The following is a 62,601-nucleotide window of genomic DNA, read 5'->3' as shown; positions in this document are numbered from 1 at the left end:
GCTGCTGAAGCTACTGGTACACCTACCCTTACTTATGATGCTTATGAATCGGGCCTCTGCATGCATGCAACCTCTGCCGGATAATAATAGTAAGGGCGGTGCTGGGTCCCCTACTATTCTAAAGGCTGCTACTACTCTACTTTGACATATGAGGATTCTTGACCATACCTTGCTTCATTCTTCTTTTCATTCTTACTGCTGCAATATCATTACTAAACAGATTCTTCATGGGCCCTACTATCCATCATTGTTACCGGATGGAAACTATAGTTAGGAAGGCCATAGAATTTTAGGCAACCCCCCTTTGAGATTATTGCCTATAATTGGCTCTTTGGCCAACTAGCAGGATAGTAGAACATTACCGAGCCCTACTATCTAAAGGCCCCTCCCTTAAACTATCGGGGCCCTACTATTCGCCAGGGCAGTTCAGGCTCCCACTGCCATCCAAAGTTACGGCACATCCTTCTCGCAACTATAACTTAAGCCTCCCACTCGACCAGATATCCCCCTACTATTATAAGGTAGGCCTCCCAACGGTAATGCCTTATTAAAGCAGTTCAGTTCCCCTACCATTTTATAGGCAGAAAGAGCGGAAAGGAATGCGCCCTATGGTTAATAGGTCCACCCATAGAATAGTAGGGCCCTAGCCTCAAATTTTATGGTATGGATCTGCCCATTTGAATCTAGGCAGCCTATCAGGCAGACCCGGGCTCGAAAGGGAGAGATCATGTTGCTAATGAAAATGGGCTCGAAAGGGATAGATCATGTTACGTATAGAAACGATATCGATAGATAGACTTCGGGTTGATAGACTTCGATAGATAGACTTCGGGATGGCTGGTAGTTTGGCATTGATGAAGCGTGATCCTGCCGGGAATCTCCTATTCCAGTTGGCGATTCGCCATTCTCTGTCAGGTCATTCCGGTTGTTCATCGCCGAAAAGATGCCTCTCTGTGGGTGGTTGTTCACGATCAATCATGAGTTAACCCTCATCTGAACTATATCGTGCATGCCCCGCGGACTTTTCATTTCCTCCCCCCCGCAATCTATAGCCGGGGGCAACAATAATATAAGAGGGGGGCACCCCGAGCGAACCCCCGAGGGGGCGGATCTAATTCTTGTTGTTAATTGGAGGGGGGGGCCGGCTGCAACCGGGGTGGGTGGGGTTGGGCAATAGGCTCATATTCAGTTTTGGAAGATCTGGTTATCAACCTTCTTTCTCAATCCTCTACCCTCCCACCCATGAGGAATCGATTTAGTCAGTCAGGGCTCACCCACCAGGGTCTAGAAGGGTCCAACCTGTATTAGAAATAGGCCTTGGGGGTAGAGGGCTAGGCATCGAGCAATCATTCAATCGAGAGGGTGAGTTCTGGGCTCGGTATCTCGGGCATAACTGGTAGGCAAGGAGCTACCCTATTCTAAGGAGGTGGGGGTGTGGCCCTGCTGGGCTTGGCGAGTGGGCTGAGGGTGAGCCCTTGGGCCCCCTACTTGGCTAATGGGGGGCTGAGGAGCCAAGGAGCCAATGTAATAAAGCCTTGTACTATATTGTATAGAAATGAGCCAGCCCTAAACAAATTATTCGCTTTGTCGGATTAATTGAAAGAAGTCGCTGATGCCTATGGTTTGAGTGTGTAGCTTGATGGTGTGGCTCTATGGTTCATGAGTGTGGGCTTCCGTATGCACATGACTAAGTGTTGGTGCAGGTGCACGCGAGGTTGGAACGAGGGTAGGCTGACTCGGGGCCACGATGGATGGTTGGTTCTGGGTGCCGCACGACGGTAACTAAATGACTCGCCGTCCCCGTGAGGCACCCGGATAAAGGAGTCCCACCGTGACAGTTGGTATCAGAGCAGAGGTCCTGCTCAAGGAGGGATCTGAGCCGAGGAGCTGAGGGTTAGGCCTGGCCAACGTTTCTCGGGCCACACACGAGTAGGAAGAGGCTCGACGGACTGGGTTCGAAGGCCCTATCTATTCTATCTCGATGTGGGCAGAGAGGCCACACATGGAGACGGAGACGGCCAAGAAAGAGTAAAGCCGTGAGTAGATGGACCGCATGCTGATGGCATTGGACGAGCACATCACAGCCTTGGAGGAGAGTAGGCCCGACCTGGAAAGCTTAAGTAGCCAAGTGAACTCGGCCTCCCCATTAGCCGAGTAGGGCCCCTCCTTTCCCCTACCGCATCTATAGTGGGTTGGTGGGGGCCCCTACTATCTATAGGGCCCTACCTCTGCCCCCGCATCTATAGTAGGGCCCGCATCTATAGCTTGGGGTGCCCCTTACTTTCCTCCAACTATCTCCCCCCACCCACCCAACTATTCTAGAAATGGTGTTCAACTAGACTAGCAGCTGGGTCCCCTAGAAGATATAGTTTAGGGAGGTAGATTCATTATGGGTGGTATAGTTGTGTTAAAATGGTGTTCAAATCTCGAGGCATGTTACGTATAGATGCTGAGAGTACTGTCTTCTCTGCCGAGTGGGAACGGATTTAGGAGACGGGCTAGTAGGCTTCTAAATGAACCCTACTATATGAATAAAGGGCGACCTTATCCCAACTACTAAAGGAAAGGGGCCGAGCAGCCCCCCCGGCACTAGAATATCCCCACTATAGAGTCCCATGCACACCCTCAATCAATATCGGGTGGCCCCTCAAATTAGCTAATCTCTCTCAGCGTTGGGTGAGATAACTGGGCCAATCGATCTAGCCCCTATGGATGGTAGGGCGGTGACTGATGAATGGGGCCTTCCGGGCGGGGGGGTGATGGAAATCTAGAACTTGGTTCCACTGCCATAAGGAAGAGTGGGTTGGTTGGCCCTCTCTATATCTTCTCCTACTTTTTGTCTTTTCCCCGTTGTTCTGCACCTGCCTCTATATATAGCTATGAAGAGATCGATTCTATATGTTACGTAGAGAAGAATTCGCCATAGTAGCTGAGCTGGTGCACTGTAAACTATAGCTGGTAGGGCTATAGATGGTAGGGCGGCCCCGGTGCTGATGCACGATGTTGTCGATTTGCGATGAAGCTGCAGAGCTGATCGTACGCATAGTACTAGGAGAGCAGATGCGCTCTTATGGATGGCCGATTGCCCCTCGCCCCGCCTAGCCCGCATATTATTGTAGCCTATAGAAACAATGGGGGGCAGATTATTGTAGGGACGGATGCCCATACAATTATAGGCGGCTCATTGACGCTCTACTGATACCACTACAATACACCATCGCCAGAATATCCATCCACATGCAGAGACACTGCCGTAGTGCACGACCCTACGGGGATGCCCATAGCCCATAGAATAGTAGGGGAGGGCCCTTTTAGATAGTAGGGGATTCTATAATATATGTATATTATAGAATCCCCATAATATATGTATACATATACATATACATATACATAAACATATATATACATATACATACATATACTTTTATATATATACATATACATATATACATACATACATACATATACATACATACATACATATATATATATATATATATATACATATGTACATACGTACATACATATATACATACATACATGCTAAATCCTAAAGAGACACACTTTTACAAATTTTCAATATGTTAAATCTTTCAAAGATAACACACATAAGTTTCTAAATCTTGAGAAGACACACATTTTATATTCATAGTGATTCAAGAAGGTGGAAATATGGATATTCCATAAGTTGTCAAAAGACACTTTTACAATTGCATGTACAATTAATGGGTGAACTATTAGGTTTGGTGACCTATTTAGATCTCTTTCTCTTTTGGTGATTCATGGTAAGGTGGGCATCTTACTGGGCGAGGTAATCAATTCTTCTTTTCTTTCTTTTTTCACTTTCATGCTAGTAGGACTGGATCATGAAGCTATGTTATTTATAGTGTTGCTCTTGTCTTTCTTATGTAATCAATTATGTTTTTATGATAGCTTTCCAAATATGATATTAGTATGAGAAATACTTCTTAGTGAGGTTTCTTGTGCTAGTTGATTTGGGTTTGTTTAGTACTAACCCTTTTATTTTATGTTGTTTTGTTCATTTTCGCACCCTCGTGTGTATATCTTGAGTTATAATCCTTATCTTGGGGGCTTGTGTCCTTAGCTAACTATTATTTTATCTCATTATGAATTCACTTGGATATGTTCGTTGTTCTCTTCCTTTACCAAGAGTTTGCATTGAGTCCATACTCTTGCTAAAGTGGGGCTAAATGTATCATCTTAAAATGGAAGCACTTCCCTGTTAAGGGTGTTTATCTCTATGAGTAAGTGGTTTGGGGTCATGTTAAGTGCCTTGAATGATTTTTTGCATGGATCTAGTAGTTTTCCCCTATTTTGCTTCTTTATCTCTATTTCCAGCCTAGTTCTGACAACTTGCTCTATGAAACTAAGAACTTTTACTTCTAGGTCAAGGATGACCTGGTGGGTCAAGGTCAACCTTGACCCTAACCTAGGTCAAGGAAAAAATCAACCTTGACCTAGGGTAGGGCCAACCTCATCTCTGACCCCAGGTCTCATTTTCAATTTCTAGGAGTTTTGAGATCTTGGGCTTCATAAAGCTTCTTTTCCCACTTTTAGGTTGGTTGTTCTAGGTTTTGGAATGGTAAACTATTAAATTACATTTAACTTAGGTCCATTTCTAGGGGTTAAGGTTAAATGGGATTTAATGCTCCTATGTTGGCCTTCTCTAGGAGTTGGTGCCCTAGATCTCTATATAAGAAAGCCTTCTTACCTCATATTGACATCTACAATCTATCCATTATCCATGCATTTCTACAAGCGATCCATAAGTACATTCACGATCTATGAGAAAATACCTACCATTCATAAGGATATATTATCAAGCAATCAAGTTTTCCATTGAAGATCAAGGATTGAAGCATTCAAGCCTTTGAAGGGATTTAGTTCAAGCATTCAAGATTCATTTATGCATTGATTACTCTCTTGTGCTTAATCAATTTGGATCATCACATTAAAAATAAGGTTAAGGGAGGAAACCTTATTTTATTTCTATTCAATTGGTATTATTCTACAAAGGATAATACAAAGGCTAGTTGGACAGTGAGTTCAGTGGTCTTTCCCCTAAAGCTTTTTGGACAATGGGTCCTTCTACTTTCCACAACTTCTAACAGGGTCGACACAACTCCTAATAGGGTTAGAATATCCTCACAAGGTTTCAAAGTCTCCTAATAGGGACTGATATGTACTAAATGTATTTCATTGACTCCTAACATGGTCCATCCTCTTACAAAGAACTTATATATTAGTACATCATGTTGTGGGTAGCATCTCCATTGAGGTTTTCCCTCTAATCAAGGGTTTTCGTAGTTAACAAATCTAGTGTTGTTGTATTGCTATATTCTTGTGGTTGTTGCACTTTCTGATTATATATTTTATAATTATTAAAGTAAATGAGAGTTGATTCAATCCCCCAGTTATCTTAGTGGACTTTACTTTCTATCAATCGGTATCAAAGCATGGGGTCCTTGAAGGAAAATCTTAACAATTTAAGGAGATCTATGGCGAGTCATTTTGAAAAAAAATTCTGAAATTTCATGGAACCAACTATAATAGTTGGAAAGAGAAGATGAAGACACATTTTATATGCATGGGTCTAGGAATTTGGCTTAGCACTAAAAAAGAGAAAGAATTATTAGTTGAAGAAGACAAGCTTGAGGAATATACTAAACTATGGAGAGAATTGTCTATCTGCAATATGCTTGCTAGAGAAGCACTTTTGTCAGCCCTTCCTGAAAATGAGTATAGATAGGAAAAATCTTTTAAATTGACACATGAAATTTGGAAAGATTTAGAATCTACTTATGAAAGTGATAAGCATGCAAAGAAGGTTAGATTGCAAAATTGGATATGTTTATTTCAAGAAGCTAAAATGATGTAAGATGAATTTGTAGACATTATTTTGATAGAATATTAGATATTGTTGTAGGAATTAAGAATTATGATGGAACAAAAGATGAAAATGATTTTTTTTGGAAGCTCTTGAAAACTTTGACACCTGTATATAAGCAGATAACAACGATGATTGAACAAGTTATACCTTGCACAAAGAATTTCACAAAAGAGACTCTTCTTGGAAGATTGTAATCAGCTAAGATAACCTTGAGACAAAGTGGAGAAATACCTAGAGTTGAGAGTGCATTGAGTGCAGTGAGTGTTCAACCTACATTAACAAAGAGTGTGATTACTAGCGGAGATTATGCTAGTAGCAGTGGAGGAAGATCTGAAGAAGACATGAAGATTGAAGAAGGAATTTTCCTACTTGTGAGAAGAGAACATGAAGGTAAAAAAAATTTAAATGTTGGACTTGTAATAAATATGCTCATTATGCTTCTAAGTGTCCTAAGAGAGTAAAGAACTATAAGAGGAATTTCAAGCCGAGGAAACCTAGAGAATGTCTTTATGTAAATGATGAAGATCTAGAAGTTAGTGTGGAAATATTTTTGAGTGAAAATGATAAAATAGGATTTGTTGTTATTAAGGGAAAAAGTCCTAAAAAAGAAGAAGTTAGAGAAGAAAAGACATTAGTATCACAAGTTGAAAAGAAGAAATCTAATTCGATCATAGAAAATGGTTGTTCACATCATGTGACCGGTGATATGAATAAATTTCTTGAGTTCAACAGTTGTGATGGAGGAATTGTTAGAGTTGGAATCAATGTGGTCTGTCACATAAAGGGAATACGATCTATTACTCTTGATGGGAAAACTAACGCTAATGATTCTTATTTTATTGATGGTGTGAAACATAATCTTCTGAGTGTTGGACATTTAGTTGAAAAGGGATATTAGTTGCAATTAATAGAAAAGAAATGTATAATCAAGGATAAAAATGGTTATCTTATTGGTACTAGCACATGATCAAGAGGTAACATTTTTAATTGAATCCTACTAAGATAGCATGCTTAGTTGCTAAGGTTGATAACAATTGGTTATGCCACAAGAGGTTTTGTCACATAAATTTTGACAACATTGTGAAAGTGAGCACTATACTTGTTAGAGATTTGGCTAAAATTGTAAAGCCTACTAACATGATATGCAAGCAATGTGTTATGGAAAAGTAGAAGAAAAGTTCCTTTCCAAGCAAGAAGTTTACTACATCGGTGAAGTTGGAGATACTACACACAGACTTGAGTGGTCCTACAAAGACAGGAAAATTCTATGGTGAAAGGTACTTCATGATTCATGTTGATGATTTTACTAGGATGATGTGGGTAGCATTTCTTAGAAAGAAATGTAAAGCATTTGAGGAGTTTAAGGTGTTTAAGAATAGAGTTGAAAATGAATATGGATTGAGGATTAAATGCTTAAGATTTGATAGAGGTGGAGAGTTTACTTTGAATGAATTTAACAATTTTTGTGAAGTAAATGACATTAAAAGAGAACTTTCAACCCCTAAGACACCTGAGAAGAATGGTATTCTAGAAAGGAGAAAAAAATAAGTTAAAAAGAAACAAGAGTTATTGTGTTGAGAATAATATTTTGAAGATATTTTGGAGAGAAGTGGTTGATATAATGAACAAAGTACAAATCAGACAAGGCATCAGTAAGACCCCTTATGAGATTTGCTTTGGACATGCACCCTCGGTTATTGATAAGTTTGATGCAAGAAGTGATGACATTATGTTTCTTGGTTATTCATTGAAAAGTAAAGCTTACAAATGTTTTAATCAAAAAACTGAGACTATTGTTGAGAGCACAAATTTAAAGGTTGACGAGAAGTTTGAAATTCAAGATAGAATGCTTGATTATGATTCTGATGAAGAGATAAATCCAAAGGCTAACCAAGAGAATAATGAGTTATTTTATGAAAATGACACAAATTTGCAGAATGATATACACATTGTGGAATAGACAGAAGAACTAAGGAATGAACCTAGAGCTAGAGTAAGAGTTGAGACATGAAACCTAATAAGAATATGATGAAGAATCATCATGTTGATCAAATTGTTGGTAGCAAGGACAAAGGAGTGATGACAAGGAACAAGGTACAAAGAGAAGAAATGTGTTTGATTTCACAAGTAGAACCTAAAAGTGCAGATGAAGCTAGTAAAGATGATTTTTGGATTAAAGCTATGAGAGAAGAATTAGATCAAATTGAGAAGAATGATACATGAGAATTAGTTACTAGACCTAAGGAAAAGAATGTTATTGGAACTAAATAGGTTTTCAAAAACAAGATGAATGAACAAGGTGAGGTTGTAAGAAATAAAGAAAGGCTGGTATGTAAAGATTATTCAAAGCAAGAAGGTATTGATTATAAGGAAACATTTGCACCTTTTGCTAGAATAGAGGGAGTTAGAATGTTTTTGGCTTATGTAGGTAACAAGAAATTTAAAGTGTATTAGATGGATGCGAAATCAAATTTTTTGAATGGAGAACTTGATGAAGTTTACATTAAACAACATGAAGGTTTTCCTTTGACAAAAGAAGGAGACATGATCAGTAAGATGAAGAAAGCATTGTATGGATTGAAACAAGCACCTAGAGCTTGGTATGAGAGGTTGGACAAATATTTAGCAAAACTAGAATTTATTGAAGTTACTATAGATGGTAACTTATATTTGAAAGATATTGAGAATGGTTTACTAACTGTTGTAGTATTTGTGGATGATATAATATTTGGAGATGATGATGAAGCAAGTGAAGCATTTGCTGGTGTAATGAAGAAGGAATTTGAGATGAGCATGATTGGTGAGATGAAGTATTTCTTGGGATTATAGATTGTGTAGAATAGTAATGGTATCTTCTTATCATATAGACTAAGTATCTGAAAGATTTTTTAAAAATATTTGGTTTGGAAAATTGTAAACTTGTTGGTACACCTATGGTAACTGGTCATAAGTTATCTAGCAAAGATGAGGCACCTATTGTTGAGAAAAAGAAGTACAAATCTATGATTGAAGGTTTGCAATATTTGACTCACACAAGACAAGATATAGCTAATGCAGTTGGTATTGTTGTAAGATTTCAAGATGATCCTAAAGAGTCACATTATGCAACATTAAAAATGATTTTTAGATATTTGAAGGGTACATCTAATTTTGGGTTATGATATGACAAATCAAGTTACTTTACCTTATTGGAATATAATGATGTGGACTGAGCATGCGATATGGATGATAGAAGGAGTACAAGCAGTGGGGCATTTTTCTTAGGAAGAAGATTGGTTTTTTGGCTAAGCAAGAAATATGACTATATTTCATAGAGCACAACAAAAGCATAGTATGTAGTAGCAAAAAAAATTGAAATAAGATAATATGGATGAAGAAAATGTTGAAGGACATTGGATTTGAGTTTACAGAGCCTATTATCATACATTGTGATAACACACGTATAGTGAGTATGTCTAAGAATCATGCATTACATTCTAAGACAAAGCACTTATCTATTAATTATCATGTTTTGAGAGAGAAAGTTGCAGAGAAAGAGATCAAACTTGAGTATTGTAGGAGTTGATGAAATCCAACTCTGCAGTTGCCAAGATCACTTGCAGTGTAAATAGCTTGCTGAAGAGAAACCTAACAAGTAAGAGCTTGAAGGAAACAAAGCAAGATAAAATATTTCACAATAGGAAAAATGAAATTGCTATGTGAATGAATGAATTTACAATGAGAGAGAGACCAAATATAAAGGCCTCAAGGAAGCTTGTAGAACAAGCTGGAAAGTGGTAGAAGATAAGGTTAACAACTAAGCATCCACAAAAGGGTGAAACATGCTAGAAGGGAACAAACTCTTGTGTTTTCAACAACTCATCACTACAACTATTAACTACTAAATATTAAATAAATGCATTAACTTAAGTAAGCTTAAGTAATAGAATAAATAATTAATAAGTAATTAATTATTTACTCTAACACCCCCCCTAAGTGCAACTTAGGGGAATGCCTTAAGCTCACAAAACTAAGATGAAATGCAAAATGGGTCCTGGCAACGAGGCCATGTTAGGTACCCATGTACAATGCAAAGAGATGCAACCTATAAAAATGGGGAAAGAGGGAAAACCTCATGGGGGAAACCCTCCCCCAAAAAGAGGTAAGTACAAACATGCTACAAAGCCCCCCCAGAATAATGGAGCCCCTGAACCAATGAAACTCCAATGTGGAAGAAACAAGTGAGCAGAATAAGGGAACCCCTGAATGAGAGGGGAAACTGGAAGGCCTAGCTGATGCTCAAAGGAGAAAGTATGAGGGTCCTGAAAGAGAATCCCCAAGGTAGGTGTGATGATACTGTTATGAATGTCCACTGTAGAATTCACAACAGGTGCACCTGGAGGCTCGATGAATGGAGCTGGAGGATCAGGCAGAGTAGAAGAAGAAGAATTATGCTGAAGAGAAAAGTCCTCGATTGGATGTGGCGTAGTAGTCAAAATAGGGATCTCAGGAACAATACAAAGGTTCAAGTATCATGATTGCACCACATGATGCTCATGTGAAAGAGAAGAGTCATGCTCCAACAATGGAGATGGTGGACCAAAGTGCGAGAAGGTGTAGAAATGAGTGGAAGGATCAATTGCCCCTATAGAAATAAGACCTCTTGTTACATGATCTCAAATGAAGACTGAATCAGTAGTGAACTCAACTGTCTTCCTTGATCCACTGTGTGTAATCTGAGAAATCGAGAGAAGGTTGGTAGACAAAGATGGAACATACAATACATCATTGAATATACCATCCTGAATGTGAACTAAACCTTTCCCATAGACTGGTAGTGCAGTGTTATTCCCCATGAGAATATGAGGAATAGGAGAAGCCCCAAGAGTAGAGAAGACACCTTGAGAAGATGTCATATGGTGAGAAGCACCTGAATCCAGTATCCAAGGAACTTGTGAAGGAGATGTAGTGGTAGCCTGTAATGCATGACCCTTTCCAAGATCCGATGTAGATGGAAAAGATGTGGAAGAAGAATAAAAGGTAGACCCCTGTGAGGTAGAAGAGGATGGAGAAGAAATAGTGTTCTTCTTCTGAAGAGCTTGCAAATCTGCAATTTGTTTCTCATAGCTAGCAAAGCTCTTCTAAAACCAATGTGCCTCATCATGAGATCCTTTCCCACAATAGGAACAAGTAGGAGTCTCAATCTTCTTTTTCTCCTTCTTCTTAGAAGATGATGAACCAATAGAAGAGGGATCTGATATCTACTTCAACTTCTACTCTTGTGTATCCTTGACAAGCAATGCCTACGACTCTGAACCTGAAAGCAAATCCATCTGATTGATCTTGGACTATTCATGAGTTAACTGATCACAAAATATCTCAAATGAAGGCATCTTATGTCTGTCACCCAAGGAATTCATAGTGGAGTAGAAAGTAGAAGAGAAGATCTGATACTGTCCCCTCAACTTTGAGAGTATCAAAAAGATACACTCATCATCTATCTTGGTTTTCCCACATCCCTGCAAAGGTGTATGCAAAGATTTGAATTTTATCAAGAAGTCTTCAATGGTGGAAAAGTTGTGTGGTGTGAGACAGGTCACAGATGGATCCGTCATTGAGAGAGAAGAGGACAAAAGTAGAAGGGTCTTATTCTGAAGTAAATTATAGAAAATAAAATGCTTCCCCCCCCTCCCCCCCCCCCCCCCCCCCACAATGTATAAATTGGGCACTCTTTACTTAGTGTGATTACAATAGCCAATTTAGGGCCTATTTCTGAAAGTAGTATTTTTGTCTACAGAATTTCTAATCTAATTGCAGATATGGAAAGTAGAAAAAAAATATACACTTTAAAAAAATATAGAACCTGATTATGTGTCTAGATGAGCCCGTACTAAGCATTTGAAGTGGCAAAAATTGAGAATTTTGAGTTGGAAAAAAATTCAGGAATAGAGATCTCAAACCACCTGCACCAATGTGTAGATCACGAAATCCTACCCCAAAACAAAAAATAGTTGCTCGAAAAAATGAGTCCGCACGAGGGAGATATCGCTGTTTGAAAATCACCTCTGTAGTTATTTTTTTTGAATCGCCGCTGTCGCACCTCCAAAAAATAAAGAAAAAAGCTCAAAAAATATCAGATCTATTATGTCAAATCCTCTTCCTCCTTTTTCTCCAAATACTAAAAAAAATGCTCTTCCTCTCGATTGAAGAAAAAATCACAAATAAACTACGGTTTGTGTCTCCGAATCACAGCTTCAAAAAAAATCTTCGAACAAGAAGCAACAGGGAGGCTTTGATACCATGTAGGAATTGATGAAATCCAACTCTGCAATTGCCAAGATCACATGTAGTGCAAATAGCTTGCCGAAGAGAAACCTAAGGAGCAAGAGCTTGAAGGAAACAAAGCAAGAGAAAATATTTCACAATAGGAAAAATGAAATTGCTATGTGAATGGATGAATTTACAATGAGAGAGAGACCAATTATAAAGGCCTCAAGGAAGCTTGTAGAACAAGCTGGAAAGTGGTAGAAGATAAGGTTAACAACTAAGCATCCACAAAAGGGTGGAACATGCTAGAAGGGAACAAACTCCCATGTTGTCAATAACTCATCACTACAACTATTAACTACTAAATATTAAATTAATGCATTAACTTAAGTAAGATTAAGTAATAGAATAAATAATTAATAAATAATTAATTATTTACTCTAACAAGTATATCACCACAAAGGAGTAGATAGTGGATATATTTACAAAGTCCTTGTCGAAGGATACATTTGAATATTTGAGAGGTATGCTTGAGGTCATGCCCCTGTGCACTTTTGACTAGTTGATGTAGAGATTGCATTAGTCTAGTGGTACATAACACTATTGATTATTTGGATTGGATGCTTGATGCTTCCTCTATGGGGGAGTATCTGTGTTTGAACTGAGTCATAGATGACTCTTGGTAACTGGTATTTAATAGTGTCTTTGGACACTTGAGTTTGTTGAAGATATTTTTAGCAGAATTGACATATGATGTCAATGAGGAGAAGATGCACATGAGAAACATCATATGGAGAGAGTATTGATGTCAATGGGGGAGATGATGTACATGAAAAACATCATATGAAGAGAGCATTTATGTCAATGGGGAAGTATATCTATGAGGGAGCAACACACTGATGGAGAGTTTTTCCTAAGATTCACAGTTTATTGATGAAGATGATTTGAAAAGAAAGTGTACATTTGAGTAGATGAAATAGAGATATATATTTGATATTCATGGGACTTAGATGTTTTTCATTTATATTGGTGTCAATGCTAAAGGGGGAGATTGTTAGCATGAATGTTGATGATATTCCTATGGGAGATTATTCTAACATTGATGGAGCATTTGGGAGATTGTTAGCATGATTGTGTGTTGTATTCGTGACTGTGTTTGACATTGATGCCAACATATCAATGAATCTGTGAAGACTAACAAACCAACAAATGGAGATTGAGATCATGAGGTCTGAGGATTGAAGATGAGGAAAAGCACAATTGAGGACATGTTCTATAGAGTGTCATGATGATGTGGCTAAGAGAACATGAGAAAATATGAAGATAATTGACAGTTATTTGAGATTTATTGAAGACAGAGTTTCGACATAGTTCACAAGAAGCAATTTTTGGTAATTGGATTATTTTTTCTAATGGAGATAGAATCTGATTAAGTGTAGTTAGATAGAGGAAGAAGACATAATGAACATGACATAGTTGATCATGCTAAGTTTGAGGTTGCACATGTCAAGACTTAAGAAGACTGTGAGCCAATAGTATTGTGTAATTATGAAAAAATGTATTGTATTATCTTAACGTGGCCCTATATTAATTGTAAATTGAGAAAGCCTCAAGAATAACTCAATAATTAGTTTGAGGACTTGGTATAAAGGAAATTTTTTTTTGTTGTGGTTAAATTTACTTTGTGTGTTAAGTGATTATGATTGTAGTTGTGAGCGAAGTATGTGTAATGCGAGTGAGAAAACTTGGATGTAAGATCCAATGAACCTGATAGTGAGATCAAAGAAGTGTTTAATGTGGATAAGGCATGAATAATTGACAATGAGATAGCAATAGACAGTTATTTATTGATATTCTTGTGAAGGCTAATACAAAGGCAATTGGGCAATAAATTTAGTAGTCTTACCCCTGAAGCTGTTTAGACAATGGGTCCTTCTGCCTTTCACGACTTCTAACAGGGTTGGCACAACACCTAACAAGGTCCATCCTCTTACAAGGAACCTATATATTAGTACACCATTTTATGGGTACCATCCCCACTGGGGTTTTCCCTTTGATCAAGGGTTTCCCTAGTTAACAAATTTGTTGTTGTTGTATGGTTATCTTTTTGTGGTTGTTGCACTTGCTGATTATATATTTCATAATAAATAAAGTTAATTAGAGCTATTTTAAATGGATTCACCCCCATCTCTCAGTTATCTTGGTAGACTTTACTTTCTAACACTAGCTGTAGTGCCTGCCCCTAGTTTGTATTTTATTATTATTACCAAACTCTTTTAGGCCAGTTTATGCTTGTTGATTAGTAGCACCATCTTTAAGATTATTAGATATTGTTTCATATTTAGTTGATTTTATGATAATTGTTATAGTGAATTCAATTATTGATGATGATTAGTTAGATGGATTATCATATGTGTTTTCTTATGGATACTTACCCCATACTGCATGTGTATGGTGTGCGTGTATATTTTCTTTATGTATGACATTTCTGATGTGGTTAAGGAAGGGAGTTGTAGTCACCTGCTAGTCGAGATCTACACCATGCACCACTTCCTACTATTGTCTATTTAGTTTAACATATGTGTTTGTACATGCATGGATTTTATGCATATTGCAGGTACCGTGTATCGACTTCCCTGAATTGCCAGGATGAGGATACCCTATCGCATTATCTCAATGGTAAGAGGGGGGAGATAAATTCTTAAGTCCAATTCCTAACCTTTAAACCCATTTGTCCTAGGAAAATATGACAAGTATCTAAGTTAGTTTACCCATCCGAATTCATCAAGTGATGTGAATTCGTGATTTTGATCCCGGAGTTTGATTATGTTCTTTGCCTTCAGTTGAGTTGTCATATTTGGTTTTGTGGGTCTGTTGTGATTTTCTATTATAATTAAATCAAATTAAAAGAAAATTTAATGATTTAATTTAATGGAAATTTTATAAAGAAATTTGACATTTGATTATATTTAATTAATTGAGAAATTAATTAAATAAAAGAATTAAATTTAAAAGATTATATTAAATTTCTATTTTTGACATTTTTATATTTATTTAATTTAATAATAATTACTTAGAAGTTTTATTTTAATAATAAACTCTAAATAATATTATTACTTGAATTAATAAATGTATTATTAAAACTTCTTGTAATTAACTTGAGAGAGACATAAAATTTATAAAGTTTATTTTTATTAAATTGCATAAATCATATGCAAGAAATTTAAAAATAAAGTTATAGTTCTAAATTTGGCATATTTATAATTATTTAATTTAATAATAATTTATTTAAGAGTTTTATAATAATTAATAAACTCTAAATAATATTATTAGTTAAATAAATAAATATGATATTAAAAATGTCTCATGATTAACTAAAGTGAGAAAGAAAATTAATTTAATAAAGATATTTTAATTTAAATTGTTTAAAGTTAATGCATGAAAATTTTATAAAAAAAAATCAATATTTAATTATATTTGATTAATTGAGAAATTAATTAAATAAAAGAATTAAACTTAAAGATTTGATTAAAGTTCTATTTTTTGATGTATTTATATTTATTTAATTTAATGATAATTATTTAGGAGTTTTATTTTGATAATAAACTCTAACTAATATTATTAATTAAGTTAATAAATATATTATTAAAAAAATATCTCGTGAATTAATTAAATAAAAGAATTCAACTCAAAGTTTTAGTTCTAATTTAGGCATAATTATATTTATCTAAATTAATAATAATTATTTAAGAGTTTTATTTTAAATAATAAACTCTAAATAATATTATTAGTTGAATTAGAGTTTCTTGCTGGGATGGTTCCTTTTTGGCTGTGATTAAGTTTTGGCTTTTAAGCATTAGTTTAGGTTTTGATTGGTTTCTTAATTTGGGATGCTATTTTGATTTCGTTTGTTGAATTTGTGCTGTTATGGCTTTTGTATATGATAATCGCATGCATTTTTTCATCAATATGTTAAAACCCTTAGATTTTAAAAACATGTAAATTAAATCTTTACAAATACTTTGTTTATTTATAGCTCAGTTTAATTAATTTATGTTTGAGGACTTGGATTTTAGCTTGGTGCAGGTTAAGGATCGATAACACCATTGAGGAGGATTTTACAGTTTCTTGGAGGGCAGTTTATTTTTTGCTCTCAGTGGTATCTCAGTCTTATCTAAATTTGTTTTTGGCTTTCCCTCTTAAGGAAATTTTTTTGGTTTTTTCAATATGGATACATAGGGTACCATTATGGTTGAAAAGTTTAAGTTGCTTTGATAAACTGGGATGAATGACATGGATCTGCTAAGTCGGATTGGTTTTCTTAAGCTTGAAAGCTGTTAGTTATGGTTCGATTAGGATTAACCCTCCTAATCTAAGATCTTGCTTATTAATTCCAATTCTATATTAAAAGCCTGCACAACTTTTATATCATAATGGTTTCATTCGATGTAGATTTATGATGCCTGACATTATGTTAGACCGATTTAGCTATACAGACTTTCAGGATTTTGCTTTGTATCCTGCGAGATCTTGATGGTTAGTGTGCCCTTCTAATTAGGATTGCCCATGCTTTGCATGGCTTTACTAATTTTTTATGATTCGTGGGTTTGGTTTGGCTCTATGGAGTGGACCTCTTATCTTGGTCCCATTTGTGAGCCTTTCCTTTGAGCTTGGTTTTCTTGCTAAGTGTCAATTAATCTTTTCCACATTAAATTAATGTAATTACATATTGGTTTTAGTGTATAATTCATTAAGAAATATAGTTTACTTTTAGTTTCCATTTCTCATTGATCTTCTAAGGTAATTTCAAATTGTCCTTATTCTATTCCAATACATCTGGCCTTGTTAATATAAATTTGACATTATCAAGATTGGAATCCTAATCTCTTAGAATTATTGGGTTGAATGTTTTTTTCGCAGCTTATTATGACTACTAACCTTTTTGAGTGATTAGTTTGCTAGACAATAATATATAGCAAGGATAAAACGTTATCCAGTAAACGGGCTAATGAAGTTTGACTAAGAATCATTTGGCAAAGAACTTGTATGATATAGAACAGATGTAATTATTAGGGGTATGCCCCTCTTTGTTGTATATATAATTATATAAATGAGCTCACTAGGGTATGCTCCTTTTAAATATGTAATAATATAAGACTTTTGTCCCAGGGAAGACAAGAGGTTTTCTTCTCAGTTCTTTCCTACTAGTGCCCATTTGAATGGAGATAAGCTTTGTACTTTGTTTCATTTTATTAATAAAATACATCAAGGCCTTGGTTGTTTACCGATCAAAAATAAAATAAAATATTATTAGTTGAATTAATAAATATATTATTAAAACATCTCATAATTATTTAGAGAGAGAAAACATAAATTTAATAAAATTATTTTAATTAAATTGCATAAAGCGTATGCATTAAATAAAAATATAATAAATTAATAATAGAGCAAGCAATTATTTAATAAAGTTTATTTTAATTAAATTGCATAAAGCTTATGCATGAAATTACAATATAATAAATTAATTAAAAAAGAAAGCAAATTAATTTAATAAAGATATTTTAATTTAAATTGCTTAAAGTTGTTGCATGAAAATTGTATACAGAAAATTCAATATTTAATTAATTGAAAAATTAATTAAACAAAAGAATAAATTAAAGTTCTAATTTTAGTATATTTATATTTATTTAATCATAATTAAATAAGATTTTTATTTTAATAATAAACTCTAAATAATATTATTAGTTGAGTAATAAATATTATTTGATTAAAAATATATTAAAATATGTTAATATTTTATTTAATTAAAGCCTAATTAAATTTATGCTTTAAATAAAAGTCTAAATTTAGAAAATTGGTTAAAGAAAGATTAGAAAATGGTGTTATTTAATTAATTAAATATGTACTTCAGTTTAAAATATTTATTTTAAAAGTCTAATTTAAGAAGTTGAATGAAAATAGAATTAAAATATTAAAAGATTAAAGATTAAATATTATTTTATTATGATTATTTAATTAACAATTATTAAATTAGAATTGCATTTAAATAATGAACTTTAATCATTCTTATTAATTTAAATAATAGACTATACTTTAAATAGTGCTTACACTAATTAATAAGTGGAGGAAAAGAAAATATAAAAGAATATTTTAATTTAAAAGTTCTTTAAATGTGCAAAAAAGAATTAAATTTAAAAGATTTGATTAAAGTTCTAATTTAGGCATATTTATATTTATTTAATTTAATAATAATTTGTTTAGAAGTTTTATTTTAATTAATAAACTCTAGATAATATTGTTAGTTAAATTAATAAATATTATATTAAAAACATCACATGATTTAATAAGGAAAGAAAATTTTAATTTAATAAAGTTTATTTTAATTAAATTACATAAAGTGTGTGCATGAAAATTAAAATATAGTAATTAAAGACAAAGGGTTTTTGCATGATTGTATGATCAAAGCCTTGATTTGGGGGAAAAACTCTTAATTAAGGAAATTAGAGCTCATTTATAGATACATGGGGTTGGAGGAGCCAATTTCTAAAAAGAGGGCTTTCGAAGGGAAAGGAAGATTCTTGCATGTTTGTGTGTTCATTGTTTTAGCATCAGATCCAGGTAGGATCTTGTAAGTTTGTTCAATAGTTGCTTGTTCTTCAAATTCCAGTCTTCTTTGTGTATGTTGTGTTTATGTTTTCAGAAGTTCTCTGGGTTGAAATTCTTGTTTGAGAAAATTAATTTCCATTATAGAATTGTCTGTGATTTAATATGAAAACTTTTAGTAAATATTGAACTTTAGGGTTTTTTCAAAACCTAATGAATTATGAAATTCACTTTTTTATGTGCTTTATGTGACGAGTGATTTACTAGTGTTGGGGTTTTTTGGGTTGACCTAGCTTTGACGAATCTTAGGATGTTATTGGAGGCTTGGGAGTTTTGTGTTTGTGGTATTATGCTGAATTGATCTTGATCTTTTTATACCCAACCATGGTAATGTGTTTGGTATGCTCTATGATGTGTGTTGATCTATTGATTGTTATTGCTTTTGAGTGTTCTTGTGTGACGTTGAGGTGTTTGGTATGATTTGTTATTAATGATGTCATGTTATGACATAATTGACTTAACCATCTTGTGTCTTCGATCAATATTTTTGGGATGCTTTCCAATTACTTGTAGAGAACTAATATGTTATTGTGAATTATTTTTGATGCTTTCCAGTCACTTACATAGGACCGAGGTGATTTTATATGATTCTTTAATTTACACTTTTATGAGCCTAGGGTAGGTTATCTATATGTAATGTCGAGAAGTGGCTTGCAATGGAGGCCGAGGCCCTAAGTGGCTACTAGGGTAGTCCATTGTAAGTTGTTTAATAAGTGAAAACACTACACTAAATGGGAATAAAATGAACCTGACAAAAGTCTTTGTATGTTCTCACCCATGCCTCGAGTGCTAGTACAAACTAGGATGGGAGTAGAGAGAACGCTTGGTTGCGACCTTGCATCCATAGTATACCTTGTCAGTATGAGAGGATACTAGTGGCCACATAGGGATCACTAGGGGGTTGGGGTCTTGAGAGACTACTAGGGTAATTCTAGCGTGATTCGTGCAATGACACTTGCCCACTTACATAGTAGGTTTCTTACGTGTCTTTGTGTGCCTCTGGGAACTAGATGTCGATCTAACTTAAAAACTTTGAGTTAGATTTCTTTTAGGGTTTCCTGGACTTAGAGTGTACTTTTGATATGTGGTTTGATATCCTATTTGGGACTGAGACTATCTGCTCAACATGGTGGGAGTGGGCCATTTAGGTCCCATGTAGTCAAGTGGTAGTACATTTTTTACTCTTACCATTAAGATCCATCTGTAGTCACCATGGCTGGAGTTTCCTTGTCTACATTTCCTTTCATTCTTTCTACGTATCATTATGATGGATGTTTATATCTTTTATGATGGATAGTTTCACTTATGTATTGTACTTTGTATCATGAGTCCAAGGAGGATGATGTAATTCTATTTTTATAAATGTATATTCTTTTAGCCTTTCATAACCTGTAACATGTACAGTGGATGATTGAGCATTTTGAATTTTATTGCCAAGTGGCATTCAGAACAAATGTATATTATTTAAATGGACATTGGACTTTTAATTATTCTTTCATATGGATGCTGTAGTTGTTAGACTTAGTATTAGTTAAATTTAAATGTGACTCAACGTCTTGGGATCCTTAAGGAATGTAACCTGTTATGTATGCTTATAGATGATTGTACGTTATTGTTTCCGCTACTATGTGTTTGATGTGTATGTTTTATCTTTCTTGTTCAATGTTTTTTTTTTTTTGCCAAACTTAGTAAAACTTTAGGTTATTTCTTTTGGATCCCTTAGCGGGGCATTACACTAGCATATTAAACACAACATGCAAACTAGATTAGAGCATCCAACACAAGGCAAAAACTTGCATAAGATAGCTAAATGGAAGATTAGGTAAAACAAGTATTTCATTAATGGAAGACATAAGGAATTACAATGGCAGAGTATAAAACCACTATAGGTGGAAGCATAGAAGAACCCCAAATATTTACAAAGGATTACCTTTTATTAAAGAGTTCATGCATAACTCAAATAACACTTGAATTTCAAACTCCAACCATGGTGGAGTTAGATTACAAAGGAGCACAATAAATAAATATTAGAATAAAATCCAATATTGTGTAAAACTTTCTCATGGAAGTGACATAAAAGAGCCAAATGAATGCACCAAGTAAATTTAAGGATAAATCTGGCATAAGATAATCCATGCAAGTCAATAAAGAGGCATGGGATGCACTGATGTTGTGAATACAAGGCCCAAAAAGTTACTGTGCATTAAAGAATCAACCATGGAAATGACCACAAAGAATCAAATCATGTGACTGTCAAAAAATTATCGGGATGGGATAACACAAAGTATTAACCCACCCACACACACTTGTAGAGTTGACTCATTAACCATCACTATTTCACAAGCACCTCCAACAAGATGCTGCAAAAATGTGAAAGAAACCTTAGCTATTGATCATAAAAAAAGATGCACGACATAAAACATGATAAAGCATGGCACTAGGAAGGGTCTACAACACCTGCCGGTCCAATAGAAGAACATGTGGAAAAACCTTGTTTGGTTTCACCATTTTGCAAGGGGCAAAAGGGAACCCCTATGAAATAGAAAAAAATTGCATAGCACGAAGGTTAGCTATAGATTTTTGTGTTAGTCCACTGTGACAAATTTTAGGCCATTGATCTTTTTTTTAGACCAGTTATCTATGATGGGTTGAATGGGGGCAAATATAGCCAACAATGTCTAAAGTCCCTTGTGAATTCAAGGCCTATATATTTTATATTTCTATAAGGAAAATTCAGCTAGTATCAAGAAATAGACAACAATTTAGTGTTTTATGGGTTTCTACTATTTAGGCTTAGAATCTACTACATTTTTAATAATGATTGTTTAGATCTTGATGTGTTTACCGCTTCTTAAAACCCTCACTTGTCTAATCCACACAAAATATTTCATAAATCATTTACAACCCTAAAATTTCTAATGGAAACCCTAAAAGGTGGTTAGTTCATAGAAGAAATTGCATTAGTTAGCCACATTGTATAATTAAATCATTGATTCATATTCCATGAAAATGATGATGAATATTGATATTGAATCTAAAATAAACTTGTTATTTCAAATAAAAAAATAGAACTCTAATGTGATTACTAATGATTGATGGAAATCAGGAAAACTTGAGGAGGAGGGGGGTGGGGTGGGGATTTTTTTTGTCTTGGTTTGCATAATGATACCATTGTTGATTCTATTAGACAAGTCATTTTTTTACACACCAGAATACTTCTCTAAGTCCTTCTATTTGAGAGATCTCATGGATTGAGAGTCCCAAATAGCGATCGAGAGATCCATAGTCATGGAGTGCAAAGGAATGCAAAATATGAATAAAATGAATCTCAATTAAGCCTAAGAAATGCAACACCATGAAATGAGAGATTCAAAAACAAAAGCAAGAAGCTAGTGTCCAAGAACTACCATGAAATGATATGCAAAATGTAACTAAGCTATGTGAGATGCAAAGGATGCAAACTAAGCTAACAATATGGAAGTATTACAAGCCTCCTAATTAAACTAAGTGTGTTATTCTAATGCACAAAGAAAAACTATGCTAATGTCATATGATGCTAAGACTTAATGCTATGCAAGGATGAAGATGAAGCCACAAGATTCTCCACAAGCTACAAGAGTACCTACAAAAAAACCTACAACATAACACTAATGTAAAGAAGATGGATCCTTAGATGAGGAGATAGCTCTCCATTTTAAAGAAGTATGGACAGTAAAGATCATGGGACAAGACAATCTAATCAAGGGTGTGGAGTTGACTTTTGCATGATCCATGTGTAAGATCATTTTCACCAATAAGTAAGAGTTAACTTTTGCATGTCCATGTGAGACAAAAAGTCTTTTCTATTATTTCTAAATTGTAGAAAATGCTTTATGTGTGGAACTTAGGATAAGAGGTGAAAGCAGTCTTTTTATTTAATTACATGGGGACATGTTCCTTTTAATTAAATATGAACTTTAAGATAAAGTGGTCAAACTATAGGATAAAATCAAAATAAATTAATTTTTAAAGATTTGATCTAGGTACATGATTTAATAATTTGGGAAGGGGGCTAACAGTCTAGGTGGCCATTTTTAGGTGATTACAACTTTAAGACATATGAAAGGAAAGGTTTACTATTATGTTCATAGACAATTTTAGGAAACTTGTATTTTGAAGCCTTTTACTTTGACATAGATTTAGGGTTTCTCTCTTGTTATCACAATTTCAAAGTTATCCAAGAGTAATGCTTCAACCATTGTTGATGTTAGTAAAGTTAAGATTAAGTGAATAAACTCCAAAACAACTGCCATATGAACCTACACAAAGTGCTTCATCATGTTCCATGTAGGTAGCATTAATTATTGATCTATTGTAATCATCACATGTCTAGGAATCCTTGCCAATTGTTTCATCATGTTTCTACTATGTAACCCAAATTACAAGCCAATTGTAATCATTTCGTATTTCTCTCTCAACAAATTTGTTTAATTGTTAATTTTATCATTTTATTTTATTTCAATATAAACAACAATAGATAAATATCACAATATCTTGATAGCAATATCACAATTGGACTTGCTGTGGAAATTATCTCCTACTTATCAATAGATAAATATACAAACATGAGCTAAACCAAACACAATAACATACAAATATTAAAATAATATACAAATACACTATACATTAATCAAAGTCAAGATTGTACATTGCTTATAATAACATAGGGGGCCTGATCACCGAATGGATGTTCCATGGGCCATTGTGGAAACTGCAAGCAAATCCTTCCATATAAGGAATTTTATTTTGCCACACACAAATCAATGCTTTCCTAAATCTGTCCAAAAGGGAGGGAATGCATATCACAGAAATTCTGGTTGCCAGAATCGAATTTGCGAGGAGATGACTACTTCTGGAGAGATGAAGCGGCGAGTGATCATTCATTTGTCTTGGAAGGAAACTGCATTCTCCAAGATCTAAGGCTTTTGGGCTGCCGATCTAGATCAATTCTAGCACAATCCACATTGTTGCCATTCAACTTTGAATCTTTCAATTCCCCAACATTTTTGCTCCGCGAAATTTTCTCTTGACGGCTATGGATGATCTGATTAACCTCCAGATCTGTAGAAAAATCACCATTCACATATGATCTGATTTCACTATCAGTACCACCATTATTGTTGCTATTCATTGATCCTATTTCATCTATAGAGATAAAGTGGGTTTCCTGGTCTTGCAGATTCCCAGAGTACCATCTTCCCTTGCCACTGCCTTCGGATTTGCGTAATCCTTCTTTCTGTGAGATCTGAGAAACCATGATTTTTCTTGCAGAGGCAGTGTCCTGATAGGGTTCATCATTACCATAAAATTGAAATGGTTTGGACTTTCTAGGCATTGGAGTTTTGCTACGAAACTTGAACTTGATCCTTTCAAAATCATCTGATTGTATGGAATTACTTAGCCTAGGGCTCTGTGATCTCTGTGTTTCAGCTTCCTCTGCAATGGACATTCTTGGCCTTAACCTAATTTCAGACATGCATCTATTGGGTACCCTGTTTGGGCCCTGATATTGTTTTCTCCCTGAAAGAGGGGCACCTCTGTCAGACTTAAAATCATCCAATATACTTTGAAGGTGATTCGATCTGGAAGGAGATTGCTGGTTATTTGATTTTGGCTTAGCCCAATTGTATATCGGCTTATTCACGCAAGATTCTCTCCCTCCCTGTGCTTTCTTTCTGTCAGGAACATCATTACAAATACTCCGACATTCAATGTCACTGTGATCATGAGTGCCCCTCTGTTTCTCGCTGCATTTGGAAACCCCACAATTTTGAAACCCTAGAATGCGATTTGAATGCCACCGTTCATTTGTGTCCCTCAAGAAACTTCTTTCAAAAGCTTCATCACTCGAATTAGAAGAGATTTCACTCGAATCATTGTCCGTCTGGCTTGAGTTCTGATTATATTCACGACTTGCGAGAGTCAGGGCAGCGTGTGCCGCCATTGTTGCATGTTCTGCAGAATCAAGGGCTTCATGGGCTGCAGTTGCAGCATCCGTGTACCTGATTTTCAGCCCCTTGTATTCAACATACAACTCATCAGCCCTTGAGTACCTAGCAGAATTACAGCAACCATTTCCAGTAGGAAATTCTGGGTGATCATCATTATAATTCTTGGTTCTTTTGCCTTTGCTTTGAACTGATTTATCTTCCCCCCGCAATGAACTTTTTTGATCTCTTTCAGATAAACCAAGCTCTCCTGATCTGGTCAGTCTGACAGAGGATTTCTTCCTATTTTCAAGCCCAAAATGAAGCGGAGAATCATAATTTTCAGTATCAAGTAGCTTTCCATTTCCATTTTTGGCACAAAATATATTATGCATTTTATGCTTTTCATCATCATCCAGAGAAGAAATTGGCGACAATGGCGGAGAAGTGGACATTTCAGGTGCTCGCTTCAAAGGTTGTGAATGCACGGGCCATTTATCCAGTTCACTGACATGATTGGTATTTTCTGGAACTGAACTTGCTTCATAAGAACGCCTTGATGATTGATTTATCTTCATTGGTTCCGTGAAACAATCTGATCCATCCTACAAAAAGAGCTTTTGTGATATGTGAATGATTTCAACTGCATGATCTGACAATGCATTTTTCTTGAAGAAAAGTAGGGAATTTGTGGGTTGAATTTACTCACCGTAAAATTTTCAAATTTCCATCCAATACCATTTTCATTAGCGATTTCTTTAATCAACTTCACTTTCACATATCCACTTGGTTTGCGAGCTGACAACTTTTGGCTCATCTAGAATAAAGATTCAAAAAAATTTCATTTGGGATTTACTCAGGAGGAAATGTTTTTGAGTGCAACTGTATCCATACTGCAATGGCAAATAAATTCCTTACCTCCTTGTTAACCCTACTATCAGATTGTACTTCGGGTAATGTCGCAGTAAATTCTCGCCCATACTTCGAACTGAAAATGTATCGAATTTGTTGAAGCTCAGGCAATTCTGCACATCTTTGCGCAGCAAAACAGAGACTTGATATTGCTTCTCTCAGGCCATTGGGGCAGGACCTTAAAAGGTTTTTAAACAATACCACTTTAGAACATATTTACACTGCTAGAAAGAAAAGTGAGCAATTATGAGGAGTTCTTACTTTTGTTTTTCAATAAAAGGCATTTTCTTGATCACATCACTGCAAAACCCTTGAATGAGAACATATACATCAATCATGTTCTGCTCCCTGAAAACATCGTCTATCTGCAATTGCACAGAATATATTGGAAAGGCCATAACACTTAAGGTCAAAATGCATCTGTTCACTTCCTCCTTAAAATGCACACCGAAATTATGGAAAATAAGTCAAACTAGGGTTTCCTGATCCTCCATGAATTGTGGGCTTGGTTTAAATACTGATTGCATTTCTACATCATTTGGTTTATAGATTTCTCTCTTTGAGATGATATTATTACATACCTAGTATCAGCTTAACAACGCTGAAAATCAACTTAAAAATATATAATTCTAAATGAATTTCAGATCATGAGTATACCTTAGATAGTGCATTGGTTCTTTCCTCCTTCTTAAGAAGCTCTGCCACATCTTTCTTGAAAGCATTGCGTATGATTTCTCTCTGGCTTTTTAACCGTACGGTGCGCAATATTGTCTGATCCAAGAGACTCTTACTGTTCATATTATATGCAACTATAACAGATTAGTAATTTTTACAAAGCCCAAATTCTATTCTATACACTCAAACTTATAATGACTTGTTGATTACAAGCTACTGAAAACAAATGCCAAAGATAAATTCATGGTTTGGACTGTTTACATAAAGTCATAGAGGCAAATAGAACAAGTCTCATCGGGAGTACCATTTTTTTCAAGCCTGTTCTTAAGTGGGTTTTATTGTGGGAAAATTGTATAGCCAAGTGCATTTTAATTTGGGGTGGTACTTAGGTAATCTTGATGCATTTAATTTGGAGTGGTAATTAGGGAATCTGTAGATGCAATGAGTGCTAAGTGCATAATTTATTTTCATGAGACATAAGTTTGTGTGAACTGCTATCAATACAATATGAATCACTGAATTTTACTAGGAAACTCTTCAATTGAATTCTGATAACAATATCATAAAATGCTGCTAAATCAGACCCAGATAATGAGCACAGCTTTCAAATTAATATATAGAAGATATTCCCATTGTTTGTTTGCCCATCTACACAGTTTATAGTAGACAAAAATAAAATAAAATGGTTTTACTGTTTATATTCTCTCTACATTTGCTAAATGTCACATATTCACTTAGACCCAGAATGACACTCTACAGGAATAATTCCCAAATAACGAAACAGTTAATCTAACACCTTGCTCCTAGCCATAAGTAATGCCATACATTCTCATTTGTAGAATGATGTCCTCCAACTAGACTACTGAAAAGTGGGAAAAAAACTGGTTAAGGAAGAGAGAACTGGAAAAGTTAAAATACCATTTTACAGGTCTGAAGCTCTTTGCCAGCAGAGTGTCCAGCAGCTGACCCATTTCCTTAAACCTTCACAAACCCCACAAACGGGATTTTTCAGGAAAGCTCTGGATTTGTTCCACAAAATTACAAAGCTATTTAACAGTGATGAATGCATTCATTTTGATAAGTTCAATTTCAATATACCTAATCTGTGTCACTGTCTTTCCCAATCTGAAGTTAATTCAAGTCACAATCCCGTATAGAACACTCATGGAAGGAATAGCAGAAATAGGCATTGCAGCAGGGCTGTTTAAACAAATTCCCAAATGCCAACTGATAAGGAAATCCGACATGACTGATACTGATGATTCAGGTCTGTGCTGTTGTATGATAGCTATAACGATCCCTCTACGTTTCATCACATAATGGGGGAGACAAAAGAAGGAATCGAGTTATATCAGCAATGTGGGATTGAAAGAGACTCGTATTTTAATTTTAACTTTTACCTGTGCAAGTTAATGTCAATTTCTTCACTCTCGGTTCAAGCAAAGGATCTTTAGACTCGCTACATTCCCAATTCTGTTCGGCAGCTCGAACGAAATATGATCAAAATAGGAATGTTATAACAACTGTTCAACACATTAAATATTGTTAATGTACTTCCCATCAGCAAGCTTTCTCAATTAAATTATGATAATCAGTACAAATATTTTTAATATATTTTTTTTAATAAAAAATGTTAAATGTTTATTTCGAACTGTTTTATTTAATTCCGAAATAATTTTATTTGTTATATACATATAGACAAAAAGTTTATGTTTTTTTAAAAATATCAAGCCTAGTATTATTATTTTTTCAATATTTTGATGGAAAATTGATTATTATTATGCTAGAATTGACTAATTTAATAATTAATTGAATATAATTTTGATTGTAATTTAATAAATATAATTAATAAAAAAATTTAAGTTAGTTTAGAAAATTGATTATGTTTTATTTTTATTATTTATATAATATAAAATTATATAATTATAAATAAAATTAATTAATAAATTTCAGTTTTAAATACAACTAGTGTAAAAATTATGAAAAATTTATTATAAATTTTATTTTAAAATATTAAGTACATGTATTTATCTAGAAAAATGTTTAAATTATTTTGCTTTATTATCCTATATAAAATTATTTATTTAAAATAAATAAATATTATATTATAAGTTAGTTCAAGAACGATTGCAACATCCTTGTAAGTTTCAAAATGAAACCCAAGGTAATTGAAAGAAAATGGTTGGCAAAAAGCAGTTTCAAAAGAATTACTTGCACAAAATGAAATATTATTTGAGAACTTCTAATCCTTCTAATGACCTATCTTTTGCTTCGCAAAAATCAAGGGCTTCATTGCCATGGAAAAAGAATGTAGTTTCACCTCAAAAATTCAACAAAATCAATGAAGAAGGATGGTCCCTAGTCTGCAATCATCAAAGGAATTGTTGTATATCTAAGCCATGCGAAACTCATACTTTTGGGAGGACACCAACTTGCACATCAGGTGCAAACAATGTTCCTTTGGGAAAAATCCATTATAATGATTCTGATGAAGGCTGAAGCATTGTATCCCTATGATTGTGCACAAGATAAATTTAATTTTCTCATATATAGAAATGAGTGCTCGAACAACCTTTGGGACAGATGCAACATAGTAGTAGGCCTTTTGGGGAGCTAGCCAAACTTCAAATTATAATATCTCCAACTAGTTTTGAAAAGCATTCATAGGTCAAGTAGGTACCTCAACCCTCCAAGATGGTTTCATTTTTATCAAATGCAAAGATCACAACATTAAGGATAGCTTTCTCAAGAGCCCTACTCTATTTGTTAAAGGTTTTCCAGTTTTTTTTTTTTTTGAATAGGAAGCTAATTTTGATAATTCTAGAGTTTTCTCTACTTTTGTGTATTGCCAAGTAGAATTCTTGAACTTTCTAGTTGAACTCATGCATAGACACATTTTTGGCCAAATAGGCGATCTATTAGGAGGGTTTAGAGGATCACTTGAAATGTTCTAGCTTCTAATAATGTCAAAATTTTGGTAGAATACTCTGCTAATAGGTTTTTCAAACCAATCGAACTAATCTCTAATAACTCTATATATGAACTTTATCCTTCCTTCTTTATTGGCGATATCCAGTCTAAGATCATTTTTTCAAATCCTAATACTATAGTAGAGTTTTATGAAGAACATAATGAATACATGGATCACTCTACGAACAACAATGACTTGACTGTTGTTCTAGGATCCATTAACCCTACAGATGGGAAGGGTGGGATTCCCTCTCCTGAGAAGGGAGGGAAGTGCTCTACTTCAGATACCAAAGAGAAGGAGATGGATATCTCTTGTGTTCCAGATTCTTAGGTATGGCCTTTTGGAGAGTTGTAGGACCATCCTCTCTCTTAGGAATCAAACACCAGCCCTAATAAAGGGGTATCCCCTGCAACTATGAATAGAATCCTAGAAAGGTTTTTGACTACTACCCTTGGGCACCTCTCTCAGTTAGAGGCTCTCTTTGATAGTTGTAAGGAGGTAAATGAGGCCCCTTGGATTTCTGTTAAGAAGAAAATGAAGACTAGTAGGGATCCTTCCCCAGTCTCCCCAACCACCACTAGAAGCGGGGTGAAAGTTGATATCGGAAACAAATCCATCACCCTAGGAAGAAAAAGCAAGAACCAAATCAGAAAGGAAGAAAAAAGAAGGAATCTGATGGATGGGACGCAAAGAACCATCCAAGAATCATGCACTCCAATCAAAGCATGAAGATCATTTCCTTGAACATTTGTGGACTCAATGGAATCCATAAACAAGAAATAGTTAGGGATATGGTAAGGGACCATAGACCAGATGTTTTTTAAATCCTGGAAACCAAAATGAAGAAGGAAAAGATTGAGAAGATATCCTTTGGGAAAGGCATGAAAAATGTGGCTATTGACTCGGAGGGTTCTTTGAGTGGGCTGCTAACCACATGGAAGGATTCTTTGGAGGCCAATATCATATTTAATGAAGGTAATATTTTGCCTATGAATTTTTTTAATCCCAAAGATCAAATGTGATGGTTTTTGTTGAATCTCTATGCTCTTACTACCAAGAATAGCAGAAGGATTTCTTGGATCAAAATTTTGGAATTGGTTATCAATTTAGGCGACACCAAATGCATTATTATGGGGGATTTTAACACTCCTCCCTTAGCTTCCAAAAAGTTAGGAGGGATACTGCCTAATGTTGAAAGTAGACAACACTTGGTTGATTTGATTAGGGATCTGGCTCTTCTAGATGTGGACCTTGGGGGCTATAAATTCACCTAGTCCAATAGCAGAATAGGCCAGGATTGCATTTAGGTAAGGTTAGACAGAGGTCCTATTTCTTTGGATTGGCTAGGCAACTTCCACTGTAAGATTTTTGCTCTTGTGAGGCTTAGATCAAACCATTCTCCTATTTCTCTTACTCTTGATAAAATCAATAGAAAGATGGCCTTGCCCTTTAGATTTGAAAAAATGTGGTCGACTCACCTTGGTTTACACTACAAAATCAAAGATTGGTGGGATATTGAGGTGGATAGGACCGCCATGTATAAGGTTGCAAAGAAACTTAGGTTCATAAAATTAGAGATCCGCAAATGGAACAAATCTGACTTTGGCAATATTTTTTAGGACAAAGAGAGGATTTTGGGGAACTTGGTTGAGGTGCAGAATAATATCCAGACTTGGGGTTATGCAGAATAATATCCTTTGATGGAAAATTACACCAACACTAAAGGTTCCATCCCCCTCTTAATACAAGGGTCAAAGACAAAGGGGAGGGTTGTAGCTAGTCTTTCCCGCTTGAGGGTTGGCATAAGGCCAATTTTGATGGGGTGGCCAAAGGCAACCCGGGAAAGGCCAGGGTTGGTGGCATCATAAGAAATGTGTATGGGAAAGGGATTGCTGCTATCACTACACCCCTTGGAATTCAAACTAGCGGTGCACCAAACAATCAATTTAGCAAAAGAAATAGGAGTGAAATACCTTTGGCTGGAAGGAAACTCTAAAAACATAATTGATTGCCTTAATGGGAAGAACAAGCATACTTGGACTATTGCAAATATTATTGATGAATGCATCCAAAACCTTCTAACTTTTGAAAAAACCTATGTGGCACATGAGTACCATGAGGCCAACAATGTGGTGGATAGGTTGGCAAATTGGGCAGTCAAGTATAATGAGGTGGCTAAGTGGATAGATGGACATGATATCCCATCAGAGTTTCATGAGGTCATCAAAAGGGATCGTATCCCGAGTAGATTGGGTATAATTAAATACCATAATGTAAGTTAGTAAGTTGTGGGTTGCAGTCAAAAATAACATGTGTGGATTTATTATGATAATCAATGATTTATGGGGAATGTGCAGAGTTGTGAGGTGGAAGTAGGATATTTCTCATACTTCCCATATCTACAATATCCATCAACCTATGTCCCGCTTGTGGGAAGCAAATTCACAAGGCAAAAAAAAGGTGTAAGAATACGAGGAGAGCCGAAGGCTTGCAAGTTTTGAAGGGTTCCAATACAGACTATAGAGATTGCATTGAGAAGAACACCATGGTTGGGGAAAGACACAAGAGGGAACTAGATAATGAAGTCCAGAAGTGGAGAAGATGGTCCAAGGTGTGGAACATCCTGAAGAAAGGAGAAATTATGAATTATATTGAATGCCTCCATGGATGGAAACCCTCCGTAACCAAAAGTATGGTTAAAAACTAGAACGAGGGCATGGTCAAAATCGATGGGGTGGATATGGAAGAAATTATCTCCTTGATTATTGGCAAGAAATTTTATAGAGACTAAAAATTATCACGATAAGCGATGGTGGAGTTCACTAAGAACCTAGAGGAGAAATAGGTGCTAGTGAAGAGAGGTACCCATTATCTCCCAAGCTCCATCAAGCCTCTATGGAGATTTGTGCTCTGTGCTATCATCAAATATGTTACTCTTGATACCAGGTTTGATCGCATATGCACTTACCACTTCGTGTTACTCAACCATTTCAGGTATGGGGCAAAAATCTCTATCCCCTTCTGCCTTTACTCTTCCATGAATGATAACATTAATGAGTATCAAGAAAAGAAAACTAGGAATCCAACAATCCATGAGGGGCTACTGTTGTTAATTTATGAATACTTCAAAGCGAGGACTATAAGTAAACAAATTAAAGATAGGAAAGAGGGCAAGAAAAGAAAAGGGGAATCCAATGAGTCTAATGAGATTTATTCACCTTCGAATATGGAGGAAAGTCTTGAGATGCACATGGATTCAGAGGACTCCGAGTCCCTGCAATGCGGCTCAGGGAAAAAAACCATCAAAACTAATAGAAAGGAGAAAAAAGTGCTCCCTGAAACCACACAAGACATTGACACTTCTTTAGATAGGGGTTGCAATGAATGGGTGGAAGGGATGGACATGGGAGAAGATAGTGCAGAGGTAGAGGAAAAAATCAAGAAAGGGGATGGTAAGGAATGAAAGAAGAGTAAGAGAACCATCACTACCAAAGTGCCAACAAGCAAAGAGAAGGAGGCCACAGTGTTAGGGAATCAAAAAATGAAAACCCTGAATGACAACAAGGACAAAAAGGGTGAGGAGAGTGAGAAGGTGGAAGGGGATCCCAATGATAAGAAGGGACCCAAACAAGGCCTTGAGGATTTTGGCACTAGCACTTATAGATGCTCAGTCACGTGAAAGGATATGAAGCTGGTGTGGTAGAACTTTGACTTTACTTCAGCGATAATGGGCATCAAACGGGAGCTAATAAAAAATCAGGTCAAAGAAAATGAAGAGGGCAGAATCCAGCTAGAGGAGTTGATCGATCCTACTCTGGTCATCCTCAGTGACATTGCTAAGGAGAACCTAGACATGGATGTTCTTAACAATGTGAAAAATAGTGTGGTGGATAGCTTCCATACCACTAAGTGGCTTTTCCACGAAATCCTTAACCTCAAACACAAAGTGAGAACTCTAGAAAGGGAGACCTATAGCTTAAAGAACAAGGTCAATGAGGATGAACAAAGCATGGACAGAAGAGTGGAAGAAATCAATAACAGGACTTGTGCGATGAATAGGACAATGCAAGGTATAGTTGAACAGAGCTCTAGCATCCTCAAGGACAATGAGAACATCAAGAGGTTCATTCACTATGTAGACGACCAAAGCATCAAAAAGGAGCAAGACCTTGACACCCATATCTTAAAGGACAAGACTTTGGATGAAAGTGCAAGGAAGTGAACCAGATCCAACACTAGCAAAAAGGACTTCTTGGCCCCAAGCCAGGAGCTTTCTGAGATGGAGGTAGCAGGCAAGCTATTAGAGCTGGAGATCGATGCAACTAAAATGCTGAGAGAGATCGTTTGAGTGCCCTGGCCTTTTGTGGGTTGCCTTGGTTTTTTGGCATCTCTCTCTAACTTTTCTTCTATTTGTATCTTTGTTCAGGGAGATGTTCTTTCTTTTTGCTTTCTAGCTCTGTTTGTAGCCTTATACGTTCTATTCCAGACTGATCTTTGTTATGTTTGGGCTTCAGGGCCCTTTTAAAGCCTGTTTTCCTTAATCAAAAACATAATGAATACATGGATCATGCTAATAATAATATCCAATTTAAGTTTCTAAGTAATGGGGGCTTCTATTTTTTAATCAATCCCTAGCTATCGAATTAGAGGAGGGTGAAATTCCCAATCCAATTTTGATTTCTACCCCTACTCCTATTTCAACTTAGGCTACCATTTCATCCCTCCTCCCACATTTCAACATCTTCCAAACCCTTGGAGCATCTCCAAAATTATGTACACATTGTAGATGAGCATTATTCTGCTCCCAATTCACCATCATTCTTGCCTCCATCTTCTACACACTTAAATTTGGTCGTTCAAGTAAGGTTAGTGAATTCTCCCCTTTCTCAACCCATAGTTGTCCCTTTTGAACCTTGTATAGTTCCCCCAAATGTATCAATTAGCTCGCAAGATGATTGCCAAGATTCAAAATCTAATTATTTTTCTATTCCATTTGCAGCTCCATCTTCCAATTAGGAAGTTCTTATACCTGCCAAGGTACTTATAGAGTATATAAACCATGATAAATCAACAAATAAAGCAACAATAGATCTACAAATATATTCACTTCCCAAACTTGATTATGGAATGATTGATGACAACATAATCATGTCCAAGGCATTAGAAGAACAAACTAAATCCTCCAAATATATTCAAGATGAAATCAAGACTAATGTCAATTTTAGAACCAAACTATCAAGTAACTGTGCTGAGGCTGATAAGACAAATAAGAATATTAGATTAAATTTTGAACTAAACTTTGATCTGGTTTCAAAAATTCCTTTGGATGAAGTTGACTTAGATAAAGAAGACTTTTTTGAGGAGTTCGACTCTAAATTAGAAGATGAAAAAAGTGAAGAAGCGATACAGGATAAAAGATGGTTAGTAGAAAGAATCATGGAAATGGATAAGGAGGAATTAGAAGATGAGGGTTTAGAGGATTAATGCTATCTAAGTAGTTTGTAAATAACCCTTTAATAATAAATATTTATTCGACATCCAAAATCTGAATTAAGTCTTGATACTATAATATTATTTCATTTTAATTTGATAGTAAATCATACCATATAAACATTATTTTGATTAATTCTTTAGTAGCAATAGAACATTAAATCTATTAATAAAATATTTGTTAAACAGAATATTGAGTTGAAGGCATCTTCTAGCTAAGTTTTGTAATGGACTAACTCTATGCCAGCTTAACCCAAGGATCTCTGTAGGTCCTTGAAGATCATTTGGTATCCAAAGTTTTTATTAGTTAATACTACTCAAAATCACTTTAAAGGTCTTTAATGGAAGTCTATAATTTTTGAGTTTATGAAGACACACGAAGAATCTAATTAACTCTTCATATGTGGCCCGCTTAAACTCCCTTATTGCTTTCAAGAATATTAAAGATCTTTCATATCTATTTCAATCAATCAATACTTTCACTAACTAAGATTTTTGGGACCAACCTACTTTAAAACTTATTCAGACAAGATACTTATGAAAGGGATTATTTACTAACAGTAATGAAAATTTCTACAATGAATACTATCACATCAACCAACATTAGAATAACTGGTATTAAATTAATATTAACTTTTTAGATACATCTTTGATAAATACACAGGGACACCTAAGAAAAATATTTGTTTATAAATATTGAATTTCAATCATGCAACATTAATGCATCTAATAGTTTCAACAACCATATGGGTATGTGTAGGATCATGGTGTGCCAAAAAGTGGCAATGTGAAAAAAATAGAGTTTGAACACGTCTAAAAGCGCTTCAAAATCCGCTCTGACTTTTTTTCACCTATCCAGGTACCAAACCTGGAAAGTAAGGCCCAAGCCTTATCGGATATCTGATTTGAGATCGGATATCTGATCTCATATCGGATATCCGATATGAGATCTGATATCCGATATTGGCGGCATAAAAATTGGAGGGAAAAGGCACAAAAATTAGAGGGAAAAATAAATTTGTAAGTGATATAACTAATTTGAGTTATGAAATGTGTAAAGATATAATATACAACCTATAAATATATAGTATAATAACATAACTATTATATATAAAATTATATATATATATATATATATATATATATATATATATATATATATATATATATATATATATATATATATATATATATATATATATATATATATATATATATATATATATATATATATATATATATAATGTAATGTAAAGATATAATATATAATCTATTAATATATAATAATATATTATGTTATTATTATTATTATTATTATTATCTATAAATATAATATATATTATTATTATTTTTACTATATTTTTGTTAAATATAATAATGTAATATATTATATATATGTTATTAATACATATTATTATTATTATCATATATAAATTATAATCTATAATATATTATTATTATTATTATCATATGTAAATTATAATCTATAATATATTATGTTATTATTATTATAATCTATAAATTATATATATATATATGATTGTTATACTATATTATTATTATTTTTAGTATATTATTTCTAGTGGAGTCATTTATATGGGTCAAACGGGCTCACAGGATGACTTATGACCCCTTTCAACACATTCCATGACGACATATGTCCTTAAGGGATCCTAGGACCCCTAGGGACATATTAGAATAGTTTATATGGGTCGAAGGGGGTCCTATGAACCCTTTTGACATATTACAAGACAACATTTGTCCCTAGGGGTCCTAGGACACTTAGGGACATATTAGAATCATTCATATGGGTCGAAGGGGGTCATAGGGTGACCAATGACCACCTTCAACACATTCCACGATGACATATGTCCTTAGGGGTCCTAAGACCCCTAGGGACATATTAGAATCATTCATATGGGTCGAAGGGGATCATAGGGTGACATATGACCCCCTTCGACACATTCCACGATGACATATGTCCCTAAGGGTCCTAAGACCCCTAGGGACATATTAGAATCTTTCATATGGTTTGAAGGGGGTCATAGGGTGAATTATGACCCCCTTTGACACATTACATGATGACATATGTCCCTAGGGGTCCTAGGACACCTAGGGACATATTAGAATGCTTCATATGGGTCAAAGGGGGTCATAGGTTGACCTATGACCCCCTTTGATTCATTAAATGATGACATATGTCTCTAGGGGTCCTAGGACCCCTAGGGACATATTAGAATCATTCTTATCGGTCAAAGGGGCTCATAGGGTGACCTATGACCCCCTTTGACCCATTAGATGACGACATATGTCCCTAGAGGTCCTAGGACCCCTAAGGACGTATTAGAATCGTTCTTATAGATCAAAGGGGGTCATAGGTTGACTTATGACCCTCTTTGACACATTACATGACGACATATGTCCCTAGGGGTCCTAGGAAACCTAGGGACATATTATAATGCTTCATATGGGTCAAACGGTGTCATAAGTTGACCTATGACCCCCTTCGACCCATTAAATGATGACATATATAGCTAGGGGTCCTAGGAATCCTAGGGACATATTACAATCGTTCTTATGGGTCAAAAGGGATCATAGGTTGACTTATAACCCCCTCTGACCCATTACATGACAACATATGTCCCTAGGGGTCATAGGACCCCTAGGGACATATTGTAATGTTTCATATGGGAGAAAGGGGGTCATAGGTTGACCTATGACCCCCTTCGAACCATTAAATGACAACATATATCCATAGGGGTCCTAGGACCCCTAAGGACATATAAGAATCTTCGACCCATTACATGAAGATATATGTCCCTAGGGGTCCTAAGATCCCTAGGGACATATTAGAATCATTCATATGGGTTAAAGGGGGTCGTAGATTGACCTATGACCCCATTCGACTCAATACATGATGACATATGTCCCCAGGGGTCTTAGGATCCTTCGGGACATATTAGAATCATTCATATGGGTCAAAGGGGGTCATAGGTTTACTAATGACCTCCTTTGACCCATTAAATGATGACATATGTCCCTACCGGTCCTAGGAGCCCTAGGGACATATTAGAATTGTTCTTATGGATCAACGGGGGTCATAGGTTGACCTATGACCCCCTTCAACCCATTAAATGACGACATTTGTCCCTAGGGGTGCTAGGACCCCTAAGGACATATTATAATCATTCTTATGAGTCAAAGGGGGTCATTGGTTTACCTATAACCCCCTTCGACCCATTACATGACAAAATATGTCCCTAGGGGTCCTAAGACCCCTAGGGACATATTAGAATCCTTCTAATCAGTCAAAGGGGGTCATACCCTATGACCCCCTTCGACCCATTACTTGATGACATATGTCCATAGGAGTCCTAGGACCCCTAGGGACATATTAGAATGCTTCATATGGGTCAAAGTGGGTCATAGGTTGACATATGACCCCCTTCAACCCATCAAATGACGACATATCTCCCTAGGGGTCCTAGGACCCCTAGGGACTTATCTTGTCGTTTAATGGGTCAAAGAGGGTCATAGGTCACCCTATGACCCCCTTTGACCCATATTACCCATTCAAATATGTCCCTAGGGGTCCTAGGACCCATAGGGACACATGTCATCGTTGAATGGGTCAAAGGGGCCCTATGACCCCCTTTGACCCATATGAACGATTCGACTATGTCCTTAGGGGTCCTCGGACCCTTAGGGACATATGTTGTCGTTTAATGGGTCAAAAGGGGTCATAGGTCACCTTATGACCCCCTTTGACCCATATGAATGATTCGACTATGTCCCTAGGGGTCTTAGGACCCGTAGGGACATATGTCATCGTTTAATGGGTCAAAAGGGGTCATAGGTCACCCTATGACCTCCTTTGACCCATATGAACGATTCGACTATGTCCCTAGGGGTCCTATGACCTCCTTTGACCCATATGAACGATTCGACTATGTCCCTAGGGGTCCTAGGACCCCTAGGGACATATGTCATCGTTTAATGGGTCAAAGACAGTCATAGGTCACCCTATGACCCCCTTTGACCCATATTACCCATTCGAATATGTCCCTAGGGGTTCTAGGACCCCTAGGGACATATGTCGTCGTTTAATGGGTCAAAGAGAGTCATAGGTCACCCTATGACCCCCTTTGACCCATACTACCCATTCAAATATGTCCCTAGGGGTCCTAGGACCCCTAGGGACATATGTCATCATTTAATGGGTCAAAGAGGGTCATAGGGTATTTGACCCATATTACCCATTCAAATATGTCCCTAGGGGTCCTAGGACCCCTAGGGAAATATGTCGTTGTTTAATGGGTCAAAGGTGGTCATAGGTCACCCTATGACCCCTTTGACCCATATGAACGATTCGAATATGTCTTTAGAGGTCCTAGGACCCCTAGGGACATATGTCATCGTTTCATGGGTCAAAGAGGGTCATAGGTCACCCTATGACCCCCTTTGACCCATATGAACAATTCAAATATGTCCCTAGGGGTCCTAGGAACCCTAGAGACATATGTCGTCGTTTAATGGGTCAAAGAGGGTCATAGGTCACCCTATGACCCCCTTTGACCCATATTACGCATTCAAATATGTCCTTAGGGGTCCTAGGACCCCTAGGGACATATGTCGTCGTTTAATGGGTCAAAGAGGGTCATAGGTCACCCTATGACCCCCTTTGACCCATATTACCCATTCGAATATGTCCCTAGGGGTTCTAGGACCCCTAGGGACATATGTCGTCGTTTAATGGGTCAAAGAGAGTCATAGGTCACCCTATGACCCCCTTTGACCCATACTACCCATTCAAATATGTCCCTAGGGGTCCTAGGACCCCTAGAGACATATATCGCCATTTAATGGGTCAAAGAGGGTCATAGGTCACCCTATGACCCCCTGCGACCCATATGAATGATTTGACTATGTCGCTATGGGTCTTAGGACCCCTAGGGACATATGTTGTCGTTTAATGAGTCAAAGGGGGTCATAGGTAACCCTATGACCCCCTTTGACCCATATGAGCGATTCGAATATGTCCCTAGGGGTCCTAGGACCCCTAGGGACATATGTCATCATTTAATGGGTCAAAGAGGGTCATAGGTCACCCTATGACCCCCTTTGACCCATATTACCCATTCGAATATGTCCCTAGGGGTGTTAGGACCCCTAGGGACATATGTCATCATTTAATGGGTCAAAGAGGGTCATAGGTCACCCTATGACCTCCTTTGACCCATATTACCCATTCGAATATGTCCCTAGAGATCCTAGGAGCCCTAAAGACATATATCGTCGTTTAATCGGTCAAAGAGGGTGATAGGTCACCCTATGATCCCCTTTGACCTATATGAATGATTGGACTATGTCTCTAGGGGTCCTAGGACCCCTAGGGACATATGTCATCATTTAATAGGTCAAAGGGGGTCATAGGTCACCCTATGACCCCCTTTGACCCATATGAACGATTCGAATATGTCCCTAGGGGTCCTAAGGACATATGTCATCATTTAATGAGTCAAAGAGGGTTATAGGTCACCCTATGACCCCCTTTGACCCATATTACCCATTCGAATATGTCCTTAGGGGTCCTAGGACCCCTAGAGACATATATCGTCGTTTAATGGGTCAAAGAGGGTCATAAGTCACCCTATGACCCCCTCTGACACATATTACCCATTTGAATATGTCCCTAGGGGTCCTAGGACCCCTAGGGACATGTCGTCATTTAATGGGTCAAAAAGGGTCATAGGTCACCCTATGACCCCCTTTGACCCATATTACCCATTCGAATATGTCCCTAGGGGCCCTAGAGACATATATCGTCGTTTAATGGGTCAAAGAGGGTCATAGGTCACCTTATGACCCCCTTTGACCCATATTACCCATTCAAATATGTCCCTAGGGGTGTTAGGACCCCTAGAGACATATATCATCGTTTAATGGGTCAAAGAGGGTCATAGGTCACCCTAGGACCCTCTTTGACCCATATGAACGATTTGAATATGTCCTTAGGGGTCCTAGGACCCCTAGGGACATATGTCATCATTTAATGGGTCAAAGAGGGTCATAGGTTACCCTATTGACCCCATTTGACCCATATTACCCATTCGAATATGTCCCTAGGGGTCCTAAGACCCTAGGGACACATGTCATCATTTAATGGATCAAAGGGGGTCATAGGTCACCCTATGACCCCCTTTGACCCATATGAACGATTCGAATATGTCCCTAGGGGTCCTAGGACCCCTAGGGACATATGTCGTCGTTTAATGGGTCAAAGGGGGTCATAGGTCACCCTATGACCCCCTTTCACCCATATTACCCATTCGAATATGTCCCTAGGGGTCCTAGGACCCCTAGAGACATATATCGTCGTTTAATGAGTCAAAGAGGGTCAATGGGTGACCTATGACCCCTTTTGACCCATATGAATGATTCGACTATGTCCTTAGGGGTCGTAGGACCCATAGGGACATATGTCATCATTTAATGGGTGAAAGGGGGTTATAGGTCACCTTATGACCCCCTTTGACCCATATGAATGATTCGAATATGTCCCTAGGGGTCCTAGGACCCCTAGGGACATATGTTGTCGTTTAATGGGTCAAAGAGGGTCATAGGTCACCCTATCACCCCCTTTGACAAATATTACCCATTTGAATATGTCCCTAGGGGTCCTAGGACCCCTAGGACATATGTCATCGTTTAATGGGTCAAAGGGGGTCATAGGTCATCCTATGACCCCCTTTGACCCATATGAACAATTAGACTATGTCCCTAGGGGTCCTAGGACCCCTAGGGATATATGTCGTCGTTTAATGGGTCAAAGGGGGTCATAGGTCACCCTATGACCCCCTTTGACCGATATGAACAATTCGACTATGTCCCTAGGGGTCCTAGGACCCCTAGGGACATATGTCATCGTTTAATGTGTCAAAGGGGGTCATAGGTCACCTTATGACCCCCTTTGACCCATATGAACGATTCAAATATGTCCCTAGTGGTCCTGGGACCCTTAGGGACATATGTTGTCATTTAATGGGTCAAAGAGGGTCATAGGTCACCCTATGACCCCCTTTGACCCATAGTACCTATTCGAATATGTCAGTAGGGGTTCTAGGACCCTTAGAGACATATATCGTTGTTTAATGGGTCAAAGAGGGTGATAGGTCACCCTATGACCCCCTTTGACCCATATGAACGATTCGACTATGTCCTTAGGGGTCCTAGGACGCCTAGGGACATATGTCGTCGTTTAATGGGTCAAAGGGGGTCATAGGTCACCCTATGACCCCCTTTGACCCATAGGAATGATTCAACTATGTCCTTAGGGGTCCTAGGACCTCTAGGGACATATGTCGTCGTTTAATGTGTCAAAGGGGGTCATAGGTCACCCTATGACCCCCTTTGACCCATATGAATGATTTGAATATGTCCCTACAGGTCCTAGGACCCCTAGGGACATATGTCGTCGTTTAATGGGTCAAAGAGGGTCATAGGTCACCCTATGACCCCCTTTGACCCATATTACCCTTCCGAATATGTCCCTAGGAGTCCTAGGACCCCTAGAGACATATATCATCGTTTAATGGGTCAAAGAGGGTCATAGGTTACCCTATGACCCCCTTTGACTCTTATATATTAATAATATACATATATATTAATAATATATATATATATATATATATATATATATATATATATATATATAACATTATTATATTTAATGAAAATATTACGTTATTATATAGATATATTAATAACATACATATTAATATAATAATATTTATAAAATATATTATATTTAATAAAAATATTACGTTGTTATATATATATATAATATTATTATACATATTAATATAATAATATATAATACATATTACATTTAATGAAAATATTACGTTATTTTATATATTAATAACATACATATTAATATAATAATATATAATACGTATTATATATATATATATATATATATATATATATATTATATTATTATATTTAGTAAAAATAATAATAATATAAATTATATTTATAGATTGTAATAAGATTAACATAAGATATTATTATATATTACTAGATTATATCTTGTATGTTTACATTACATTATTATATATATAATATTTATTAAAATATGCCTATACATATTAATATAAGTGAAATAATTTAAAAATAAAAAACTAGAACGTTTAAATCGAATTTCCCTCCAAAATTTGAATTTTTTTGGAATTTGACTACCAAGCCATATCGGATGTCCGATTTGAAATTGGATATCCGATTTGGAATCGGATATCTGATTAGGCTTGGTATTTACCAAGCCTGCCCGGTCAACCCCAAAGATGTGTTTATAGAGAGTTTTAGTGATACTCAGACTTCGGGTAGCCGTTTGACAATGTAATTTTGATCGAAATTGAATGAAACGAAATGGGTTTTTTAATATTGCTCTCTAGATTGCATCAATATAATTTCTGTCAAATTCTGAGTTCGATAAGTATTTATTAGTTAATTATCAATGAAGATTATTGTAAAGTGTTGATTGACATATTGAATGAAAAATAGCTATAACTTTCAAACGGTATAACATTTTTTAAACCTAAAAGTTGTGTCACATTCTATACTTCACCTAGTAGAAGAAAAAAATAAAAAATAAAATTTGGTCAAATTTTCTATTAGTTAGGGTGGTTAGACACGAGACTTTTTTTAATCCTAAAAAGTTTTGGTAGAAAATTCATATTAAATTATTTATTTGGAATAAAAATATCAAAAAATATGCGTCACATCCGGGCATGAGTCTAGTTTTCATATCTATAATTATATTAAAAAAATATTATGATTTGATTTTGATTAAGGTGGTTAGACATACACCTACTTTTTATTTTCGCCCTGAAATTTTCATAGTACTGCATTAAAATTCAAACTTTTGACCAATCGATTATTTTTTTCTTCTGATAAGGCCTAGTAGTTTAGAAACTACATTCAATTTTCTACAAATTATTTTCTTACAACTTTTTTATATAAAGTCCATAACCACTTTAAAATTATGTGTCAAGTTGACATAAACCTTATTTGCTGATTTTTCACTGCCACTTCAGGCCATAGTTTGGTACACCATGATCCTGCACATACCCATATATAATTTTCCATATTTATTTATATAATTGCCTTAAAACACAAATACTCTAACGATTGATATAAGGAAAAAGTGATCATTGTAGGTTCAGGAATGCAAATCATAAAGCACCAAAGCAATCACCTTGGTAACAATGGAAATTTGTAGCCAAGAAGTGTCAGAGATGTATATAATATATATGCAAATAAAATGTATATTGATTCTCCAAAGGAGAAATTATTTGTAATCAAATTCTTCTCAAATACTCCTTGTAAATATGCGATAAATATATATCTATAGATTGGATGATTTCATCCCAAACAAGATCGAGGGTTTTCTTCCCTATTCCTTTTCCCTCGGTGCTTGCACTTTGAACGAGAATACAAATTTCATTATGTTAAGATTTTAGTAATTTAATAAAATATTGAAAATTTCCTTTTACCCACACAAACACATATGTATATGTATATAAATAAATAAATAAATATATATGTATGTATGTATGTATGTATGTATGTAAGCATGAATGCTAATGATACTACTTTGGGGAGTATCTCGAGCATTGGAGAGTATTGATATATTGCATTCATGACTATGTTTGTCATTGATGTCAACATAGCATTGTTTATGTAAAGATTGGCTGAGTAGCAGATAGGGATCTTAATGGTAAGGACAATGGTTTGATTGTCTAGTCATGCATAGTTATGGACATGTTCGGCACAACATCTTGATAGAGGACAATCAGATGATGATGTCAGCAAGATCTCAAGCCTTAATATCGCATGTGTGAAGTTTTGTATAGACTATGAGCGGCCAATGCTATTGTAATTGTAATTAATTAATTATCTTATTTTAATGAATTAGGAAAGCTTCAAGGCCAACTCAAGGAATTATTATGAAGATATGGTATAAACGAAAGATGTTTTCCTCGATTGTAAAGTGTGTTGGAGTGTATCTATTGTTGTAAGAAGTGCAAAGTGTGAAAAGGAGTAGAGTGCTTATTAAATGCATGTAAGTGATCCAAGGGATTATTGGATGCAAGATTTTAGATTTGGTTACAAGATCTAAAGGAGTAGAAGTCCGGTTGACAGGACAAAGACAAAAGAACAAAGTACATTTTAGTTCTATTATTCTGCAATGAATAATTTACAAAGATCATTTGGATAGTGGGTTCATTGGTCTTGCCCTTGAAACTATTTGGGCAGTGGGTCAAGTTGTCTTCCACAACTCCTAATAGGGTTGAAATCTCCTAACATGGATTCAAAGTCTCCTAACAAGGACTCATATGAACTGAATATTTTAATAGACTCCTAACAGGGTCTATCCTCTAACAAGGAATATTTATATTAGTACATCATCTTGTGGGTACTATCACCACTAGGGTTTTCCCTAGTTAACATATTTGATGTTATTGTGTATGAGTATTGTTGAGCTGTCATTTTGCATGATGCTTAACAACAATAATTCTTTCAAACTCTTCTCTTGAAAAGCTAATCCGAGGATCAACTCCAAGGTTCTGGGTGTTCTTGTGACCTACTAGAATCCGCTTAGTTGAAGATAAATGTGAATGTTCACAAGGAGGCCTTTTCTGGTTCGAAACAATTTTGGATCAAATGATCAATTTTCTTGCTATTCCAAAATTAACCACAAAAGAGATATGTTTTTTGATATTTTCTATTTTTAAATGAATGCAATCTAATAATGCAACTATATGAATTCCTAAATTAATCAAGGGTTAGCAAAGAAAATAACAAAGATAGGGTAACAAGAAGTTTAAGAAAATAACATGAAAATTAAAATCCTAATGGACATAAGCCACGAAAACAACGCATCGGCGAGTTAAGCCTTTGAAAATATCAGTGGTTAACCAATGAAAATAGGAGCAACACTTCCTTAATTCCACTGATGCAATTGTCGATGGGAATTTAGTAATCATAAGATGTTTCACTTTTCATCAAATCAAAAGGCCATGAAAAGTGCGCTCATGTGAGATGAAAAGCTATGCATGAACAATATGATGACCTCTTCTCAAATTAAGTACGTCAATGGAATTTGTAGACTTGTAGCAAACACTAGAATTAAAAGATTGCACAACCAAAATAACGCAATAAAACTATTGGCTCAATCACACTTCATGAACATACATTCACAAAATATAACACAATTAGGCAAGAATCACTACACTCCAAATGCAAGCACCAACAATATATATTATTGCATCAAAATAATGGCGGCCCAGAATACATATTACATTGTTGAATTTATAAGAAATTCTCTACTCAATTTGTGTTGAGAGTGAGAGATTTCTTTATGCAAACTTATGCTTCTAAACTAATAAAACAATTCTATTTATGTACAAACTAACTCTCTAACTAGTGCTTAGTAAGACTCCATCCATATTTATATCATTAATTGGATGCATGAGCCTTTACATGTCTTAAAACAAATAAAACACAAGAAAATAAGAAAGAGAGAGACATCAGTTGATGTAGGAGTATCTAAAAGTGCCAAAAAAAGAAGCTCCATCTTTACTAGGCATCTGTTGGAGTTAAATTGCTATTAGAATGCGTTTCTGATGTATGGAAAGCTCTAATTTTAGAACTAGCAGTTAAATATTGGTGCACCTTTGACTTCTTCAAAAATATTTTAGAACACTGATGAAAAAAACCACACCTATGCACTTGGTGCAGTAGTGCACTAGCGCACCTTAGAAGCTCAATTTGCCAAAAAATCAAAGTCCTCAATTTTGAAAATAGTTTTTTGGGTTGTGCTCAAATGGGGTTTTAGATCACTTTTGTGTACTTACTTTGATCCTTTTAATGATTTGCACCCTCTTTATAGCAAAAAAATTTCATAGACCTGAACTCCTCTATATTGCTAGTTTGGAGATCCAAGACGATCTCTCCAATTATGCTTTTCATGACCCTTTCTTCAGGAACATATTTCTCTGCTAATTTCATGATTAGTTCTGAAGATTGTACAGATACTGGATGTGACATTGTGTTAACTAGTCCTAATTAGATCAAGGTGGATATCATGGGAGACCTTTCTGTTGGTTTTTTGCACAATGGCAGGACTGCACCAAAATCTATATGTCCTAATTCAGTGTCCTAGATCTCTAAGTACTCTTCCTAAAATTGGGATTTTGTTGGCATGCCCTAAAACTTGAACACTACAAGCTTTGGAACCATCTTTTCTGCAAGGAAGGATGATGAAGACACCATAGAATCTACACAAAAGCGATGTCCATTAGCTCAAAGTCAAAGAAAAATTGATAAGTTATACCTTAGCACTAACACGAGCCAAAACCCAAAACCATAATTGTCCAAAAACATGAAAAACCCAGGTTAAACCCTAAAATGTAGAAAAATGGCTCACCTGGCACACTTGATAGGTACGCTTGGAGTGCCTTTTTAAAAGAAAATTTCATATTAATAGGGTGCACATCAATGCACCTCATGGGGTGAGCTGATCCACACCTCATGTTTGACTTGGGCGTTATAGTTCAAGATTTGTAGGGGTGCACATTAACACACCTAATTAGGTGCGTTATTGTGCACCCTTTTTATAGGTTTTACATTATTTTAAAGGTTTTTTAGTTTTTCAAGGAAGAGTAAGTGCACAATAGTGTAATTGATTAGGTGCGCTATTTTGCACTTTAAGTAACATTATTTTATGTCTTTTGTTGTGTAGGGGGAATGAGGGTGGAAGGCACACCTTCAATGGTGTGGAGCTATGGTTTAGAGAGCTCAGAGAAGATGCAAATGAAGTATGAAAAGAAGGCGGGGGGTGGGGTTATATAGACCCCCACACACCTTTGGTGCTACGCGGCTACGCAGTTGTGCAGATACACATCACCAAGGGTGTGATGCCCTATCTTAAGTATTTTGGTGCACTAGCACACCTAGAGAGGTGTGCTAGTGCACTCTTTTCTTTACAAAATGACTTCTCTCTCTAAAAATTTGATTTTCAACAACTGAGTTTTCAAGATGGGACCTAGTCTTTGACCAAAAACCAAAAGATAAAAAACCAAAAGATAGACTCAAACCCTAGACTAGGGATCTAGAAAGCCAAAAAAGAAAGTAGGGGGTCCCCATTTCGAATAGAAATAGGGCGTGCATTGTGAAACTACAACAAATAGCCCTGACAAAAAAGGAAGAAACAACAAAGGCATTTCTTCATCAACAAACATTCCTTTGATATGTATCTAACACCAATTGAATCCTAAATGTTCCAAGTGTATTTTGAGTCACTTTGTAGTCAAGACTTAAAAATCTCAAATCTCCAAGTTCAATGTATTTATTTCCTATGACATCTCATGATGTAGTCTATCAAAAATTTCTAACAACTTGGAAACAATCATCCATCCCCTTCTAGTCCATTCATCAAGAATCTTCACAAAAAATATTTATCAATCCTTTATCTAATCAGATGAGAGAGTTTGATGTAGAGTGGCATGCAAAAGGTGATGGATTCCCACAAAACTAATTCAAACTCCCAAGGTTCCTATTAGGTTCTAAGACACCTTAAAGGGCAAATACCACAAATATGGAATAGACCTTCAACTATCTCTTTGAACCGCACAAAGTGTTTCAATAGACTCAAAATGACATGTATAAATAGGTTTTACAATCCCAAAATCAAGTTCATGCATAAATCCAAGTTACCTCTCTTGACTAGGCTACTCTCTTCTTCAGATCAGTAGACCTTGTTTTCTTGACTTTTCTCCCAAACCTTACAAAACACCAAGAAAAAAAATATGATTTTTAGATACCCTTTTCAGAGTTTTATAACATATTAAAAAATCAGATATCACTATTTTGGAAAGATTGTACGGAATAGGATAGTTTTGTCTCAAAATTAGGCCTTTTAAGCCACTTTTACAAAGCAAGTACCCTTGAAACTTGTCCCATGACTCTCAAACTTTCTACAGTATGGTATTTTGATGCCAAACTAAGGATTCTTCAGTCTTTCTTCCAAGTTGACCTTTCCAGGCATGCTTTCCAACAAACCCTCTCATTAAATGGCATAAAACAAGGGTTTTACGATTCTCCCACTTTCGATCACTTCTAGAATTTGTTCAAAGATGGAACACCATATTTATGGCATTCCCTAACTCCAAAAAACATAAAAACCCTACCTCATTAAGGTAGATTCTCTACTGCTATACTTGTCCCTTTGGATTTTCCTCTTTTTTTCACACCTTAATTGCTTTGGTGGCCACCAATCACTGGTTAAATGCTCAACACAAGGTTAGTAATCATAATACATGTTAAATGGATGGTATTCCATGAAGAAACAATAAAATTTTTATGGAAATACCATGATTAATCAAAGAAAATTGTCAAAAATGCCTAAAATATGATTGTTACAGCCAACAGTACGGAATTTTAATGACCAAATCTTCAAATCTAAGTGCAAAACCCTGTGAATCACCTCAATACATATCTAAAATGATATTACCATTCATTCTAATATCAAAAAACACTTTCAAAACAAAGGATTCTTCAAATTGCTCTTTAAATGAAGTACTTTTATTGCAAATTCTATAACAGTTCGTACTATCTTAAGGAACAGGCCATACCAACACATATATATATATGTTTAGGAGATAGTTCTCAACCTCCTTAACTGAATCCAATTCATTTCACTACCTATCCCTTTATAAAATTCAAATTAGAAGGTTTCCCTATAAAATGGCTCTTATGCAAAATTTGAATTTTTTAAAGCAAGAAACTATGTCTAAAGGGACTTATTGACTATTTTAACATATGCAACAACTTGGGGTTGTTATGACATAATACTAGACCCTAACTAATGACTTCTCTACCTTAAACAACCACTAGATCCCATTCCAAGGATCAATTACAACTCTTCAACATTGGAATCAGCCCATGCAGCATACAAAACTATAACCTTTTGTTCTTTCAAAAACCATGATGAGTTGTAAAATAGACCAATTGATATCATAAGATGCTCCAAGACCTCTATATGTCCTTGAATCTCCAATGTGCCCCGGATGAGTATGGGATGCTCCTGCATCAGAGTTAGTTCTGAGGGCTCTTGGTGGGTTGTCACTTTTCTTTTGAAGTCCTAGGCAATCTTTTAAATATTTTCTCCTTGTAGAGCCATAGTGTCACCATTTTGATTCTTCGATGAAGCAATATTTTGGTATTGGATAGCTCATTTAGAGTATCTGTAAAATTAGATTTCTTTTCTTAGACTTTTTAGAATCCTTCATTCTTAACACTTTTCTTTTTTATTTTCTTTCTATATATTGACCACACTTAGATTGTGTGGCCAAGATATTGGTGTCATTTCTTGGATTTGATCTTTTGTGAACATCCCTTAAGTTCCTCGTTAAAGAACTTTTAGAAACTCTCACACCAAATAATGATCTTAGCTATTCCTTCGAGAAGACCCTTCTGTTTGAACTAGTGGGGTTTGGATCATGCCTTGCTATCTTCAACTTTTGTTCAAAAACACTTGAGATAATCCATCTTTAAGTTTGCAAAGTGTTGAAAACTTTTTGATCTATGATTCTAAATTCAAGACTAAAAGTCCTCTATTACTGCAAGTAACATCCATTCCTCAGTTGGTATAAGAAAAAAAATCATTAAAATGTTTTGACAAAGAAATACTTCTTCCCCAAAAGTCAAAACCAAAAAGTGGTTTTATGAGATACATCAAGATAAAATATTGATTGCACCTAAATCCCCATGAGTAACACAACTAAAAAAGGAAAAGAAACAAAAGACTTGACTCAAAGAAAACTAACACCCAACTAGAAAGACTACAAAAGACTAAAAAACAAAACAAAACAAAAACAAAAACAAAAAACTTATCTACAGAAAACCTTGAATAATAAGAATGTGGGGTGGTTGTCAATAGATTTCTCATGATGTGCAATACTAATGAACTACCCCATATAGTCATAAGAAAAGATGATTTTTCTTTGTACTTAGAAAAATAAAATTTGGACGATCTTGGTTCAAATTTTGAGCACAAATCACACAAAATCAGAAGTTTTGGTAACTCTCCATGACCATTATTAATCCAGAAATAAGTTCTCTTACCTTTAGCATCATATTCAAATTGAAAATCATTGAACTAAGAGAGATAATGGAAATATATCACCCGATCTAGCAAGTCTACCATCATAGGGATACACTCACACATTGTAATCTTTCCTTCTCATGGTACACAACTCCACGTGCACATGGAAACACTTTAGGTTCCTTTGAACTAGAAAATTCAATGATCGGCCTTCCTTTCAAATTACAGGATTCATTAGTATCATCGACCAAGATGTTTTCTGCCTCATATCCCAAAGAAGCATGTTCAAAATCATACTTTCCCTCCATTGCGATCTCCCAAGCTAACAAGAAATTAGGGCAACTTTCTTCTAAATGGAACCCAAATGGATGGATTCTACATGACTTGGTTATTGCATGGTTCGATATATGTGTAGAATACCCATAAATAGACATTTCCTCAGTCAAGCTTGAGACCAAATTGAGCATTCTATCCATCTCTTCTAATGACATATCTAGTTTTGAATGAGGTATCTTATCATTATCCAATGGGAAATCAATATCATAATAGGAAGAATTGGTATCTTCTTCTTGATGACTTTCTGATTCAAAGATCTTACCAACCTCAAGATCTTCTACATTTCCATCACTTTTTGCAACTTCATGGAGTTTTGGAACTTCAAGATATTCCACATCCTCAAAATTTATTGGCATATCCACACTTATTGAAACATCAACACTTGGAAAATTTCTTCATTGAATGGGAACAAAGACTCCTCTTGATCATCTTCATCATTTTGTCCTCTTGCAAATTTATAACATGATTCAAATACCATTGCACTAAACTGCAAAGGTTGTTCCTCCATGATTTGGGGAGTTGATATGAAACATCATTACACCCATATCTATTTTCACTTGGTCTCATACTTGTAATACCATTATTCTCATTATTAATGTTACTATAAAGGCCAAAATTCCCACTCTAATTTTGAGAATAATTTTTTTGGGAAAAAAGTTGTCTTGGATGATTGCCTTGGTTTCTTGAGGAATTCAACTTTATTTCGATGAATTCATTGGATAAAAGAGACATCGTCTCCTTCATGGCCTTAAACTCTCTAGCCATAGTGTTTTCTACTTCAATGGATGCAGTTGCCTTCTGCTCAAAGAAAGTAGTCTTTTGAGACTCATACCTTGAATATGTAGTTGTTGGCATTGGACCAATAGTAACCTGCTTCATGAATGCAATAGCCTCTCTAAAGACCTTTTCAACGGTATCAATGTCTTTGGGTGGGAGCCTTCTTAGAAAAATAGAAGTTAATGCATCCATTGATCCAAAATAGATTTGGATGACAACCTCTTGTGGTATAATATATGGAAATTCCATTCTTTGATACATCCTATAGAAGCAATGATTAAACTGTGAAATAGTCTTATGGGGATACTTCTTAATTGAGATGAACTGATGATGTAAGATAGTTGGATCAATATAGATCTTGAATTGTTCTAGAAAATTTCTCTCAAAAGAGTTCCTATCCCTTATTGATGCCAGTGGAAGATTGAGATACCAATTGAATTCTATTTCCCCCAGAGTGTAAGGAAAAAGGTAGCATACCATGTCCATATGTTGAATTTGGTTTCGATTGCAAATCTTTTTGAAAATTTTAATATGATCTTCTGCCATTTGTGATTCTCCATAGATGAACTGTGGACATAACTTTTCAAGATTTTTGTGCAAGTCATGTAATGGACTAGTTAGATTCAAAGGTCAACTTTGGGCATTGAAGAAAGACATGGTGCATAATGATGGGGATGTGTGAAGTAGAACGTAGAGTGAATGATGATGATGGAATGTGTAATGTGGATGGGTGAAGTTCTTGGTATCCCTTTATCAGTGTGATGCTTGTGAAAGCGGCTGAGTTCTACCTGAACTTGTGTTTATTTTGGAAAAGCAAACCTCTGAAGAAGCACACTTTCTCAAAATAGTGCACCTGTGCACTAGTGCACTTGCTGAAAATTCATGAACTTAGATTTTTTTTTCTTAAAATTCTAGAATTTTCAAATAGCAACTTGGGTTTTTCAAGCTGAATGGTTTTTTGGCCCTCCTTCTAGCGCCACTTCTGTTGACCTATCATTTTGCACGATGCTTAATGACATGAATCCTTTCAAACTCCTCTCTTGAAAAGATTATTTGAGGATCAACTCCAAGGTTCTAGGAGATCTTGCAACCTACTAGAATCTTCTTAGTTGAAGATAAATGTGAATGTTCATGAGGAGGCCTTTGTTGGTTCGAACCAATTTTAGATCAAATGATCAATCTACTTGCTATTTCAAAATTAACCACAAAAGAGATATGTTTTTCGATATTTTCTATTTTTGAATGAATGCAATCTAACAATGCAGCTATGAATTCCTAAATTAACTAGGGGTTAACAAAGCAAATAACAAAGATAGGGTAACTGGAAGTTGAAGCAAATAACATGAAAAGTAAAATCCTAATGGACATAACACATGGAAACAATGCATCTACGAGTTAAGACTTCAAAAAGATCAGTGGGCAACCAATGAAAATAGGACTAGCGCTTCCTTAATTCCACTGATACAATTGTCGATGAAAATTTAGTAACCATACGATGTTTCACTTTTTATCAAATCACAAGGCCACAAAAAGTGTGCTCATGTGAGACAAAAAGCTATACAAGAACAATATGATGACCTCTTCTCGAACTAAGTATGTCAGTAAAATTTATAGACCCATAGCAAACACCAAAATTAAAAGATCACACAAGAAAAACAATGTAATATAAATATTGGCTCAATTACACTTCACGAACACACATTCACAAAATATAACACACTTAGGCAAGAATCACTACACTAAAAATGCGAGCACCAACAACATATATTATTGCATCAAAACAATGATGGCTCAAAATACATATTACAAACTTGAATTTATAAGAAATTCTCTCCTCAATTTGTGTTGATAGTGAGATATTTTTTTATGCAAACATATGCTTCTAAACTAATAAAACAAATCTATTTATATACAAACTGACTCTCTAATTGGTGCTTAGTAAGACTCCATCCATATTTATATCATTAATTAGATGCATGAGCCTTTACATGTCTTAAAATAAACAAAACATGAGAAAATAAGAAAGAGAGAGACACCAGTTGATGTAGGTGTGTCTGAAAGTGCCAAAAATAGAAGCTCCATCTTCATTAGGCATTTGTCAGAGTTAAAATGCTATCAAAATGCATTTTCAATGCATGGAAAGCTCTAATTTTAGAACTAGTAGTTAACTATTACCACACCTCTAACTTCTTCAAAAATATTCTAGAACACTACTAAAAAAGTGCACCTGCGCACCTGGTACAACAATGCACCTATGCACCTTTGAAACTCAATTCACCAAAAAATCAAGTCCTTGGTTTTGAAAATGGTTTCTGGGTTTTTCTCAAATGGGGTTTTAGATCACTTTGGGTGCTTACTTTGACTCCTTTTGATGATTTATACCCTCTTTATAGCCAAAAAAATTCATAGACCTGAACTCCTCTATATTGTTAGGTTAGAGATCCAAGATGATCTCTCCAGTTATGCTTTTCACGACCCTTGGTGTAGGAACATATTTCTCTGCTAACGTCATGATTAGTTCTAAAGATTGTATTGATACTGGATGAGATGTTGCATTAACCAGTCTTGATTGGATCAAGGTGGATATCATGGGAGACCTTTCTATTGGTTTGTTGCATAGTGTTAGGAACGCACCCAAATCTATATGTCCCAATTCAATGTCCTAGATCTTTGAGTACTCATTCTAAAATTGTGATTTTGTTGGCATACCCTGAAACTTGAACACTATAGGATTTGGAACCATCTTTTCTACAAGGAAGGATGATGAAGATGCTATAGAATCTTCACAAAAGAAATGTCCATTAGCTTGGAGTCGAAGAAAAATTGATAAGTTATACCCTAGCACTAACACAAACCAAAATCCAAAACCCTAATTGTCCAAAAACATGAAAAACCTAGGTTAAACCCTAAAATGTAGAAAAATGGTGCACCTGATAGGTGTGCCTGGTGTGCCTTTTAAAAAGAAGATTCTATATTAATGGGGTGTGCATTAATGCACCTAATGGGGTTCACTAATGCACACCTCATGTTTGACTTGGGCGTTATAGTTCAAGATTTATAGGGGTGCATAGTAGCCCACCTAATTAGGTGCACTACTATGCACCCTTGTTATAGGTTTTGTATTATTTTTAAAGGTTTTTTAGTTTTTTAAGGAAAAGTAAGGTGCACAGTAGCACACTTGATTAGGTGTGCTACTGTGCACCTTAATTAAAATTGTTTTATGTCTTTTGTTGTGTAGGGGGAATGAGGGCAGAAGGTGCACCTTGACTGGTGTGGACTAGTGGTTCAGAGAGCTCGAAGAAGATGAAAATGAAGTATGAAAAGAAGCTGGCATGGGGGGTGGGGTTATATAGACCCCCACATACCTTTGGTGCTGCACTACTATGCTCACCAAGGGTGTGACACCCTATGTTAAGCATTTTGGTGCACTAGTGCACTACCCTTTTCTTTGCAAAATGACTTATCTCTTTGAAACTTTGATTTTTGACAATTGGGTTTCTAAGACATGACCCAAAATTTGACCATAAACCAAAAGATAAAAAACCTAAAAAAAGACTTGGACCCTAGACTAGGGATCCAGAAAGCCAAAAAATAAAGTAGGGGATCCCCATTTTTACTAGAAATGGGCTGTGCATTGTGAAACCACAAGTATCTTGTTGTGGTTTTAGTTTATATTATTCATATGGTTAAGATTATTTAAGGTTGTTTGAGGTTGTTAATTGTGATATTATTTGGATAACTGACTCACCCCCCCTCTCAGTTATATTAGTGGACTATATATTCTAACAATTGGTATCATAGTATTAGGTCCTTAAAGGATAAGCTTAACAACTTTGGGAGATCGATGGTGAATCTTTTCAGAAAGGATAGTCCTAGATTTGATTGGGCCAACTATGATAATTGGAAGGAGAAGATGAAGACTCATTTTTTGTGCATGAGTCCAAGATATTGGATCTTGACAAAGAGTGAGAAGAAAATTGTTGAAGAAGAAAAGCTTGAAGGATGCAGTGAAGAAGAGAGAGATCTATTCATGTGTAACATGAGAGCAAGAGAAGCTCTATTGATAGCTCTTCCAAAGAATGAATACAGTCATGTAAAGTCACTTGAAACATCTTATGAAATTTGGAAAGCTTTAGAATCTACTTTTGAATGTGATGATCATGCAAAAAGAATGAGATTATAGAATTGGATATGTGTATTTCAAGATGCTAGAATGATGGAACATGAATTTGTAAGAAGTTATATTGGCAGAATATCAGAAATGGTTGCAAGAATTCAGTCTCATTGTGGAACCGAGGAAGATGATGAAGTCATATGGAAGATCTTAAAAAATTTGTCAGCACCTTTCAAGCCAATAGCTCAGATGATACAACTAGTAATGCCTTACACTAAGGATTTTACAAAGAAAACATTACTTGGGAGATTAGAATTAGTAGAAGCAGATCTAAGATAGTCTAGAGAACTTGAAAGAGTCAAAATAGTTTTCAGAGCCTAGAACATTCAACCTAATTTAATGAGTGCAAGCACCTGTAGAGATTTTGCTGGTAGTAGTAGAGTTGATGAAGAAAAAAAGATTGAGGAAGGAATAACTCTTCTAGTGAGAAGAGAAAAAGACGGTAAGAAAATATTTAAATGTTAGACTTGTAATGAATTTAGTCATTATGCATCTAAATGTCCTAAAAGAGAGAAGTACAAGGGAAAATTTAACCCTAGAAGAGATAGAGATAGAAATTGTTTGTATGCAAATGAAGATGTAGAATTTGATGAGAAAGGTCAAAGTGAAAGTGATGATGAATTAGGATTTATGGCTATCAAGGAAGATGATCTTGATAGATAGATTAGATAAGAAAGAGCTCTAGTTACCCAAGTGGAAAAGAAGTTTTATTGGGTAATTGATAGTGGTTGTTCACATCACATGATTGGTGATATGAACAAGTTTGTTAAGTTTAAGAATCATGATGGAGGTATTGTTAGAGTTGGTAATAATGCAACCGATGATATAATAGGAATTGGATCCATTACTCTTGATGGTAAAACTAACATTGATAATGTCTATTTTGTTGATGGATTGAAGCATAACTTGTTGAGTGTTGGAAAATTGGTGGACAAGGGTTATCTGTTACAGTTCACTGAGAAGACCTGCACTATCAAAGATAAGGATGGTAAGATGATTGGAATTGGCACTAGTTCCAAAGGTCATGTATTTCTGTTGAATCCTACTGAGATAACATGTTTGGTACCTCAAGTGTATGATAATTGGTTGTGGCATAGAAGATTTTGTCACATAAACTTTGATAAGATTGTGAAGCTTAGTAGCACTTTTGTAGTCAAAGATTTGCCTAAGATTGTTAAGCCTACTAATGTTGTGTGTAAGGAATGTATTTTGGTTAAGCAGAAGAAAGTATCATTCCCTAGAAAGATTCACTACCATAGAGAAGTTGAAGATTGTTCACACATACTTGAATGGTCTTAGAACAAGAGGATTCTATGGTGAAAGATATTTCATGATTTTTGTTGATGATCGCACTAGAATGATGTGGGGAGCATTTCTTAAAGAGAAATATGAAGTTTTTGAGAAGTTTAAGATATTTAAGAATAGAGTTGAGAATGAATTTGGTGTTAAGATTAAGTGTTTGATATCTAATAGAGGAGGAGAATTCACCTCTAGAGAATTTAACATATTTTGTGAAGAAAATGGAATCAAAAGACAACTATCTACACCTAGAACTCTTGAGAAAAATGGGATCACCAAGAGAAGAAATAAGTCTATAGTAGAAGTAGCTAGAGCGATGTTATTTGAGAATGATATTTATAACAAATTTAGGAGAGAAGAAGTTAATACAACAATATATACTCTAAACATAGTATAGATCAAAAAAGGTATGGACAAGACACCTTATGAACTATGGTTTGGACATTCACCATCAGTTAAATATTTCAAGATATTTGGGAGAAAATGTTATATTAAGAGAGATTATGACACTGGTAAGTTTGATCCAAGAAGTGATGAAGGTATGTTTCTTGGATATTCATTGAAAAGTAAGGCTCATAGACATTCCAACTATAGAACCAAGACAATAGTTGAATGCACAAATGTACAGATTGATGAGAAGTTTGGAACCAAAAAAAAGATGGTAGATTATAATTTAGATGAAGAAGAGGATAACTTTGGAATTGTTAGACAGAATGTTGAAGTTTTATTTAAGACTAACAATGACTTGTAGAATGATGTGCTAACTTTTGAGCATAGAGGAGAATAGAGTTCTGAACTTGGAGAAGAGATAAGAGTTGAGATGTCAACTCCTACCCCTAACAATAATTTGACAAAGAATCACCCTCCTAAGCAGATAATTGGAAGTAAAGATAAAGACATAATGACAAGGAACAAAGTAAATCAGGAGCTATGTTTGATATCTCAAGTTGAACTCAAGTACGCAAATGAAGTAGTCAAAGATAATCATTGGATCCAATAAATGAAGAAAGAATTGGATCAGATAGTAAAGAATGATACATGGGAGTTAGTTTCTAGACCAAAAGACAGGAATGTGATAGGATCAAAATGGGTTTTCAGGAATAAGATGAATGAGCAAGGAGAAGTTGTGAGAAACGAGCCTATACTTGTTTGTAAAGGTTATTCATAGCAAGAAGGCATTAATTATGATGAAACATATGCACCAGTAGCAAGAATGGAAGTAGTAAGGATGTTCCTGGCTTATGCAACAAACAAGAAATTTAAGGTTTATCATATGGATGTTAAATCAACCTTTCTAAATAAAGAGCTAAAAGAAGAAGTCTATATTGAGAAGCTTGAAGGTTTTCCTTTCTCATAAGACAAAGACATGGTATGCAAATTGAAGAAAGCTCTTTATGGTCTAAAGCGAGCACCGAGAACCTGGTATGCAAGGTTGGATAATTACTTGGCAAAGCTTGGATTTGCTAAAGGTATAGTAGACATTGTATTTGAAATAAATTGAAGATGGATTGCTAATTATTCTAATATTTGTTGATGACATCATTTTGGAGGTAACGATGCACCTAGTGATAAATTTGCTAAAGAGATGAAGAATGAATTTGAAATGAGCATGATAGGAGAAATGAAGGTTTTCCTAGGTTTGCAAATTGTGTAGAATGATGGTATATTCATTTCACAAGTTAAGTATCTAAAAGATTTGTTGAAAAGGTTTGGTTTGGAAAGTTGTAAACTTGCTGGCACACCTTTGATAATTGGTCACATGTTATCCAGCAAAGATGAGACACTTGTAGTGGAGAAAAATAATTATAGATCCATGATTGGAAGCTTGCAGTATCTGATTTGCACTAGACTAGATATAGCAAATGTAGTATTGCAGCTAGATTTCAAGATGATCCTACGGAATATCATTTTTCAACAATAAAGAGGATATTCAAATATCTAAAAGGGACATTTGATTATGGAATTTGGTATGATAGATTGAGTGATTTCACTTTATGTGCATATACTGATGTTGATTGGATAGACAATATGGATGACATAAATAACACCAGTAGTAGAGCATTCTTTCTTGGAGGAAGATTGGTTTCTTAGTTAAGAAAGATTTTATTTTGCAGAGTATAGCTAAGGCAAAGTATGTTGTAGAAGCAGATAACTGTAATCAAGTTATGTGAATGAGGCATATATTGAAGGATATTAGAATTGAGATTGAAGAACCTATTATCATTTACTATGATAACACAAGTACAATGAGTATGTCCAAGAATCCTGTATTGTATTCTAAGACTAATCATATATCTATTAAGTATTATGCGCTGAGAGAGAAAGCAAAAGAAAAATAGATCAGATTGGAGTATGTAAGTACTAAAGATCAGGTAGCAAATATTTTTATGAAGCTTTTTACTAAAGATACATTTGAGTATTTAAGAGGTATGCTTGGGGTTATGCCCTTGCCTACTTTTGAGTAGGTGATGTAAAGAGTGCATTAGTAGTGTTACAAAGCACTATTATTTGACTAGACTGAATGATGATGCTTCCTGTATGGGGGAGTATTTGGTATGTACTGAGTCATTGAGGACTCTTGGTATTTGGTATTGAATGGTGTCTTTGGACACTCGAGTTGGTTTATGTTTGGAGTATTTGATTAAAAATTGGTACTTTGGGATTGACATCTTTGACATTGATGTCAATGGGGGAGAATATGCATAAAAAATATTTAGCATGAGGAAGAGTATGCATGACATGAGGATAGAAGCAACAACATAGTATTACTTTGTATTCTTGGAACTTAGATGTTTTTCATCTATGTTGCCATCAATTCCAAAGGGGGAGATTATTAGCATTATTGTTGATTACGCCGAGAGGCCTTCTATACAATGGCAGCACAAATGCCCAGCACGGGAATATGTCAAGATTCCTTGTCAATAAAAAATAAAAGGTAGGAGTTACAAACTTCAAAATTAATTATAAAATTATTAAATCATAAAATAAAAAATATTCTTGAAATAATAGCTAGCCAAAATAATAGGATGCCAAATGGAGGTTGAAATAATAGGCCCAAAAAAATAAGAGCCAAAAAAATAGGGACAAAAAAATATGCCCCTAAAAACTAGGGCCTGAAAAAATAGGGGTGAAACAATTTCAATATGATTTATTTTTTGTTGAATATAATTTTGCAGGCAGATTCATGCTTATTTTTTGTGGGGAGTGGGGGAATTTGAAATAAATTCATGGAATGTGAAGAGACGTCTATTGGGGGAGATGAGGAGTCTCTTACAAGCTATAAAACAAAGGCTCCTCATTTCATTTTTATTTTATGTTTTTGTAGGAAGAAAGAGGTGGAGATTATTGGAGGATTAGATTGGAGTTTTTGAACAGGAGTAGATTGAAGTTTTGGAGTAATTTTTTTGTTGGTGAGATTTCTATTTTTTATTTAGATTTAGATGTAGATGTAGATTCAGATTCAAAATTAGTTATAATATTCTACTTTGATTTAGATTTAAAATTCAATTAGTTCCATTTAGATTTAGGATTATATTTGAAATTGTTTACACTTGCATTTAATAGTTTAGTCTTGCATGTTTGATTTAGATTTAGATTTGCATTCAAAATCTTTTGAGTTATATATTTTAAAATACTTTTCATTTGCATATTTTAAAAGTGCATGTTTCAAATTAGTTTTAGATTTGCATGTTTCACATTAGTTTTAGATTTGCATATTTCAAAATAGTTTTAGTTTGCATGTTTTAGATTTGAATGTTTCATAATAGTTTTACATTTGCATGTTTCAAAGTATTTATATTTTCATATTTCAAAGTATGATTTTATCATTTATGTGGATGACAATGTCACCATATCAATACAATTTATATTTTATTGAAGTTAATGATTTATTTAAAGTACATGAATCATATATTTAGTATATATTTTATCATTATTAGATTATAAAATATAAAAAAATTCTTGAAATAATAGCTGGCCAAAATAATATGAAGGAAAATGGATGTTGAAATAATAGGGCCTAAAAAAGGGGCCAAAAAATAGGACCTAAAAAAATAAGGCCAAAAAATAAAACCCAAAAAAATAGGGCTGAAATAATTTCATTAAATTTTTAAATATAAAATATTTTCTTTTTGTTAAATTTATTTTTGCATGCACATTCATGCTTTTTTTTGTGGGGAGTGGGGGAATTTGAAACAAATTCGTGGAATGTCAAAAGACATCTATTTGGGGATATGAGGAGTCTCTCATAGGTTATAAAACAAATGCTCCACATTTCATTTTCATTTTGTGTTTTTATAGGGAGGAAGAGGTGGAGATTATTGGAGTGGATTAGAGTTTTTGAAGAGGAGTAGATTAATGTTTTGGAGTAATTTTTTGCATGTGAGATTTCTATTTTTAATTTAGTTTTTCATTTAGATTTAGATTTATTTATGTATTTAGATTTAAATGTAGATTTAATTTCAAAATTAGTTATAATATTCTCCTTTGATTTAGATTTCAATTTCAATAAGTTTCATATAGTTTAGCCTTGCATGTTTGATTTAGATTTAGAATTCAAATTGAATCAAAATCTATTTGATTTAGATATTTGATAATACATTTCATTTCCACATTTTTAATGTGCATGTTTCAATTTAGAATAATATTTGCATGCTTCATATTAGTTTTAGATTTGCATATTTCAAAATGCTTTTGGTTTGTATGTTTCGTAATAGTTTTATATTTGCATGTTTCAAAATATTTATATTTTTCATGTTTAATAATTAAATTTTATCATTAATGTGGATGGCAAGGTCACCTTATCAATAAAATTTGTATTTTATTACATTTAATGATTAATTTAAAATAAACAAATCATATACTTAGTTTATATTTTATCATTATTTAATTAGATTAATTATGTGTTTTATTAAAATTTTTTTTTATAGTATATATATATGTATATATATATATATATATATATGTTTGTAATGTTTGAAAAGTGGAAGACAATGCCACCATATTTCAAGCATT

At 35.1% G+C, this 62,601-nt stretch overlaps 1 protein-coding gene across 3 annotated transcripts; it reads right to left on the bottom strand.

The window, feature by feature from the left end:
- Positions 1-23,457: 23,457 nt before the first annotated feature.
- LOC149529589 (uncharacterized) lies at positions 23,458-27,906 on the bottom strand. Of its 3 annotated transcripts, XM_089810187.1 has the most exons (8): positions 27,774-27,882; positions 27,472-27,675; positions 27,292-27,354; positions 26,356-26,488; positions 25,960-26,063; positions 25,705-25,876; positions 25,496-25,603; positions 23,458-25,391 (listed from the first exon to the last, which is right to left on the bottom strand). In XM_089810187.1, the coding sequence occupies exons 3-8, from the start codon at positions 27,342-27,344 to the stop codon at positions 23,736-23,738; spliced, it is 2,226 nt and encodes a 741-aa protein (XP_089666313.1). In that variant the 5' UTR covers positions 27,345-27,354; positions 27,472-27,675; positions 27,774-27,882; the 3' UTR covers positions 23,458-23,735. The 3 variants fall into 3 exon arrangements, with proteins under 3 accessions (XP_089666313.1, XP_089666312.1, XP_089666314.1); XM_089810186.1 differs by having other exon boundaries at positions 27,472-27,906; XM_089810188.1 differs by lacking the exons at positions 27,472-27,675; positions 27,774-27,882 and having other exon boundaries at positions 27,292-27,435.
- Positions 27,907-62,601: the final 34,695 nt, after the last annotated feature.

This window comes from Cupressus sempervirens, chromosome 11 (genome assembly GCF_028749045.1).
Source record: "Cupressus sempervirens isolate cs-2001-9-10 chromosome 11, ASM2874904v1, whole genome shotgun sequence".
Classification (NCBI taxonomy): domain Eukaryota; kingdom Viridiplantae; phylum Streptophyta; class Pinopsida; order Cupressales; family Cupressaceae; genus Cupressus; species Cupressus sempervirens.
Note: the sequence above shows the minus strand (reverse complement) of the source record. Positions and strands in the feature narration are given on the sequence as shown.

What these genes read in the sequence shown, in the direction of transcription:
- LOC149529589 (XM_089810186.1), bottom strand. Translation starts at nt 27,344, where the DNA reads ATGGGTCAGCTGCTGGACACTCTGCTGGCAAAGAGCTTCAGACCTGTA. An exon ending in GAACCAATGCACTATCTAAG is followed by an intron (nt 26,064 to 26,355) that starts GTATACTCATGA and finishes GTGCAATTGCAG; the next exon opens with ATAGACGATGTTTTCAGGGA. An exon ending in GGAAATTTGAAAATTTTACG is followed by an intron (nt 25,392 to 25,495) that starts GTGAGTAAATTC and finishes CTCTTTTTGTAG; the next exon opens with GATGGATCAGATTGTTTCAC.